The following is a 70,852-nucleotide window of genomic DNA, read 5'->3' as shown; positions in this document are numbered from 1 at the left end:
ACACACGGAGATGTCTGGTATCAGAGAGCACCTGGAACAGCAGCTGGGGCTCTAGTGCCAGGGCAGGAGCAACTCCTCATCCACCCTCCACGGAGTCCACCTGCCTGCATTTTGGTCCTTTTCCCTCCAAAAAAGATTTTTCCCTTTTTTCACTTTGAAACAGGCAGCAGACAGGTTACCCAGGCAGGGCGAAAAAAATAAAAAGCCTTTTTTTTTTTTTTTTTTTTAAGCCGAAGTGAATGACCATCTTCTGGAAAGTATAGGTTTTGAACCTGAAAACTCTGTCTGTCTGTCTCTTAGTCCACAGAAAGAGCCACTAGCCCAGCCAGATCTCACGCTCAGATGGGGTGTTTTTGCCAGTCAAAGGTCTGCACAGCACACTAGGGATTGGGCGGCAGGAGACCCAAATGTTACATTGTAGATGGACTGTTTGCAGTTCTTGCTCCCCAGGACATTGGACTGTCTCAACTCCCTCCCCTACAGCATGAAAAAAAGACTCTTGACAACCTTGGAGCAAATGGAGTGGGGGTGAGGGGAGCTGATTGCATGTCTGTGCTGCTGATGCCCAGGTGTCTGTGGGGGGCCGTGGCACAGGCTGTAAGGGGGCTAGGGGGCAGAAGGAGACTGTTTGAGAGGCAGGCTACAGGCAGGGGAGCCCGTGAGTGTGTGTAGGGCTGTGTGTGTGGGTGTGGTGGCAGGGGTTAGGGCAGGTCCCCCTCTGGATGGTGAGATGGCAGCTGGGCTGGCCCTGGGCCCTCAGGGCTGAAGGGCAGAAGCAGGGTGGCAGTAAAGTAGCAGAGGGAAGCACACAGTAGATGTTAGTTGGGGAGCTGGGGGACAGAGGGCAAGGGGAAAGGGGGCATCCTTGAGGAGGGGTCTGGACTAGAGAGTGGGGGGAGCTGGAGGCATGGAAGGTCCCAGGAATCAGGGACTGACAGGAACAGATTCCTGCACCCACCCACTGGATAGAAGCTGCAGCAGCCAGAGCAGCAGCCCTGGCTTGCCTAGGCCAAGGGCCCTGATTGAGTCCCTCTGAGGATGAGGAAGAAGAGGAGGAGGTGGAGGAGGAGGAGGAGGAGGAGGAGGAGGAGGAGGAAGAAGAGGAGGAGGAAGAAGAGGAGGAGGAGGAGGAGGAGGGGCAGGAGGGCAGCTGTCAGTAGGCAACGGGATTAATAGAGGCCTCCATTACGGAGGCATGTGTCCAGGCAGGCACCCACCAACCCTCAGGGGCAGCTCAGTGCACCCAGGGACCTGGTGTGGGTATCTCTGGGGCGGGAACTGTCAGTCAGTCAGCAAGACTGTGTGTCAGTGCACATGGTGGGACAGGGGCCTGGCGGACCTTGGTCCCCAGCCCTGGGCTGTCAGATGCCAGCCCCATGCCCAGACACACACCAATCTGCCCATAGCCCCTTGGCCCGGCCGACCAGCACCTGCTTTGCCCTGGGGCTCTGGCTCTGGTGGCTGGCCACCACCCCTCAGGTCAAGTTCAGCGTGGGGGTCATGGCTGCTGGTCAACTGGATGGGCAGGGTCCCCGTAGCCTAGCAACCACAGGAGCCCTCTGTGATGTCCTAGCCCCTGGCAATCTGTGCTGGCCACACTGGCACTGGGTAGCCCAACTGCCCTGCCACTAGGTCAGGCAACAGCGCCCAGACGCCTGGGCCCTGGCACAGAGGGACGGAAGGATGGGAAGACAGTGCTGACCGAAGAGGGACCTCAGGGCTGGCAGCCAAGAGAAGACAGGTGGAGGTGTGCCCGGGATCCAGGGAGCCCAGGCCAGAGCTGCCTGCATGCCTGCCTGCCTTCCTGGATGTCTGTATGCTGCCTTTGTCTAGGTAGGTTTCTCAGGTCCCCTCCAATCCTGTCCTCTCCTGTCCTCTCCTGTCCTCACCATCCTCTCCCCTCTCCTCTCCTCTGCACTTTGCTTCTCTCCTTTGTCTGTCCTCTCTTCCAGGTGCCCTGCTCACCAGCTCCAGCACTTGTGATGGTTCTCCAGTGACAGCTGTTTGCATCCCCTTCCACCCCCTGCCTGCCCCTAATGTGACCCAGCTCACAGGGTCTCCGGCTCACTCCACCCAAACCCACACGCCCCAACACATCCCCTGGTTCAGCCTCTCTGCCCTATTCAGCCAAACTGGCCCCTTTGCAACCTACCTGTGCATCGTGGATTCTCTTCACCATTCAAGGAGAGATCTCCTTTTGTACTTAGCTTGGTTGACTGCTGGATGGATGGATGGATGGATGGATGGATGGGTGGATGGATGGATGGACAGGTCAATGGATCGGTTTTGTAGAGGGAGAGTACCATCTAGGGGTACTGGAGACCCCTGGTGTCAGATCCTTAGTCAATGTCAAATGTAAAACATTAATTCATCAATAACAAAAATGAGTAAGCACCTAAATAAATAAATAAATAAATATAAAATCTGTGTTAAAAAATACATGGTGTCTTTGCCTTTCTGCATATGGAATGCTGTGAGGATCTTAAGAAGGAAAGCGTTTTCCTGAGTAGCCCTATTGAAGTCGTGGAATATTTTCTTTTCCTTTTTCTTTTTTTACTTTCTATTTTCTTGATTATTCACTGGAATAAATAGACAGGAATTGAGAGGGAAGGGAGGGAGAGAGAGTTTGAGACACAGAGAGAAACACCTGCAGCACTTCTGCACCACTTGTAAAGATTTCCCCTGGCAGGTGGGGACCAGGGTGTTGAAGCCCAGTCCTCCTGCATTGTAACATGAGTGCTTAACTGGGTGTGGCACCACCTGGTACCCTTGATGGGGCACTTTTTTTTAGCAATGAAAAGAAATTCTCGTGGCAAGGTAATAAATAAATGAAGAAGTAATTAAAAGTGCATTTACATTAACTCAGTGGAAACACACAGGGACATATACGTCTCTGTTACCTGTATTACTTCTTCATTTATGGATTGATTGCCTCAAGGGGTTATTGCCACAGCTGAGTGCCTGCGCCACGAATAATCCACAGCTCCTGCACTCCATTTGTTCCCCTTTCGCTGCCCTTCTTGCTTGGTCACTGTGGTGGTTATTGTTGTTGTTGTTGTTGTTGTTGTTGTTACTGACCTTGCATCTGACAGACACAAAAGGAGAGAGCAGAGGAAATACAGGGTGGGAGAGAAAGATAGAACTCCTAAAGACCTGCTTCACCCCCTGTAAAGCGACTCCCCGGCAGGTGGCGGTCTGGGGGCCAGACCCCAGATCCTTCCACCTGTCCCCTTTTCGTGAGCGCCACAAGCCCTTAACCCTCTGACATACCGCCAAACCTCCCTGGATTTACTTTTGAAGGCAATATGACCTGCCTCGTTTTGAATCCTCATTATCCTGAGGGTCAGTCCTGGAGACAGTGTCATGACACGACACACGGAGATGTCTGGTATCAGAGAGCACCTGGAACAGCAGCTGGGGCTCTAGTGCCAGGGCAGGAGCAACTCCTCATCCACCCTCCACGGAGTCCACCTGCCTGCATTTTGGTCCTTTTCCCTCCAAAAAAGATTTTTCCCTTTTTTCACTTTGAAACAGGCAGCAGACAGGTTACCCAGGCAGGGCGAAAAAAATAAAAAGCCTTTTTTTTTTTTTTTTTTTTTTTTAAGCCGAAGTGAATGACCATCTTCTGGAAAGTATAGGTTTTGAACCTGAAAACTCTGTCTGTCTGTCTCTTAGTCCACAGAAAGAGCCACTAGCCCAGCCAGATCTCACGCTCAGATGGGGTGTTTTTGCCAGTCAAAGGTCTGCACAGCACACTAGGGATTGGGCGGCAGGAGACCCAAATGTTACATTGTAGATGGACTGTTTGCAGTTCTTGCTCCCCAGGACATTGGACTGTCTCAACTCCCTCCCCTACAGCATGAAAAAAAGACTCTTGACAACCTTGGAGCAAATGGAGTGGGGGTGAGGGGAGCTGATTGCATGTCTGTGCTGCTGATGCCCAGGTGTCTGTGGGGGGCCGTGGCACAGGCTGTAAGGGGGCTAGGGGGCAGAAGGAGACTGTTTGAGAGGCAGGCTACAGGCAGGGGAGCCCGTGAGTGTGTGTAGGGCTGTGTGTGTGGGTGTGGTGGCAGGGGTTAGGGCAGGTCCCCCTCTGGATGGTGAGATGGCAGCTGGGCTGGCCCTGGGCCCTCAGGGCTGAAGGGCAGAAGCAGGGTGGCAGTAAAGTAGCAGAGGGAAGCACACAGTAGATGTTAGTTGGGGAGCTGGGGGACAGAGGGCAAGGGGAAAGGGGGCATCCTTGAGGAGGGGTCTGGACTAGAGAGTGGGGGGAGCTGGAGGCATGGAAGGTCCCAGGAATCAGGGACTGACAGGAACAGATTCCTGCACCCACCCACTGGATAGAAGCTGCAGCAGCCAGAGCAGCAGCCCTGGCTTGCCTAGGCCAAGGGCCCTGATTGAGTCCCTCTGAGGATGAGGAAGAAGAGGAGGAGGTGGAGGAGGAGGAGGAGGAGGAGGAGGAGGAGGAAGAAGAGGAGGAGGAAGAAGAGGAGGAGGAGGAGGAGGAGGGGCAGGAGGGCAGCTGTCAGTAGGCAACGGGATTAATAGAGGCCTCCATTACGGAGGCATGTGTCCAGGCAGGCACCCACCAACCCTCAGGGGCAGCTCAGTGCACCCAGGGACCTGGTGTGGGTATCTCTGGGGCGGGAACTGTCAGTCAGTCAGCAAGACTGTGTGTCAGTGCACATGGTGGGACAGGGGCCTGGCGGACCTTGGTCCCCAGCCCTGGGCTGTCAGATGCCAGCCCCATGCCCAGACACACACCAATCTGCCCATAGCCCCTTGGCCCGGCCGACCAGCACCTGCTTTGCCCTGGGGCTCTGGCTCTGGTGGCTGGCCACCACCCCTCAGGTCAAGTTCAGCGTGGGGGTCATGGCTGCTGGTCAACTGGATGGGCAGGGTCCCCGTAGCCTAGCAACCACAGGAGCCCTCTGTGATGTCCTAGCCCCTGGCAATCTGTGCTGGCCACACTGGCACTGGGTAGCCCAACTGCCCTGCCACTAGGTCAGGCAACAGCGCCCAGACGCCTGGGCCCTGGCACAGAGGGACGGAAGGATGGGAAGACAGTGCTGACCGAAGAGGGACCTCAGGGCTGGCAGCCAAGAGAAGACAGGTGGAGGTGTGCCCGGGATCCAGGGAGCCCAGGCCAGAGCTGCCTGCATGCCTGCCTGCCTTCCTGGATGTCTGTATGCTGCCTTTGTCTAGGTAGGTTTCTCAGGTCCCCTCCACTCCTGTCCTCTCCTGTCCTCTCCTGTCCTCACCATCCTCTCCCCTCTCCTCTCCTCTGCACTTTGCTTCTCTCCTTTGTCTGTCCTCTCTTCCAGGTGCCCTGCTCACCAGCTCCAGCACTTGTGATGGTTCTCCAGTGACAGCTGTTTGCATCCCCTTCCACCCCCTGCCTGCCCCTAATGTGACCCAGCTCACAGGGTCTCCGGCTCACTCCACCCAAACCCACACGCCCCAACACATCCCCTGGTTCAGCCTCTCTGCCCTATTCAGCCAAACTGGCCCCTTTGCAACCTACCTGTGCATCGTGGATTCTCTTCACCATTCAAGGAGAGATCTCCTTTTGTACTTAGCTTGGTTGACTGCTGGATGGATGGATGGATGGATGGATGGGTGGATGGATGGATGGACAGGTCAATGGATCGGTTTTGTAGAGGGAGAGTACCATCTAGGGGTACTGGAGACCCCTGGTGTCAGATCCTTAGTCAATGTCAAATGTAAAACATTAATTCATCAATAACAAAAATGAGTAAGCACCTAAATAAATAAATAAATAAATATAAAATCTGTGTTAAAAAATACATGGTGTCTTTGCCTTTCTGCATATGGAATGCTGTGAGGATCTTAAGAAGGAAAGCGTTTTCCTGAGTAGCCCTATTGAAGTCGTGGAATATTTTCTTTTCCTTTTTCTTTTTTTACTTTCTATTTTCTTGATTATTCACTGGAATAAATAGACAGGAATTGAGAGGGAAGGGAGGGAGAGAGAGTTTGAGACACAGAGAGAAACACCTGCAGCACTTCTGCACCACTTGTAAAGATTTCCCCTGGCAGGTGGGGACCAGGGTGTTGAAGCCCAGTCCTCCTGCATTGTAACATGAGTGCTTAACTGGGTGTGGCACCACCTGGTACCCTTGATGGGGCACTTTTTTTTAGCAATGAAAAGAAATTCTCGTGGCAAGGTAATAAATAAATGAAGAAGTAATTAAAAGTGCATTTACATTAACTCAGTGGAAACACACAGGGACATATACTTCTCTGTTACCTGTATTACTTCTTCATTTATGGATTGATTGCCTCAAGGGGTTATTGCCACAGCTGAGTGCCTGCGCCACGAATAATCCACAGCTCCTGCACTCCATTTGTTCCCCTTTCGCTGCCCTTCTTGCTTGGTCACTGTGGTGGTTATTGTTGTTGTTGTTGTTGTTGTTGTTGTTACTGACCTTGCATCTGACAGACACAAAAGGAGAGAGCAGAGGAAATACAGGGTGGGAGAGAAAGATAGAACTCCTAAAGACCTGCTTCACCCCCTGTAAAGCGACTCCCCGGCAGGTGGCGGTCTGGGGGCCAGACCCCAGATCCTTCCACCTGTCCCCTTTTCGTGAGCGCCACAAGCCCTTAACCCTCTGACATACCGCCAAACCTCCCTGGATTTACTTTTGAAGGCAATATGACCTGCCTCGTTTTGAATCCTCATTATCCTGAGGGTCAGTCCTGGAGACAGTGTCATGACACGACACACGGAGATGTCTGGTATCAGAGAGCACCTGGAACAGCAGCTGGGGCTCTAGTGCCAGGGCAGGAGCAACTCCTCATCCACCCTCCACGGAGTCCACCTGCCTGCATTTTGGTCCTTTTCCCTCCAAAAAAGATTTTTCCCTTTTTTCACTTTGAAACAGGCAGCAGACAGGTTACCCAGGCAGGGCGAAAAAAATAAAAAGCCTTTTTTTTTTTTTTTTTTTTTAAGCCGAAGTGAATGACCATCTTCTGGAAAGTATAGGTTTTGAACCTGAAAACTCTGTCTGTCTGTCTCTTAGTCCACAGAAAGAGCCACTAGCCCAGCCAGATCTCACGCTCAGATGGGGTGTTTTTGCCAGTCAAAGGTCTGCACAGCACACTAGGGATTGGGCGGCAGGAGACCCAAATGTTACATTGTAGATGGACTGTTTGCAGTTCTTGCTCCCCAGGACATTGGACTGTCTCAACTCCCTCCCCTACAGCATGAAAAAAAGACTCTTGACAACCTTGGAGCAAATGGAGTGGGGGTGAGGGGAGCTGATTGCATGTCTGTGCTGCTGATGCCCAGGTGTCTGTGGGGGGCCGTGGCACAGGCTGTAAGGGGGCTAGGGGGCAGAAGGAGACTGTTTGAGAGGCAGGCTACAGGCAGGGGAGCCCGTGAGTGTGTGTAGGGCTGTGTGTGTGGGTGTGGTGGCAGGGGTTAGGGCAGGTCCCCCTCTGGATGGTGAGATGGCAGCTGGGCTGGCCCTGGGCCCTCAGGGCTGAAGGGCAGAAGCAGGGTGGCAGTAAAGTAGCAGAGGGAAGCACACAGTAGATGTTAGTTGGGGAGCTGGGGGACAGAGGGCAAGGGGAAAGGGGGCATCCTTGAGGAGGGGTCTGGACTAGAGAGTGGGGGGAGCTGGAGGCATGGAAGGTCCCAGGAATCAGGGACTGACAGGAACAGATTCCTGCACCCACCCACTGGATAGAAGCTGCAGCAGCCAGAGCAGCAGCCCTGGCTTGCCTAGGCCAAGGGCCCTGATTGAGTCCCTCTGAGGATGAGGAAGAAGAGGAGGAGGTGGAGGAGGAGGAGGAGGAGGAGGAGGAGGAGGAGGAAGAAGAGGAGGAGGAAGAAGAGGAGGAGGAGGAGGAGGAGGGGCAGGAGGGCAGCTGTCAGTAGGCAACGGGATTAATAGAGGCCTCCATTACGGAGGCATGTGTCCAGGCAGGCACCCACCAACCCTCAGGGGCAGCTCAGTGCACCCAGGGACCTGGTGTGGGTATCTCTGGGGCGGGAACTGTCAGTCAGTCAGCAAGACTGTGTGTCAGTGCACATGGTGGGACAGGGGCCTGGCGGACCTTGGTCCCCAGCCCTGGGCTGTCAGATGCCAGCCCCATGCCCAGACACACACCAATCTGCCCATAGCCCCTTGGCCCGGCCGACCAGCACCTGCTTTGCCCTGGGGCTCTGGCTCTGGTGGCTGGCCACCACCCCTCAGGTCAAGTTCAGCGTGGGGGTCATGGCTGCTGGTCAACTGGATGGGCAGGGTCCCCGTAGCCTAGCAACCACAGGAGCCCTCTGTGATGTCCTAGCCCCTGGCAATCTGTGCTGGCCACACTGGCACTGGGTAGCCCAACTGCCCTGCCACTAGGTCAGGCAACAGCGCCCAGACGCCTGGGCCCTGGCACAGAGGGACGGAAGGATGGGAAGACAGTGCTGACCGAAGAGGGACCTCAGGGCTGGCAGCCAAGAGAAGACAGGTGGAGGTGTGCCCGGGATCCAGGGAGCCCAGGCCAGAGCTGCCTGCATGCCTGCCTGCCTTCCTGGATGTCTGTATGCTGCCTTTGTCTAGGTAGGTTTCTCAGGTCCCCTCCACTCCTGTCCTCTCCTGTCCTCTCCTGTCCTCACCATCCTCTCCCCTCTCCTCTCCTCTGCACTTTGCTTCTCTCCTTTGTCTGTCCTCTCTTCCAGGTGCCCTGCTCACCAGCTCCAGCACTTGTGATGGTTCTCCAGTGACAGCTGTTTGCATCCCCTTCCACCCCCTGCCTGCCCCTAATGTGACCCAGCTCACAGGGTCTCCGGCTCACTCCACCCAAACCCACACGCCCCAACACATCCCCTGGTTCAGCCTCTCTGCCCTATTCAGCCAAACTGGCCCCTTTGCAACCTACCTGTGCATCGTGGATTCTCTTCACCATTCAAGGAGAGATCTCCTTTTGTACTTAGCTTGGTTGACTGCTGGATGGATGGATGGATGGATGGATGGATGGGTGGATGGATGGATGGACAGGTCAATGGATCGGTTTTGTAGAGGGAGAGTACCATCTAGGGGTACTGGAGACCCCTGGTGTCAGATCCTTAGTCAATGTCAAATGTAAAACATTAATTCATCAATAACAAAAATGAGTAAGCACCTAAATAAATAAATAAATAAATATAAAATCTGTGTTAAAAAATACATGGTGTCTTTGCCTTTCTGCATATGGAATGCTGTGAGGATCTTAAGAAGGAAAGCGTTTTCCTGAGTAGCCCTATTGAAGTCGTGGAATATTTTCTTTTCCTTTTTCTTTTTTTACTTTCTATTTTCTTGATTATTCACTGGAATAAATAGACAGGAATTGAGAGGGAAGGGAGGGAGAGAGAGTTTGAGACACAGAGAGAAACACCTGCAGCACTTCTGCACCACTTGTAAAGATTTCCCCTGGCAGGTGGGGACCAGGGTGTTGAAGCCCAGTCCTCCTGCATTGTAACATGAGTGCTTAACTGGGTGTGGCACCACCTGGTACCCTTGATGGGGCACTTTTTTTTAGCAATGAAAAGAAATTCTCGTGGCAAGGTAATAAATAAATGAAGAAGTAATTAAAAGTGCATTTACATTAACTCAGTGGAAACACACAGGGACATATACTTCTCTGTTACCTGTATTACTTCTTCATTTATGGATTGATTGCCTCAAGGGGTTATTGCCACAGCTGAGTGCCTGCGCCACGAATAATCCACAGCTCCTGCACTCCATTTGTTCCCCTTTCGCTGCCCTTCTTGCTTGGTCACTGTGGTGGTTATTGTTGTTGTTGTTGTTGTTGTTGTTGTTACTGACCTTGCATCTGACAGACACAAAAGGAGAGAGCAGAGGAAATACAGGGTGGGAGAGAAAGATAGAACTCCTAAAGACCTGCTTCACCCCCTGTAAAGCGACTCCCCGGCAGGTGGCGGTCTGGGGGCCAGACCCCAGATCCTTCCACCTGTCCCCTTTTCGTGAGCGCCACAAGCCCTTAACCCTCTGACATACCGCCAAACCTCCCTGGATTTACTTTTGAAGGCAATATGACCTGCCTCGTTTTGAATCCTCATTATCCTGAGGGTCAGTCCTGGAGACAGTGTCATGACACGACACACGGAGATGTCTGGTATCAGAGAGCACCTGGAACAGCAGCTGGGGCTCTAGTGCCAGGGCAGGAGCAACTCCTCATCCACCCTCCACGGAGTCCACCTGCCTGCATTTTGGTCCTTTTCCCTCCAAAAAAGATTTTTCCCTTTTTTCACTTTGAAACAGGCAGCAGACAGGTTACCCAGGCAGGGCGAAAAAAATAAAAAGCCTTTTTTTTTTTTTTTTTTTTTAAGCCGAAGTGAATGACCATCTTCTGGAAAGTATAGGTTTTGAACCTGAAAACTCTGTCTGTCTGTCTCTTAGTCCACAGAAAGAGCCACTAGCCCAGCCAGATCTCACGCTCAGATGGGGTGTTTTTGCCAGTCAAAGGTCTGCACAGCACACTAGGGATTGGGCGGCAGGAGACCCAAATGTTACATTGTAGATGGACTGTTTGCAGTTCTTGCTCCCCAGGACATTGGACTGTCTCAACTCCCTCCCCTACAGCATGAAAAAAAGACTCTTGACAACCTTGGAGCAAATGGAGTGGGGGTGAGGGGAGCTGATTGCATGTCTGTGCTGCTGATGCCCAGGTGTCTGTGGGGGGCCGTGGCACAGGCTGTAAGGGGGCTAGGGGGCAGAAGGAGACTGTTTGAGAGGCAGGCTACAGGCAGGGGAGCCCGTGAGTGTGTGTAGGGCTGTGTGTGTGGGTGTGGTGGCAGGGGTTAGGGCAGGTCCCCCTCTGGATGGTGAGATGGCAGCTGGGCTGGCCCTGGGCCCTCAGGGCTGAAGGGCAGAAGCAGGGTGGCAGTAAAGTAGCAGAGGGAAGCACACAGTAGATGTTAGTTGGGGAGCTGGGGGACAGAGGGCAAGGGGAAAGGGGGCATCCTTGAGGAGGGGTCTGGACTAGAGAGTGGGGGGAGCTGGAGGCATGGAAGGTCCCAGGAATCAGGGACTGACAGGAACAGATTCCTGCACCCACCCACTGGATAGAAGCTGCAGCAGCCAGAGCAGCAGCCCTGGCTTGCCTAGGCCAAGGGCCCTGATTGAGTCCCTCTGAGGATGAGGAAGAAGAGGAGGAGGTGGAGGAGGAGGAGGAGGAGGAGGAGGAGGAGGAGGAAGAAGAGGAGGAGGAAGAAGAGGAGGAGGAGGAGGAGGGGCAGGAGGGCAGCTGTCAGTAGGCAACGGGATTAATAGAGGCCTCCATTACGGAGGCATGTGTCCAGGCAGGCACCCACCAACCCTCAGGGGCAGCTCAGGGCACCCAGGGACCTGGTGTGGGTATCTCTGGGGCGGGAACTGTCAGTCAGTCAGCAAGACTGTGTGTCAGTGCACATGGTGGGACAGGGGCCTGGCGGACCTTGGTCCCCAGCCCTGGGCTGTCAGATGCCAGCCCCATGCCCAGACACACACCAATCTGCCCATAGCCCCTTGGCCCGGCCGACCAGCACCTGCTTTGCCCTGGGGCTCTGGCTCTGGTGGCTGGCCACCACCCCTCAGGTCAAGTTCAGCGTGGGGGTCATGGCTGCTGGTCAACTGGATGGGCAGGGTCCCCGTAGCCTAGCAACCACAGGAGCCCTCTGTGATGTCCTAGCCCCTGGCAATCTGTGCTGGCCACACTGGCACTGGGTAGCCCAACTGCCCTGCCACTAGGTCAGGCAACAGCGCCCAGACGCCTGGGCCCTGGCACAGAGGGACGGAAGGATGGGAAGACAGTGCTGACCGAAGAGGGACCTCAGGGCTGGCAGCCAAGAGAAGACAGGTGGAGGTGTGCCCGGGATCCAGGGAGCCCAGGCCAGAGCTGCCTGCATGCCTGCCTGCCTTCCTGGATGTCTGTATGCTGCCTTTGTCTAGGTAGGTTTCTCAGGTCCCCTCCACTCCTGTCCTCTCCTGTCCTCTCCTGTCCTCACCATCCTCTCCCCTCTCCTCTCCTCTGCACTTTGCTTCTCTCCTTTGTCTGTCCTCTCTTCCAGGTGCCCTGCTCACCAGCTCCAGCACTTGTGATGGTTCTCCAGTGACAGCTGTTTGCATCCCCTTCCACCCCCTGCCTGCCCCTAATGTGACCCAGCTCACAGGGTCTCCGGCTCACTCCACCCAAACCCACACGCCCCAACACATCCCCTGGTTCAGCCTCTCTGCCCTATTCAGCCAAACTGGCCCCTTTGCAACCTACCTGTGCATCGTGGATTCTCTTCACCATTCAAGGAGAGATCTCCTTTTGTACTTAGCTTGGTTGACTGCTGGATGGATGGATGGATGGATGGATGGATGGGTGGATGGATGGATGGACAGGTCAATGGATCGGTTTTGTAGAGGGAGAGTACCATCTAGGGGTACTGGAGACCCCTGGTGTCAGATCCTTAGTCAATGTCAAATGTAAAACATTAATTCATCAATAACAAAAATGAGTAAGCACCTAAATAAATAAATAAATAAATATAAAATCTGTGTTAAAAAATACATGGTGTCTTTGCCTTTCTGCATATGGAATGCTGTGAGGATCTTAAGAAGGAAAGCGTTTTCCTGAGTAGCCCTATTGAAGTCGTGGAATATTTTCTTTTCCTTTTTCTTTTTTTACTTTCTATTTTCTTGATTATTCACTGGAATAAATAGACAGGAATTGAGAGGGAAGGGAGGGAGAGAGAGTTTGAGACACAGAGAGAAACACCTGCAGCACTTCTGCACCACTTGTAAAGATTTCCCCTGGCAGGTGGGGACCAGGGTGTTGAAGCCCAGTCCTCCTGCATTGTAACATGAGTGCTTAACTGGGTGTGGCACCACCTGGTACCCTTGATGGGGCACTTTTTTTTAGCAATGAAAAGAAATTCTCGTGGCAAGGTAATAAATAAATGAAGAAGTAATTAAAAGTGCATTTACATTAACTCAGTGGAAACACACAGGGACATATACGTCTCTGTTACCTGTATTACTTCTTCATTTATGGATTGATTGCCTCAAGGGGTTATTGCCACAGCTGAGTGCCTGCGCCACGAATAATCCACAGCTCCTGCACTCCATTTGTTCCCCTTTCGCTGCCCTTGTTGCTTGGTCACTGTGGTGGTTATTGTTGTTGTTGTTGTTGTTGTTGTTGTTGTTACTGACCTTGCATCTGACAGACACAAAAGGAGAGAGCAGAGGAAATACAGGGTGGGAGAGAAAGATAGAACTCCTAAAGACCTGCTTCACCCCCTGTAAAGCGACTCCCCGGCAGGTGGCGGTCTGGGGGCCAGACCCCAGATCCTTCCACCTGTCCCCTTTTCGTGAGCGCCACAAGCCCTTAACCCTCTGACATACCGCCAAACCTCCCTGGATTTACTTTTGAAGGCAATATGACCTGCCTCGTTTTGAATCCTCATTATCCTGAGGGTCAGTCCTGGAGACAGTGTCATGACACGACACACGGAGATGTCTGGTATCAGAGAGCACCTGGAACAGCAGCTGGGGCTCTAGTGCCAGGGCAGGAGCAACTCCTCATCCACCCTCCACGGAGTCCACCTGCCTGCATTTTGGTCCTTTTCCCTCCAAAAAAGATTTTTCCCTTTTTTCACTTTGAAACAGGCAGCAGACAGGTTACCCAGGCAGGGCGAAAAAAATAAAAAGCCTTTTTTTTTTTTTTTTTTAAAGCCGAAGTGAATGACCATCTTCTGGAAAGTATAGGTTTTGAACCTGAAAACTCTGTCTGTCTGTCTCTTAGTCCACAGAAAGAGCCACTAGCCCAGCCAGATCTCACGCTCAGATGGGGTGTTTTTGCCAGTCAAAGGTCTGCACAGCACACTAGGGATTGGGCGGCAGGAGACCCAAATGTTACATTGTAGATGGACTGTTTGCAGTTCTTGCTCCCCAGGACATTGGACTGTCTCAACTCCCTCCCCTACAGCATGAAAAAAAGACTCTTGACAACCTTGGAGCAAATGGAGTGGGGGTGAGGGGAGCTGATTGCATGTCTGTGCTGCTGATGCCCAGGTGTCTGTGGGGGGCCGTGGCACAGGCTGTAAGGGGGCTAGGGGGCAGAAGGAGACTGTTTGAGAGGCAGGCTACAGGCAGGGGAGCCCGTGAGTGTGTGTAGGGCTGTGTGTGTGGGTGTGGTGGCAGGGGTTAGGGCAGGTCCCCCTCTGGATGGTGAGATGGCAGCTGGGCTGGCCCTGGGCCCTCAGGGCTGAAGGGCAGAAGCAGGGTGGCAGTAAAGTAGCAGAGGGAAGCACACAGTAGATGTTAGTTGGGGAGCTGGGGGACAGAGGGCAAGGGGAAAGGGGGCATCCTTGAGGAGGGGTCTGGACTAGAGAGTGGGGGGAGCTGGAGGCATGGAAGGTCCCAGGAATCAGGGACTGACAGGAACAGATTCCTGCACCCACCCACTGGATAGAAGCTGCAGCAGCCAGAGCAGCAGCCCTGGCTTGCCTAGGCCAAGGGCCCTGATTGAGTCCCTCTGAGGATGAGGAAGAAGAGGAGGAGGTGGAGGAGGAGGAGGAGGAGGAGGAGGAGGAGGAGGAAGAAGAGGAGGAGGAAGAAGAGGAGGAGGAGGAGGAGGGGCAGGAGGGCAGCTGTCAGTAGGCAACGGGATTAATAGAGGCCTCCATTACGGAGGCATGTGTCCAGGCAGGCACCCACCAACCCTCAGGGGCAGCTCAGGGCACCCAGGGACCTGGTGTGGGTATCTCTGGGGCGGGAACTGTCAGTCAGTCAGCAAGACTGTGTGTCAGTGCACATGGTGGGACAGGGGCCTGGCGGACCTTGGTCCCCAGCCCTGGGCTGTCAGATGCCAGCCCCATGCCCAGACACACACCAATCTGCCCATAGCCCCTTGGCCCGGCCGACCAGCACCTGCTTTGCCCTGGGGCTCTGGCTCTGGTGGCTGGCCACCACCCCTCAGGTCAAGTTCAGCGTGGGGGTCATGGCTGCTGGTCAACTGGATGGGCAGGGTCCCCGTAGCCTAGCAACCACAGGAGCCCTCTGTGATGTCCTAGCCCCTGGCAATCTGTGCTGGCCACACTGGCACTGGGTAGCCCAACTGCCCTGCCACTAGGTCAGGCAACAGCGCCCAGACGCCTGGGCCCTGGCACAGAGGGACGGAAGGATGGGAAGACAGTGCTGACCGAAGAGGGACCTCAGGGCTGGCAGCCAAGAGAAGACAGGTGGAGGTGTGCCCGGGATCCAGGGAGCCCAGGCCAGAGCTGCCTGCATGCCTGCCTGCCTTCCTGGATGTCTGTATGCTGCCTTTGTCTAGGTAGGTTTCTCAGGTCCCCTCCACTCCTGTCCTCTCCTGTCCTCTCCTGTCCTCACCATCCTCTCCCCTCTCCTCTCCTCTGCACTTTGCTTCTCTCCTTTGTCTGTCCTCTCTTCCAGGTGCCCTGCTCACCAGCTCCAGCACTTGTGATGGTTCTCCAGTGACAGCTGTTTGCATCCCCTTCCACCCCCTGCCTGCCCCTAATGTGACCCAGCTCACAGGGTCTCCGGCTCACTCCACCCAAACCCACACGCCCCAACACATCCCCTGGTTCAGCCTCTCTGCCCTATTCAGCCAAACTGGCCCCTTTGCAACCTACCTGTGCATCGTGGATTCTCTTCACCATTCAAGGAGAGATCTCCTTTTGTACTTAGCTTGGTTGACTGCTGGATGGATGGATGGATGGATGGATGGATGGGTGGATGGATGGATGGACAGGTCAATGGATCGGTTTTGTAGAGGGAGAGTACCATCTAGGGGTACTGGAGACCCCTGGTGTCAGATCCTTAGTCAATGTCAAATGTAAAACATTAATTCATCAATAACAAAAATGAGTAAGCACCTAAATAAATAAATAAATAAATATAAAATCTGTGTTAAAAAATACATGGTGTCTTTGCCTTTCTGCATATGGAATGCTGTGAGGATCTTAAGAAGGAAAGCGTTTTCCTGAGTAGCCCTATTGAAGTCGTGGAATATTTTCTTTTCCTTTTTCTTTTTTTACTTTCTATTTTCTTGATTATTCACTGGAATAAATAGACAGGAATTGAGAGGGAAGGGAGGGAGAGAGAGTTTGAGACACAGAGAGAAACACCTGCAGCACTTCTGCACCACTTGTAAAGATTTCCCCTGGCAGGTGGGGACCAGGGTGTTGAAGCCCAGTCCTCCTGCATTGTAACATGAGTGCTTAACTGGGTGTGGCACCACCTGGTACCCTTGATGGGGCACTTTTTTTTAGCAATGAAAAGAAATTCTCGTGGCAAGGTAATAAATAAATGAAGAAGTAATTAAAAGTGCATTTACATTAACTCAGTGGAAACACACAGGGACATATACGTCTCTGTTACCTGTATTACTTCTTCATTTATGGATTGATTGCCTCAAGGGGTTATTGCCACAGCTGAGTGCCTGCGCCACGAATAATCCACAGCTCCTGCACTCCATTTGTTCCCCTTTCGCTGCCCTTGTTGCTTGGTCACTGTGGTGGTTATTGTTGTTGTTGTTGTTGTTGTTGTTGTTGTTACTGACCTTGCATCTGACAGACACAAAAGGAGAGAGCAGAGGAAATACAGGGTGGGAGAGAAAGATAGAACTCCTAAAGACCTGCTTCACCCCCTGTAAAGCGACTCCCCGGCAGGTGGCGGTCTGGGGGCCAGACCCCAGATCCTTCCACCTGTCCCCTTTTCGTGAGCGCCACAAGCCCTTAACCCTCTGACATACCGCCAAACCTCCCTGGATTTACTTTTGAAGGCAATATGACCTGCCTCGTTTTGAATCCTCATTATCCTGAGGGTCAGTCCTGGAGACAGTGTCATGACACGACACACGGAGATGTCTGGTATCAGAGAGCACCTGGAACAGCAGCTGGGGCTCTAGTGCCAGGGCAGGAGCAACTCCTCATCCACCCTCCACGGAGTCCACCTGCCTGCATTTTGGTCCTTTTCCCTCCAAAAAAGATTTTTCCCTTTTTTCACTTTGAAACAGGCAGCAGACAGGTTACCCAGGCAGGGCGAAAAAAATAAAAAGCCTTTTTTTTTTTTTTTTTTAAAGCCGAAGTGAATGACCATCTTCTGGAAAGTATAGGTTTTGAACCTGAAAACTCTGTCTGTCTGTCTCTTAGTCCACAGAAAGAGCCACTAGCCCAGCCAGATCTCACGCTCAGATGGGGTGTTTTTGCCAGTCAAAGGTCTGCACAGCACACTAGGGATTGGGCGGCAGGAGACCCAAATGTTACATTGTAGATGGACTGTTTGCAGTTCTTGCTCCCCAGGACATTGGACTGTCTCAACTCCCTCCCCTACAGCATGAAAAAAAGACTCTTGACAACCTTGGAGCAAATGGAGTGGGGGTGAGGGGAGCTGATTGCATGTCTGTGCTGCTGATGCCCAGGTGTCTGTGGGGGGCCGTGGCACAGGCTGTAAGGGGGCTAGGGGGCAGAAGGAGACTGTTTGAGAGGCAGGCTACAGGCAGGGGAGCCCGTGAGTGTGTGTAGGGCTGTGTGTGTGGGTGTGGTGGCAGGGGTTAGGGCAGGTCCCCCTCTGGATGGTGAGATGGCAGCTGGGCTGGCCCTGGGCCCTCAGGGCTGAAGGGCAGAAGCAGGGTGGCAGTAAAGTAGCAGAGGGAAGCACACAGTAGATGTTAGTTGGGGAGCTGGGGGACAGAGGGCAAGGGGAAAGGGGGCATCCTTGAGGAGGGGTCTGGACTAGAGAGTGGGGGGAGCTGGAGGCATGGAAGGTCCCAGGAATCAGGGACTGACAGGAACAGATTCCTGCACCCACCCACTGGATAGAAGCTGCAGCAGCCAGAGCAGCAGCCCTGGCTTGCCTAGGCCAAGGGCCCTGATTGAGTCCCTCTGAGGATGAGGAAGAAGAGGAGGAGGTGGAGGAGGAGGAGGAGGAGGAGGAGGAGGAGGAGGAAGAAGAGGAGGAGGAAGAAGAGGAGGAGGAGGAGGAGGGGCAGGAGGGCAGCTGTCAGTAGGCAACGGGATTAATAGAGGCCTCCATTACGGAGGCATGTGTCCAGGCAGGCACCCACCAACCCTCAGGGGCAGCTCAGGGCACCCAGGGACCTGGTGTGGGTATCTCTGGGGCGGGAACTGTCAGTCAGTCAGCAAGACTGTGTGTCAGTGCACATGGTGGGACAGGGGCCTGGCGGACCTTGGTCCCCAGCCCTGGGCTGTCAGATGCCAGCCCCATGCCCAGACACACACCAATCTGCCCATAGCCCCTTGGCCCGGCCGACCAGCACCTGCTTTGCCCTGGGGCTCTGGCTCTGGTGGCTGGCCACCACCCCTCAGGTCAAGTTCAGCGTGGGGGTCATGGCTGCTGGTCAACTGGATGGGCAGGGTCCCCGTAGCCTAGCAACCACAGGAGCCCTCTGTGATGTCCTAGCCCCTGGCAATCTGTGCTGGCCACACTGGCACTGGGTAGCCCAACTGCCCTGCCACTAGGTCAGGCAACAGCGCCCAGACGCCTGGGCCCTGGCACAGAGGGACGGAAGGATGGGAAGACAGTGCTGACCGAAGAGGGACCTCAGGGCTGGCAGCCAAGAGAAGACAGGTGGAGGTGTGCCCGGGATCCAGGGAGCCCAGGCCAGAGCTGCCTGCATGCCTCATGCCTGCCTGCCTTCCTGGATGTCTGTATGCTGCCTTTGTCTAGGTAGGTTTCTCAGGTCCCCTCCACTCCTGTCCTCTCCTGTCCTCTCCTGTCCTCACCATCCTCTCCCCTCTCCTCTCCTCTGCACTTTGCTTCTCTCCTTTGTCTGTCCTCTCTTCCAGGTGCCCTGCTCACCAGCTCCAGCACTTGTGATGGTTCTCCAGTGACAGCTGTTTGCATCCCCTTCCACCCCCTGCCTGCCCCTAATGTGACCCAGCTCACAGGGTCTCCGGCTCACTCCACCCAAACCCACACGCCCCAACACATCCCCTGGTTCAGCCTCTCTGCCCTATTCAGCCAAACTGGCCCCTTTGCAACCTACCTGTGCATCGTGGATTCTCTTCACCATTCAAGGAGAGATCTCCTTTTGTACTTAGCTTGGTTGACTGCTGGATGGATGGATGGATGGATGGATGGATGGGTGGATGGATGGATGGACAGGTCAATGGATCGGTTTTGTAGAGGGAGAGTACCATCTAGGGGTACTGGAGACCCCTGGTGTCAGATCCTTAGTCAATGTCAAATGTAAAACATTAATTCATCAATAACAAAAATGAGTAAGCACCTAAATAAATAAATAAATAAATATAAAATCTGTGTTAAAAAATACATGGTGTCTTTGCCTTTCTGCATATGGAATGCTGTGAGGATCTTAAGAAGGAAAGCGTTTTCCTGAGTAGCCCTATTGAAGTCGTGGAATATTTTCTTTTCCTTTTTCTTTTTTTACTTTCTATTTTCTTGATTATTCACTGGAATAAATAGACAGGAATTGAGAGGGAAGGGAGGGAGAGAGAGTTTGAGACACAGAGAGAAACACCTGCAGCACTTCTGCACCACTTGTAAAGATTTCCCCTGGCAGGTGGGGACCAGGGTGTTGAAGCCCAGTCCTCCTGCATTGTAACATGAGTGCTTAACTGGGTGTGGCACCACCTGGTACCCTTGATGGGGCACTTTTTTTTAGCAATGAAAAGAAATTCTCGTGGCAAGGTAATAAATAAATGAAGAAGTAATTAAAAGTGCATTTACATTAACTCAGTGGAAACACACAGGGACATATACGTCTCTGTTACCTGTATTACTTCTTCATTTATGGATTGATTGCCTCAAGGGGTTATTGCCACAGCTGAGTGCCTGCGCCACGAATAATCCACAGCTCCTGCACTCCATTTGTTCCCCTTTCGCTGCCCTTGTTGCTTGGTCACTGTGGTGGTTATTGTTGTTGTTGTTGTTGTTGTTGTTGTTACTGACCTTGCATCTGACAGACACAAAAGGAGAGAGCAGAGGAAATACAGGGTGGGAGAGAAAGATAGAACTCCTAAAGACCTGCTTCACCCCCTGTAAAGCGACTCCCCGGCAGGTGGCGGTCTGGGGGCCAGACCCCAGATCCTTCCACCTGTCCCCTTTTCGTGAGCGCCACAAGCCCTTAACCCTCTGACATACCGCCAAACCTCCCTGGATTTACTTTTGAAGGCAATATGACCTGCCTCGTTTTGAATCCTCATTATCCTGAGGGTCAGTCCTGGAGACAGTGTCATGACACGACACACGGAGATGTCTGGTATCAGAGAGCACCTGGAACAGCAGCTGGGGCTCTAGTGCCAGGGCAGGAGCAACTCCTCATCCACCCTCCACGGAGTCCACCTGCCTGCATTTTGGTCCTTTTCCCTCCAAAAAAGATTTTTCCCTTTTTTCACTTTGAAACAGGCAGCAGACAGGTTACCCAGGCAGGGCGAAAAAAATAAAAAGCCTTTTTTTTTTTTTTTTTTTAAGCCGAAGTGAATGACCATCTTCTGGAAAGTATAGGTTTTGAACCTGAAAACTCTGTCTGTCTGTCTCTTAGTCCACAGAAAGAGCCACTAGCCCAGCCAGATCTCACGCTCAGATGGGGTGTTTTTGCCAGTCAAAGGTCTGCACAGCACACTAGGGATTGGGCGGCAGGAGACCCAAATGTTACATTGTAGATGGACTGTTTGCAGTTCTTGCTCCCCAGGACATTGGACTGTCTCAACTCCCTCCCCTACAGCATGAAAAAAAGACTCTTGACAACCTTGGAGCAAATGGAGTGGGGGTGAGGGGAGCTGATTGCATGTCTGTGCTGCTGATGCCCAGGTGTCTGTGGGGGGCCGTGGCACAGGCTGTAAGGGGGCTAGGGGGCAGAAGGAGACTGTTTGAGAGGCAGGCTACAGGCAGGGGAGCCCGTGAGTGTGTGTAGGGCTGTGTGTGTGGGTGTGGTGGCAGGGGTTAGGGCAGGTCCCCCTCTGGATGGTGAGATGGCAGCTGGGCTGGCCCTGGGCCCTCAGGGCTGAAGGGCAGAAGCAGGGGGGTGGCAGTAAAGTAGCAGAGGGAAGCACACAGTAGATGTTAGTTGGGGAGCTGGGGGACAGAGGGCAAGGGGAAAGGGGGCATCCTTGAGGAGGGGTCTGGACTAGAGAGTGGGGGGAGCTGGAGGCATGGAAGGTCCCAGGAATCAGGGACTGACAGGAACAGATTCCTGCACCCACCCACTGGATAGAAGCTGCAGCAGCCAGAGCAGCAGCCCTGGCTTGCCTAGGCCAAGGGCCCTGATTGAGTCCCTCTGAGGATGAGGAAGAAGAGGAGGAGGTGGAGGAGGAGGAGGAGGAGGAGGAGGAGGAGGAGGAAGAAGAGGAGGAGGAAGAAGAGGAGGAGGAGGAGGAGGAGGGGCAGGAGGGCAGCTGTCAGTAGGCAACGGGATTAATAGAGGCCTCCATTACGGAGGCATGTGTCCAGGCAGGCACCCACCAACCCTCAGGGGCAGCTCAGTGCACCCAGGGACCTGGTGTGGGTATCTCTGGGGCGGGAACTGTCAGTCAGTCAGCAAGACTGTGTGTCAGTGCACATGGTGGGACAGGGGCCTGGCGGACCTTGGTCCCCAGCCCTGGGCTGTCAGATGCCAGCCCCATGCCCAGACACACACCAATCTGCCCATAGCCCCTTGGCCCGGCCGACCAGCACCTGCTTTGCCCTGGGGCTCTGGCTCTGGTGGCTGGCCACCACCCCTCAGGTCAAGTTCAGCGTGGGGGTCATGGCTGCTGGTCAACTGGATGGGCAGGGTCCCCGTAGCCTAGCAACCACAGGAGCCCTCTGTGATGTCCTAGCCCCTGGCAATCTGTGCTGGCCACACTGGCACTGGGTAGCCCAACTGCCCTGCCACTAGGTCAGGCAACAGCGCCCAGACGCCTGGGCCCTGGCACAGAGGGACGGAAGGATGGGAAGACAGTGCTGACCGAAGAGGGACCTCAGGGCTGGCAGCCAAGAGAAGACAGGTGGAGGTGTGCCCGGGATCCAGGGAGCCCAGGCCAGAGCTGCCTGCATGCCTGCCTGCCTTCCTGGATGTCTGTATGCTGCCTTTGTCTAGGTAGGTTTCTCAGGTCCCCTCCACTCCTGTCCTCTCCTGTCCTCTCCTGTCCTCACCATCCTCTCCCCTCTCCTCTCCTCTGCACTTTGCTTCTCTCCTTTGTCTGTCCTCTCTTCCAGGTGCCCTGCTCACCAGCTCCAGCACTTGTGATGGTTCTCCAGTGACAGCTGTTTGCATCCCCTTCCACCCCCTGCCTGCCCCTAATGTGACCCAGCTCACAGGGTCTCCGGCTCACTCCACCCAAACCCACACGCCCCAACACATCCCCTGGTTCAGCCTCTCTGCCCTATTCAGCCAAACTGGCCCCTTTGCAACCTACCTGTGCATCGTGGATTCTCTTCACCATTCAAGGAGAGATCTCCTTTTGTACTTAGCTTGGTTGACTGCTGGATGGATGGATGGATGGATGGATGGATGGGTGGATGGATGGATGGACAGGTCAATGGATCGGTTTTGTAGAGGGAGAGTACCATCTAGGGGTACTGGAGACCCCTGGTGTCAGATCCTTAGTCAATGTCAAATGTAAAACATTAATTCATCAATAACAAAAATGAGTAAGCACCTAAATAAATAAATAAATAAATATAAAATCTGTGTTAAAAAATACATGGTGTCTTTGCCTTTCTGCATATGGAATGCTGTGAGGATCTTAAGAAGGAAAGCGTTTTCCTGAGTAGCCCTATTGAAGTCGTGGAATATTTTCTTTTCCTTTTTCTTTTTTTACTTTCTATTTTCTTGATTATTCACTGGAATAAATAGACAGGAATTGAGAGGGAAGGGAGGGAGAGAGAGTTTGAGACACAGAGAGAAACACCTGCAGCACTTCTGCACCACTTGTAAAGATTTCCCCTGGCAGGTGGGGACCAGGGTGTTGAAGCCCAGTCCTCCTGCATTGTAACATGAGTGCTTAACTGGGTGTGGCACCACCTGGTACCCTTGATGGGGCACTTTTTTTTAGCAATGAAAAGAAATTCTCGTGGCAAGGTAATAAATAAATGAAGAAGTAATTAAAAGTGCATTTACATTAACTCAGTGGAAACACACAGGGACATATACGTCTCTGTTACCTGTATTACTTCTTCATTTATGGATTGATTGCCTCAAGGGGTTATTGCCACAGCTGAGTGCCTGCGCCACGAATAATCCACAGCTCCTGCACTCCATTTGTTCCCCTTTCGCTGCCCTTGTTGCTTGGTCACTGTGGTGGTTATTGTTGTTGTTGTTGTTGTTGTTGTTGTTACTGACCTTGCATCTGACAGACACAAAAGGAGAGAGCAGAGGAAATACAGGGTGGGAGAGAAAGATAGAACTCCTAAAGACCTGCTTCACCCCCTGTAAAGCGACTCCCCGGCAGGTGGCGGTCTGGGGGCCAGACCCCAGATCCTTCCACCTGTCCCCTTTTCGTGAGCGCCACAAGCCCTTAACCCTCTGACATACCGCCAAACCTCCCTGGATTTACTTTTGAAGGCAATATGACCTGCCTCGTTTTGAATCCTCATTATCCTGAGGGTCAGTCCTGGAGACAGTGTCATGACACGACACACGGAGATGTCTGGTATCAGAGAGCACCTGGAACAGCAGCTGGGGCTCTAGTGCCAGGGCAGGAGCAACTCCTCATCCACCCTCCACGGAGTCCACCTGCCTGCATTTTGGTCCTTTTCCCTCCAAAAAAGATTTTTCCCTTTTTTCACTTTGAAACAGGCAGCAGACAGGTTACCCAGGCAGGGCGAAAAAAATAAAAAGCCTTTTTTTTTTTTTTTTTTTTAAGCCGAAGTGAATGACCATCTTCTGGAAAGTATAGGTTTTGAACCTGAAAACTCTGTCTGTCTGTCTCTTAGTCCACAGAAAGAGCCACTAGCCCAGCCAGATCTCACGCTCAGATGGGGTGTTTTTGCCAGTCAAAGGTCTGCACAGCACACTAGGGATTGGGCGACAGGAGACCCAAATGTTACATTGTAGATGGACTGTTTGCAGTTCTTGCTCCCCAGGACATTGGACTGTCTCAACTCCCTCCCCTACAGCATGAAAAAAAGACTCTTGACAACCTTGGAGCAAATGGAGTGGGGGTGAGGGGAGCTGATTGCATGTCTGTGCTGCTGATGCCCAGGTGTCTGTGGGGGGCCGTGGCACAGGCTGTAAGGGGGCTAGGGGGCAGAAGGAGACTGTTTGAGAGGCAGGCTACAGGCAGGGGAGCCCGTGAGTGTGTGTAGGGCTGTGTGTGTGGGTGTGGTGGCAGGGGTTAGGGCAGGTCCCCCTCTGGATGGTGAGATGGCAGCTGGGCTGGCCCTGGGCCCTCAGGGCTGAAGGGCAGAAGCAGGGTGGCAGTAAAGTAGCAGAGGGAAGCACACAGTAGATGTTAGTTGGGGAGCTGGGGGACAGAGGGCAAGGGGAAAGGGGGCATCCTTGAGGAGGGGTCTGGACTAGAGAGTGGGGGGAGCTGGAGGCATGGAAGGTCCCAGGAATCAGGGACTGACAGGAACAGATTCCTGCACCCACCCACTGGATAGAAGCTGCAGCAGCCAGAGCAGCAGCCCTGGCTTGCCTAGGCCAAGGGCCCTGATTGAGTCCCTCTGAGGATGAGGAAGAAGAGGAGGAGGTGGAGGAGGAGGAGGAGGAGGAGGAGGAGGAGGAGGAGGAGGAAGAAGAGGAGGAGGAAGAAGAGGAGGAGGAGGAGGAGGGGCAGGAGGGCAGCTGTCAGTAGGCAACGGGATTAATAGAGGCCTCCATTACGGAGGCATGTGTCCAGGCAGGCACCCACCAACCCTCAGGGGCAGCTCAGGGCACCCAGGGACCTGGTGTGGGTATCTCTGGGGCGGGAACTGTCAGTCAGTCAGCAAGACTGTGTGTCAGTGCACATGGTGGGACAGGGGCCTGGCGGACCTTGGTCCCCAGCCCTGGGCTGTCAGATGCCAGCCCCATGCCCAGACACACACCAATCTGCCCATAGCCCCTTGGCCCGGCCGACCAGCACCTGCTTTGCCCTGGGGCTCTGGCTCTGGTGGCTGGCCACCACCCCTCAGGTCAAGTTCAGCGTGGGGGTCATGGCTGCTGGTCAACTGGATGGGCAGGGTCCCCGTAGCCTAGCAACCACAGGAGCCCTCTGTGATGTCCTAGCCCCTGGCAATCTGTGCTGGCCACACTGGCACTGGGTAGCCCAACTGCCCTGCCACTAGGTCAGGCAACAGCGCCCAGACGCCTGGGCCCTGGCACAGAGGGACGGAAGGATGGGAAGACAGTGCTGACCGAAGAGGGACCTCAGGGCTGGCAGCCAAGAGAAGACAGGTGGAGGTGTGCCCGGGATCCAGGGAGCCCAGGCCAGAGCTGCCTGCATGCCTGCCTGCCTTCCTGGATGTCTGTATGCTGCCTTTGTCTAGGTAGGTTTCTCAGGTCCCCTCCACTCCTGTCCTCTCCTGTCCTCTCCTGTCCTCACCATCCTCTCCCCTCTCCTCTCCTCTGCACTTTGCTTCTCTCCTTTGTCTGTCCTCTCTTCCAGGTGCCCTGCTCACCAGCTCCAGCACTTGTGATGGTTCTCCAGTGACAGCTGTTTGCATCCCCTTCCACCCCCTGCCTGCCCCTAATGTGACCCAGCTCACAGGGTCTCCGGCTCACTCCACCCAAACCCACACGCCCCAACACATCCCCTGGTTCAGCCTCTCTGCCCTATTCAGCCAAACTGGCCCCTTTGCAACCTACCTGTGCATCGTGGATTCTCTTCACCATTCAAGGAGAGATCTCCTTTTGTACTTAGCTTGGTTGACTGCTGGATGGATGGATGGATGGATGGATGGATGGGTGGATGGATGGATGGACAGGTCAATGGATCGGTTTTGTAGAGGGAGAGTACCATCTAGGGATACTGGAGACCCCTGGTGTCAGATCCTTAGTCAATGTCAAATGTAAAACATTAATTCATCAATAACAAAAATGAGTAAGCACCTAAATAAATAAATAAATAAATATAAAATCTGTGTTAAAAAATACATGGTGTCTTTGCCTTTCTGCATATGGAATGCTGTGAGGATCTTAAGAAGGAAAGCGTTTTCCTGAGTAGCCCTATTGAAGTCGTGGAATATTTTCTTTTCCTTTTTCTTTTTTTACTTTCTATTTTCTTGATTATTCACTGGAATAAATAGACAGGAATTGAGAGGGAAGGGAGGGAGAGAGAGTTTGAGACACAGAGAGAAACACCTGCAGCACTTCTGCACCACTTGTAAAGATTTCCCCTGGCAGGTGGGGACCAGGGTGTTGAAGCCCAGTCCTCCTGCATTGTAACATGAGTGCTTAACTGGGTGTGGCACCACCTGGTACCCTTGATGGGGCACTTTTTTTTAGCAATGAAAAGAAATTCTCGTGGCAAGGTAATAAATAAATGAAGAAGTAATTAAAAGTGCATTTACATTAACTCAGTGGAAACACACAGGGACATATACGTCTCTGTTACCTGTATTACTTCTTCATTTATGGATTGATTGCCTCAAGGGGTTATTGCCACAGCTGAGTGCCTGCGCCACGAATAATCCACAGCTCCTGCACTCCATTTGTTCCCCTTTCGCTGCCCTTGTTGCTTGGTCACTGTGGTGGTTATTGTTGTTGTTGTTGTTGTTGTTGTTGTTACTGACCTTGCATCTGACAGACACAAAAGGAGAGAGCAGAGGAAATACAGGGTGGGAGAGAAAGATAGAACTCCTAAAGACCTGCTTCACCCCCTGTAAAGCGACTCCCCGGCAGGTGGCGGTCTGGGGGCCAGACCCCAGATCCTTCCACCTGTCCCCTTTTCGTGAGCGCCACAAGCCCTTAACCCTCTGACATACCGCCAAACCTCCCTGGATTTACTTTTGAAGGCAATATGACCTGCCTCGTTTTGAATCCTCATTATCCTGAGGGTCAGTCCTGGAGACAGTGTCATGACACGACACACGGAGATGTCTGGTATCAGAGAGCACCTGGAACAGCAGCTGGGGCTCTAGTGCCAGGGCAGGAGCAACTCCTCATCCACCCTCCACGGAGTCCACCTGCCTGCATTTTGGTCCTTTTCCCTCCAAAAAAGATTTTTCCCTTTTTTCACTTTGAAACAGGCAGCAGACAGGTTACCCAGGCAGGGCGAAAAAAATGAAAAGCCTTTTTTTTTTTTTTTTTTAAGCCGAAGTGAATGACCATCTTCTGGAAAGTATAGGTTTTGAACCTGAAAACTCTGTCTGTCTGTCTCTTAGTCCACAGAAAGAGCCACTAGCCCAGCCAGATCTCACGCTCAGATGGGGTGTTTTTGCCAGTCAAAGGTCTGCACAGCACACTAGGGATTGGGCGGCAGGAGACCCAAATGTTACATTGTAGATGGACTGTTTGCAGTTCTTGCTCCCCAGGACATTGGACTGTCTCAACTCCCTCCCCTACAGCATGAAAAAAAGACTCTTGACAACCTTGGAGCAAATGGAGTGGGGGTGAGGGGAGCTGATTGCATGTCTGTGCTGCTGATGCCCAGGTGTCTGTGGGGGGCCGTGGCACAGGCTGTAAGGGGGCTAGGGGGCAGAAGGAGACTGTTTGAGAGGCAGGCTACAGGCAGGGGAGCCCGTGAGTGTGTGTAGGGCTGTGTGTGTGGGTGTGGTGGCAGGGGTTAGGGCAGGTCCCCCTCTGGATGGTGAGATGGCAGCTGGGCTGGCCCTGGGCCCTCAGGGCTGAAGGGCAGAAGCAGGGTGGCAGTAAAGTAGCAGAGGGAAGCACACAGTAGATGTTAGTTGGGGAGCTGGGGGACAGAGGGCAAGGGGAAAGGGGGCATCCTTGAGGAGGGGTCTGGACTAGAGAGTGGGGGGAGCTGGAGGCATGGAAGGTCCCAGGAATCAGGGACTGACAGGAACAGATTCCTGCACCCACCCACTGGATAGAAGCTGCAGCAGCCAGAGCAGCAGCCCTGGCTTGCCTAGGCCAAGGGCCCTGATTGAGTCCCTCTGAGGATGAGGAAGAAGAGGAGGAGGTGGAGGAGGAGGAGGAGGAGGAGGAGGAGGAGGAGGAGGAGGAAGAAGAGGAGGAGGAAGAAGAGGAGGAGGAGGAGGAGGGGCAGGAGGGCAGCTGTCAGTAGGCAACGGGATTAATAGAGGCCTCCATTACGGAGGCATGTGTCCAGGCAGGCACCCACCAACCCTCAGGGGCAGCTCAGGGCACCCAGGGACCTGGTGTGGGTATCTCTGGGGCGGGAACTGTCAGTCAGTCAGCAAGACTGTGTGTCAGTGCACATGGTGGGACAGGGGCCTGGCGGACCTTGGTCCCCAGCCCTGGGCTGTCAGATGCCAGCCCCATGCCCAGACACACACCAATCTGCCCATAGCCCCTTGGCCCGGCCGACCAGCACCTGCTTTGCCCTGGGGCTCTGGCTCTGGTGGCTGGCCACCACCCCTCAGGTCAAGTTCAGCGTGGGGGTCATGGCTGCTGGTCAACTGGATGGGCAGGGTCCCCGTAGCCTAGCAACCACAGGAGCCCTCTGTGATGTCCTAGCCCCTGGCAATCTGTGCTGGCCACACTGGCACTGGGTAGCCCAACTGCCCTGCCACTAGGTCAGGCAACAGCGCCCAGACGCCTGGGCCCTGGCACAGAGGGACGGAAGGATGGGAAGACAGTGCTGACCGAAGAGGGACCTCAGGGCTGGCAGCCAAGAGAAGACAGGTGGAGGTGTGCCCGGGATCCAGGGAGCCCAGGCCAGAGCTGCCTGCATGCCTGCCTGCCTTCCTGGATGTCTGTATGCTGCCTTTGTCTAGGTAGGTTTCTCAGGTCCCCTCCACTCCTGTCCTCTCCTGTCCTCTCCTGTCCTCACCATCCTCTCCCCTCTCCTCTCCTCTGCACTTTGCTTCTCTCCTTTGTCTGTCCTCTCTTCCAGGTGCCCTGCTCACCAGCTCCAGCACTTGTGATGGTTCTCCAGTGACAGCTGTTTGCATCCCCTTCCACCCCCTGCCTGCCCCTAATGTGACCCAGCTCACAGGGTTTCCGGCTCACTCCACCCAAACCCACACGCCCCAACACATCCCCTGGTTCAGCCTCTCTGCCCTATTCAGCCAAACTGGCCCCTTTGCAACCTACCTGTGCATCGTGGATTCTCTTCACCATTCAAGGAGAGATCTCCTTTTGTACTTAGCTTGGTTGACTGCTGGATGGATGGATGGATGGATGGATGGATGGGTGGATGGATGGATGGACAGGTCAATGGATCGGTTTTGTAGAGGGAGAGTACCATCTAGGGGTACTGGAGACCCCTGGTGTCAGATCCTTAGTCAATGTCAAATGTAAAACATTAATTCATCAATAACAAAAATGAGTAAGCACCTAAATAAATAAATAAATAAATATAAAATCTGTGTTAAAAAATACATGGTGTCTTTGCCTTTCTGCATATGGAATGCTGTGAGGATCTTAAGAAGGAAAGCGTTTTCCTGAGTAGCCCTATTGAAGTCGTGGAATATTTTCTTTTCCTTTTTCTTTTTTTACTTTCTATTTTCTTGATTATTCACTGGAATAAATAGACAGGAATTGAGAGGGAAGGGAGGGAGAGAGAGTTTGAGACACAGAGAGAAACACCTGCAGCACTTCTGCACCACTTGTAAAGATTTCCCCTGGCAGGTGGGGACCAGGGTGTTGAAGCCCAGTCCTCCTGCATTGTAACATGAGTGCTTAACTGGGTGTGGCACCACCTGGTACCCTTGATGGGGCACTTTTTTTTAGCAATGAAAAGAAATTCTCGTGGCAAGGTAATAAATAAATGAAGAAGTAATTAAAAGTGCATTTACATTAACTCAGTGGAAACACACAGGGACATATACGTCTCTGTTACCTGTATTACTTCTTCATTTATGGATTGATTGCCTCAAGGGGTTATTGCCACAGCTGAGTGCCTGCGCCACGAATAATCCACAGCTCCTGCACTCCATTTGTTCCCCTTTCGCTGCCCTTGTTGCTTGGTCACTGTGGTGGTTATTGTTGTTGTTGTTGTTGTTGTTGTTACTGACCTTGCATCTGACAGACACAAAAGGAGAGAGCAGAGGAAATACAGGGTGGGAGAGAAAGATAGAACTCCTAAAGACCTGCTTCACCCCCTGTAAAGCGACTCCCCGGCAGGTGGCGGTCTGGGGGCCAGACCCCAGATCCTTCCACCTGTCCCCTTTTCGTGAGCGCCACAAGCCCTTAACCCTCTGACATACCGCCAAACCTCCCTGGATTTACTTTTGAAGGCAATATGACCTGCCTCGTTTTGAATCCTCATTATCCTGAGGGTCAGTCCTGGAGACAGTGTCATGACACGACACACGGAGATGTCTGGTATCAGAGAGCACCTGGAACAGCAGCTGGGGCTCTAGTGCCAGGGCAGGAGCAACTCCTCATCCACCCTCCACGGAGTCCACCTGCCTGCATTTTGGTCCTTTTCCCTCCAAAAAAGATTTTTCCCTTTTTTCACTTTGAAACAGGCAGCAGACAGGTTACCCAGGCAGGGCGAAAAAAATAAAAAGCCTTTTTTTTTTTTTTTTTTTTTTTTTAAGCCGAAGTGAATGACCATCTTCTGGAAAGTATAGGTTTTGAACCTGAAAACTCTGTCTGTCTGTCTCTTACTCCACAGAAAGAGCCACTAGCCCAGCCAGATCTCACGCTCAGATGGGGTGTTTTTGCCAGTCAAAGGTCTGCACAGCACACTAGGGATTGGGCGGCAGGAGACCCAAATGTTACATTGTAGATGGACTGTTTGCAGTTCTTGCTCCCCAGGACATTGGACTGTCTCAACTCCCTCCCCTACAGCATGAAAAAAAGACTCTTGACAACCTTGGAGCAAATGGAGTGGGGGTGAGGGGAGCTGATTGCATGTCTGTGCTGCTGATGCCCAGGTGTCTGTGGGGGGCCGTGGCACAGGCTGTAAGGGGGCTAGGGGGCAGAAGGAGACTGTTTGAGAGGCAGGCTACAGGCAGGGGAGCCCGTGAGTGTGTGTAGGGCTGTGTGTGTGGGTGTGGTGGCAGGGGTTAGGGCAGGTCCCCCTCTGGATGGTGAGATGGCAGCTGGGCTGGCCCTGGGCCCTCAGGGCTGAAGGGCAGAAGCAGGGTGGCAGTAAAGTAGCAGAGGGAAGCACACAGTAGATGTTAGTTGGGGAGCTGGGGGACAGAGGGCAAGGGGAAAGGGGGCATCCTTGAGGAGGGGTCTGGACTAGAGAGTGGGGGGAGCTGGAGGCATGGAAGGTCCCAGGAATCAGGGACTGACAGGAACAGATTCCTGCACCCACCCACTGGATAGAAGCTGCAGCAGCCAGAGCAGCAGCCCTGGCTTGCCTAGGCCAAGGGCCCTGATTGAGTCCCTCTGAGGATGAGGAAGAAGAGGAGGAGGTGGAGGAGGAGGAGGAGGAGGAGGAGGAGGAGGAGGAAGAAGAGGAGGAGGAAGAAGAGGAGGAGGAGGAGGAGGGGCAGGAGGGCAGCTGTCAGTAGGCAACGGGATTAATAGAGGCCTCCATTACGGAGGCATGTGTCCAGGCAGGCACCCACCAACCCTCAGGGGCAGCTCAGGGCACCCAGGGACCTGGTGTGGGTATCTCTGGGGCGGGAACTGTCAGTCAGTCAGCAAGACTGTGTGTCAGTGCACATGGTGGGACAGGGGCCTGGCGGACCTTGGTCCCCAGCCCTGGGCTGTCAGATGCCAGCCCCATGCCCAGACACACACCAATCTGCCCATAGCCCCTTGGCCCGGCCGACCAGCACCTGCTTTGCCCTGGGGCTCTGGCTCTGGTGGCTGGCCACCACCCCTCAGGTCAAGTTCAGCGTGGGGGTCATGGCTGCTGGTCAACTGGATGGGCAGGGTCCCCGTAGCCTAGCAACCACAGGAGCCCTCTGTGATGTCCTAGCCCCTGGCAATCTGTGCTGGCCACACTGGCACTGGGTAGCCCAACTGCCCTGCCACTAGGTCAGGCAACAGCGCCCAGACGCCTGGGCCCTGGCACAGAGGGACGGAAGGATGGGAAGACAGTGCTGACCGAAGAGGGACCTCAGGGCTGGCAGCCAAGAGAAGACAGGTGGAGGTGTGCCCGGGATCCAGGGAGCCCAGGCCAGAGCTGCCTGCATGCCTGCCTGCCTTCCTGGATGTCTGTATGCTGCCTTTGTCTAGGTAGGTTTCTCAGGTCCCCTCCACTCCTGTCCTCTCCTGTCCTCTCCTGTCCTCACCATCCTCTCCCCTCTCCTCTCCTCTGCACTTTGCTTCTCTCCTTTGTCTGTCCTCTCTTCCAGGTGCCCTGCTCACCAGCTCCAGCACTTGTGATGGTTCTCCAGTGACAGCTGTTTGCATCCCCTTCCACCCCCTGCCTGCCCCTAATGTGACCCAGCTCACAGGGTCTCCGGCTCACTCCACCCAAACCCACACGCCCCAACACATCCCCTGGTTCAGCCTCTCTGCCCTATTCAGCCAAACTGGCCCCTTTGCAACCTACCTGTGCATCGTGGATTCTCTTCACCATTCAAGGAGAGATCTCCTTTTGTACTTAGCTTGGTTGACTCCTGGATGGATGGATGGATGGATGGATGGATGGATGGATGGGTGGATGGATGGATGGACAGGTCAATGGATCGGTTTTGTAGAGGGAGAGTACCATCTAGGGGTACTGGAGACCCCTGGTGTCAGATCCTTAGTCAATGTCAAATGTAAAACATTAATTCATCAATAACAAAAATGAGTAAGCACCTAAATAAATAAATAAATAAATAAATATAAAATCTGTGTTAAAAAATACATGGTGTCTTTGCCTTTCTGCATATGGAATGCTGTGAGGATCTTAAGAAGGAAAGCGTTTTCCTGAGTAGCCCTATTGAAGTCGTGGAATATTTTCTTTTCCTTTTTCTTTTTTTACTTTCTATTTTCTTGATTATTCACTGGAATAAATAGACAGGAATTGAGAGGGAAGGGAGGGAGAGAGAGTTTGAGACACAGAGAGAAACACCTGCAGCACTTCTGCACCACTTGTAAAGATTTCCCCTGGCAGGTGGGGACCAGGGTGTTGAAGCCCAGTCCTCCTGCATTGTAACATGAGTGCTTAAATGGGTGTGGCACCACCTGGTACCCTTGATGGGGCACTTTTTTTTAGCAATGAAAAGAAATTCTCGTGGCAAGGTAATAAATAAATGAAGAAGTAATTAAAAGTGCATTTACATTAACTCAGTGGAAACACACAGGGACATATACGTCTCTGTTACCTGTATTACTTCTTCATTTATGGATTGATTGCCTCAAGGGGTTATTGCCACAGCTGAGTGCCTGCGCCACGAATAATCCACAGCTCCTGCACTCCATTTGTTCCCCTTTCGCTGCCCTTCTTGCTTGGTCACTGTGGTGGTTATTGTTGTTGTTGTTGTTGTTGTTGTTGTTACTGACCTTGCATCTGACAGACACAAAAGGAGAGAGCAGAGGAAATACAGGGTGGGAGAGAAAGATAGAACTCCTAAAGACCTGCTTCACCCCCTGTAAAGCGACTCCCCGGCAGGTGGCGGTCTGGGGGCCAGACCCCAGATCCTTCCACCTGTCCCCTTTTCGTGAGCGCCACAAGCCCTTAACCCTCTGACATACCGCCAAACCTCCCTGGATTTACTTTTGAAGGCAATATGACCTGCCTCGTTTTGAATCCTCATTATCCTGAGGGTCAGTCCTGGAGACAGTGTCATGACACGACACACGGAGATGTCTGGTATCAGAGAGCACCTGGAACAGCAGCTGGGGCTCTAGTGCCAGGGCAGGAGCAACTCCTCATCCACCCTCCACGGAGTCCACCTGCCTGCATTTTGGTCCTTTTCCCTCCAAAAAAGATTTTTCCCTTTTTTCACTTTGAAACAGGCAGCAGACAGGTTACCCAGGCAGGGCGAAAAAAATAAAAAGCCTTTTTTTTTTTTTTTTTTTTTTTAAGCCGAAGTGAATGACCATCTTCTGGAAAGTATAGGTTTTGAACCTGAAAACTCTGTCTGTCTGTCTCTTAGTCCACAGAAAGAGCCACTAGCCCAGCCAGATCTCACGCTCAGATGGGGTGTTTTTGCCAGTCAAAGGTCTGCACAGCACACTAGGGATTGGGCGGCAGGAGACCCAAATGTTACATTGTAGATGGACTGTTTGCAGTTCTTGCTCCCCAGGACATTGGACTGTCTCAACTCCCTCCCCTACAGCATGAAAAAAAGACTCTTGACAACCTTGGAGCAAATGGAGTGGGGGTGAGGGGAGCTGATTGCATGTCTGTGCTGCTGATGCCCAGGTGTCTGTGGGGGGCCGTGGCACAGGCTGTAAGGGGGCTAGGGGGCAGAAGGAGACTGTTTGAGAGGCAGGCTACAGGCAGGGGAGCCCGTGAGTGTGTGTAGGGCTGTGTGTGTGGGTGTGGTGGCAGGGGTTAGGGCAGGTCCCCCTCTGGATGGTGAGATGGCAGCTGGGCTGGCCCTGGGCCCTCAGGGCTGAAGGGCAGAAGCAGGGTGGCAGTAAAGTAGCAGAGGGAAGCACACAGTAGATGTTAGTTGGGGAGCTGGGGGACAGAGGGCAAGGGGAAAGGGGGCATCCTTGAGGAGGGGTCTGGACTAGAGAGTGGGGGGAGCTGGAGGCATGGAAGGTCCCAGGAATCAGGGACTGACAGGAACAGATTCCTGCACCCACCCACTGGATAGAAGCTGCAGCAGCCAGAGCAGCAGCCCTGGCTTGCCTAGGCCAAGGGCCCTGATTGAGTCCCTCTGAGGATGAGGAAGAAGAGGAGGAGGTGGAGGAGGAGGAGGAGGAGGAGGAGGAGGAGGAGGAAGAAGAGGAGGAGGAAGAAGAGGAGGAGGAGGAGGAGGAGGGGCAGGAGGGCAGCTGTCAGTAGGCAACGGGATTAATAGAGGCCTCCATTACGGAGGCATGTGTCCAGGCAGGCACCCACCAACCCTCAGGGGCAGCTCAGGGCACCCAGGGACCTGGTGTGGGTATCTCTGGGGCGGGAACTGTCAGTCAGTCAGCAAGACTGTGTGTCAGTGCACATGGTGGGACAGGGGCCTGGCGGACCTTGGTCCCCAGCCCTGGGCTGTCAGATGCCAGCCCCATGCCCAGACACACACCAATCTGCCCATAGCCCCTTGGCCCGGCCGACCAGCACCTGCTTTGCCCTGGGGCTCTGGCTCTGGTGGCTGGCCACCACCCCTCAGGTCAAGTTCAGCGTGGGGGTCATGGCTGCTGGTCAACTGGATGGGCAGGGTCCCCGTAGCCTAGCAACCACAGGAGCCCTCTGTGATGTCCTAGCCCCTGGCAATCTGTGCTGGCCACACTGGCACTGGGTAGCCCAACTGCCCTGCCACTAGGTCAGGCAACAGCGCCCAGACGCCTGGGCCCTGGCACAGAGGGACGGAAGGATGGGAAGACAGTGCTGACCGAAGAGGGACCTCAGGGCTGGCAGCCAAGAGAAGACAGGTGGAGGTGTGCCCGGGATCCAGGGAGCCCAGGCCAGAGCTGCCTGCATGCCTGCCTGCCTTCCTGGATGTCTGTATGCTGCCTTTGTCTAGGTAGGTTTCTCAGGTCCCCTCCACTCCTGTCCTCTCCTGTCCTCTCCTGTCCTCACCATCCTCTCCCCTCTCCTCTCCTCTGCACTTTGCTTCTCTCCTTTGTCTGTCCTCTCTTCCAGGTGCCCTGCTCACCAGCTCCAGCACTTGTGATGGTTCTCCAGTGACAGCTGTTTGCATCCCCTTCCACCCCCTGCCTGCCCCTAATGTGACCCAGCTCACAGGGTTTCCGGCTCACTCCACCCAAACCCACACGCCCCAACACATCCCCTGGTTCAGCCTCTCTGCCCTATTCAGCCAAACTGGCCCCTTTGCAACCTACCTGTGCATCGTGGATTCTCTTCACCATTCAAGGAGAGATCTCCTTTTGTACTTAGCTTGGTTGACTGCTGGATGGATGGATGGATGGATGGATGGATGGATGGGTGGATGGATGGATGGACAGGTCAATGGATCGGTTTTGTAGAGGGAGAGTACCATCTAGGGGTACTGGAGACCCCTGGTGTCAGATCCTTAGTCAATGTCAAATGTAAAACATTAATTCATCAATAACAAAAATGAGTAAGCACCTAAATAAATAAATAAATAAATATAAAATCTGTGTTAAAAAATACATGGTGTCTTTGCCTTTCTGCATATGGAATGCTGTGAGGATCTTAAGAAGGAAAGCGTTTTCCTGAGTAGCCCTATTGAAGTCGTGGAATATTTTCTTTTCCTTTTTCTTTTTTTACTTTCTATTTTCTTGATTATTCACTGGAATAAATAGACAGGAATTGAGAGGGAAGGGAGGGAGAGAGAGTTTGAGACACAGAGAGAAACACCTGCAGCACTTCTGCACCACTTGTAAAGATTTCCCCTGGCAGGTGGGGACCAGGGTGTTGAAGCCCAGTCCTCCTGCATTGTAACATGAGTGCTTAACTGGGTGTGGCACCACCTGGTACCCTTGATGGGGCACTTTTTTTTAGCAATGAAAAGAAATTCTCGTGGCAAGGTAATAAATAAATGAAGAAGTAATTAAAAGTGCATTTACATTAACTCAGTGGAAACACACAGGGACATATACGTCTCTGTTACCTGTATTACTTCTTCATTTATGGATTGATTGCCTCAAGGGGTTATTGCCACAGCTGAGTGCCTGCGCCACGAATAATCCACAGCTCCTGCACTCCATTTGTTCCCCTTTCGCTGCCCTTGTTGCTTGGTCACTGTGGTGGTTATTGTTGTTGTTGTTGTTGTTGTTGTTGTTACTGACCTTGCATCTGACAGACACAAAAGGAGAGAGCAGAGGAAATACAGGGTGGGAGAGAAAGATAGAACTCCTAAAGACCTGCTTCACCCCCTGTAAAGCGACTCCCCGGCAGGTGGCGGTCTGGGGGCCAGACCCCAGATCCTTCCACCTGTCCCCTTTTCGTGAGCGCCACAAGCCCTTAACCCTCTGACATACCGCCAAACCTCCCTGGATTTACTTTTGAAGGCAATATGACCTGCCTCGTTTTGAATCCTCATTATCCTGAGGGTCAGTCCTGGAGACAGTGTCATGACACGACACACGGAGATGTCTGGTATCAGAGAGCACCTGGAACAGCAGCTGGGGCTCTAGTGCCAGGGCAGGAGCAACTCCTCATCCACCCTCCACGGAGTCCACCTGCCTGCATTTTGGTCCTTTTCCCTCCAAAAAAGATTTTTCCCTTTTTTCACTTTGAAACAGGCAGCAGACAGGTTACCCAGGCAGGGCGAAAAAAATAAAAAGCCTTTTTTTTTTTTTTTTTTAAGCCGAAGTGAATGACCATCTTCTGGAAAGTATAGGTTTTGAACCTGAAAACTCTGTCTGTCTGTCTCTTAGTCCACAGAAAGAGCCACTAGCCCAGCCAGATCTCACGCTCAGATGGGGTGTTTTTGCCAGTCAAAGGTCTGCACAGCACACTAGGGATTGGGCGGCAGGAGACCCAAATGTTACATTGTAGATGGACTGTTTGCAGTTCTTGCTCCCCAGGACATTGGACTGTCTCAACTCCCTCCCCTACAGCATGAAAAAAAGACTCTTGACAACCTTGGAGCAAATGGAGTGGGGGTGAGGGGAGCTGATTGCATGTCTGTGCTGCTGATGCCCAGGTGTCTGTGGGGGGCCGTGGCACAGGCTGTAAGGGGGCTAGGGGGCAGAAGGAGACTGTTTGAGAGGCAGGCTACAGGCAGGGGAGCCCGTGAGTGTGTGTAGGGCTGTGTGTGTGGGTGTGGTGGCAGGGGTTAGGGCAGGTCCCCCTCTGGATGGTGAGATGGCAGCTGGGCAGGCCCTGGGCCCTCAGGGCTGAAGGGCAGAAGCAGGGTGGCAGTAAAGTAGCAGAGGGAAGCACACAGTAGATGTTAGTTGGGGAGCTGGGGGACAGAGGGCAAGGGGAAAGGGGGCATCCTTGAGGAGGGGTCTGGACTAGAGAGTGGGGGGAGCTGGAGGCATGGAAGGTCCCAGGAATCAGGGACTGACAGGAACAGATTCCTGCACCCACCCACTGGATAGAAGCTGCAGCAGCCAGAGCAGCAGCCCTGGCTTGCCTAGGCCAAGGGCCCTGATTGAGTCCCTCTGAGGATGAGGAAGAAGAGGAGGAGGTGGAGGAGGAGGAGGAGGAGGAGGAGGAGGAAGAAGAGGAGGAGGAAGAAGAGGAGGAGGAGGAGGAGGAGGGGCAGGAGGGCAGCTGTCAGTAGGCAACGGGATTAATAGAGGCCTCCATTACGGAGGCATGTGTCCAGGCAGGCACCCACCAACCCTCAGGGGCAGCTCAGGGCACCCAGGGACCTGGTGTGGGTATCTCTGGGGCGGGAACTGTCAGTCAGTCAGCAAGACTGTGTGTCAGTGCACATGGTGGGACAGGGGCCTGGCGGACCTTGGTCCCCAGCCCTGGGCTGTCAGATGCCAGCCCCATGCCCAGACACACACCAATCTGCCCATAGCCCCTTGGCCCGGCCGACCAGCACCTGCTTTGCCCTGGGGCTCTGGCTCTGGTGGCTGGCCACCACCCCTCAGGTCAAGTTCAGCGTGGGGGTCATGGCTGCTGGTCAACTGGATGGGCAGGGTCCCCGTAGCCTAGCAACCACAGGAGCCCTCTGTGATGTCCTAGCCCCTGGCAATCTGTGCTGGCCACACTGGCACTGGGTAGCCCAACTGCCCTGCCACTAGGTCAGGCAACAGCGCCCAGACGCCTGGGCCCTGGCACAGAGGGACGGAAGGATGGGAAGACAGTGCTGACCGAAGAGGGACCTCAGGGCTGGCAGCCAAGAGAAGACAGGTGGAGGTGTGCCCGGGATCCAGGGAGCCCAGGCCAGAGCTGCCTGCATGCCTGCCTGCCTTCCTGGATGTCTGTATGCTGCCTTTGTCTAGGTAGGTTTCTCAGGTCCCCTCCACTCCTGTCCTCTCCTGTCCTCTCCTGTCCTCACCATCCTCTCCCCTCTCCTCTCCTCTGCACTTTGCTTCTCTCCTTTGTCTGTCCTCTCTTCCAGGTGCCCTGCTCACCAGCTCCAGCACTTGTGATGGTTCTCCAGTGACAGCTGTTTGCATCCCCTTCCACCCCCTGCCTGCCCCTAATGTGACCCAGCTCACAGGGTTTCCGGCTCACTCCACCCAAACCCACACGCCCCAACACATCCCCTGGTTCAGCCTCTCTGCCCTATTCAGCCAAACTGGCCCCTTTGCAACCTACCTGTGCATCGTGGATTCTCTTCACCATTCAAGGAGAGATCTCCTTTTGTACTTAGCTTGGTTGACTGCTGGATGGATGGATGGATGGATGGATGGATGGATGGGTGGATGGATGGATGGACAGGTCAATGGATCGGTTTTGTAGAGGGAGAGTACCATCTAGGGGTACTGGAGACCCCTGGTGTCAGATCCTTAGTCAATGTCAAATGTAAAACATTAATTCATCAATAACAAAAATGAGTAAGCACCTAAATAAATAAATAAATAAATATAAAATCTGTGTTAAAAAATACATGGTGTCTTTGCCTTTCTGCATATGGAATGCTGTGAGGATCTTAAGAAGGAAAGCGTTTTCCTGAGTAGCCCTATTGAAGTCGTGGAATATTTTCTTTTCCTTTTTCTTTTTTTACTTTCTATTTTCTTGATTATTCACTGGAATAAATAGACAGGAATTGAGAGGGAAGGGAGGGAGAGAGAGTTTGAGACACAGAGAGAAACACCTGCAGCACTTCTGCACCACTTGTAAAGATTTCCCCTGGCAGGTGGGGACCAGGGTGTTGAAGCCCAGTCCTCCTGCATTGTAACATGAGTGCTTAACTGGGTGTGGCACCACCTGGTACCCTTGATGGGGCACTTTTTTTTAGCAATGAAAAGAAATTCTCGTGGCAAGGTAATAAATAAATGAAGAAGTAATTAAAAGTGCATTTACATTAACTCAGTGGAAACACACAGGGACATATACGTCTCTGTTACCTGTATTACTTCTTCATTTATGGATTGATTGCCTCAAGGGGTTATTGCCACAGCTGAGTGCCTGCGCCACGAATAATCCACAGCTCCTGCACTCCATTTGTTCCCCTTTCGCTGCCCTTGTTGCTTGGTCACTGTGGTGGTTATTGTTGTTGTTGTTGTTGTTGTTGTTGTTACTGACCTTGCATCTGACAGACACAAAAGGAGAGAGCAGAGGAAATACAGGGTGGGAGAGAAAGATAGAACTCCTAAAGACCTGCTTCACCCCCTGTAAAGCGACTCCCCGGCAGGTGGCGGTCTGGGGGCCAGACCCCAGATCCTTCCACCTGTCCCCTTTTCGTGAGCGCCACAAGCCCTTAACCCTCTGACATACCGCCAAACCTCCCTGGATTTACTTTTGAAGGCAATATGACCTGCCTCGTTTTGAATCCTCATTATCCTGAGGGTCAGTCCTGGAGACAGTGTCATGACACGACACACGGAGATGTCTGGTATCAGAGAGCACCTGGAACAGCAGCTGGGGCTCTAGTGCCAGGGCAGGAGCAACTCCTCATCCACCCTCCACGGAGTCCACCTGCCTGCATTTTGGTCCTTTTCCCTCCAAAAAAGATTTTTCCCTTTTTTCACTTTGAAACAGGCAGCAGACAGGTTACCCAGGCAGGGCGAAAAAAATAAAAAGCCTTTTTTTTTTTTTTTTTTAAGCCGAAGTGAATGACCATCTTCTGGAAAGTATAGGTTTTGAACCTGAAAACTCTGTCTGTCTGTCTCTTAGTCCACAGAAAGAGCCACTAGCCCAGCCAGATCTCACGCTCAGATGGGGTGTTTTTGCCAGTCAAAGGTCTGCACAGCACACTAGGGATTGGGCGGCAGGAGACCCAAATGTTACATTGTAGATGGACTGTTTGCAGTTCTTGCTCCCCAGGACATTGGACTGTCTCAACTCCCTCCCCTACAGCATGAAAAAAAGACTCTTGACAACCTTGGAGCAAATGGAGTGGGGGTGAGGGGAGCTGATTGCATGTCTGTGCTGCTGATGCCCAGGTGTCTGTGGGGGGCCGTGGCACAGGCTGTAAGGGGGCTAGGGGGCAGAAGGAGACTGTTTGAGAGGCAGGCTACAGGCAGGGGAGCCCGTGAGTGTGTGTAGGGCTGTGTGTGTGGGTGTGGTGGCAGGGGTTAGGGCAGGTCCCCCTCTGGATGGTGAGATGGCAGCTGGGCTGGCCCTGGGCCCTCAGGGCTGAAGGGCAGAAGCAGGGTGGCAGTAAAGTAGCAGAGGGAAGCACACAGTAGATGTTAGTTGGGGAGCTGGGGGACAGAGGGCAAGGGGAAAGGGGGCATCCTTGAGGAGGGGTCTGGACTAGAGAGTGGGGGGAGCTGGAGGCATGGAAGGTCCCAGGAATCAGGGACTGACAGGAACAGATTCCTGCACCCACCCACTGGATAGAAGCTGCAGCAGCCAGAGCAGCAGCCCTGGCTTGCCTAGGCCAAGGGCCCTGATTGAGTCCCTCTGAGGATGAGGAAGAAGAGGAGGAGGTGGAGGAGGAGGAGGAGGAGGAGGAGGAAGAAGAGGAGGAGGAAGAAGAGGAGGAGGAGGAGGAGGGGCAGGAGGGCAGCTGTCAGTAGGCAACGGGATTAATAGAGGCCTCCATTACGGAGGCATGTGTCCAGGCAGGCACCCACCAACCCTCAGGGGCAGCTCAGGGCACCCAGGGACCTGGTGTGGGTATCTCTGGGGCGGGAACTGTCAGTCAGTCAGCAAGACTGTGTGTCAGTGCACATGGTGGGACAGGGGCCTGGCGGACCTTGGTCCCCAGCCCTGGGCTGTCAGATGCCAGCCCCATGCCCAGACACACACCAATCTGCCCATAGCCCCTTGGCCCGGCCGACCAGCACCTGCTTTGCCCTGGGGCTCTGGCTCTGGTGGCTGGCCACCACCCCTCAGGTCAAGTTCAGCGTGGGGGTCATGGCTGCTGGTCAACTGGATGGGCAGGGTCCCCGTAGCCTAGCAACCACAGGAGCCCTCTGTGATGTCCTAGCCCCTGGCAATCTGTGCTGGCCACACTGGCACTGGGTAGCCCAACTGCCCTGCCACTAGGTCAGGCAACAGCGCCCAGACGCCTGGGCCCTGGCACAGAGGGACGGAAGGATGGGAAGACAGTGCTGACCGAAGAGGGACCTCAGGGCTGGCAGCCAAGAGAAGACAGGTGGAGGTGTGCCCGGGATCCAGGGAGCCCAGGCCAGAGGTGCCTGCATGCCTGCCTGCCTTCCTGGATGTCTGTATGCTGCCTTTGTCTAGGTAGGTTTCTCAGGTCCCCTCCACTCCTGTCCTCTCCTGTCCTCTCCTGTCCTCACCATCCTCTCCCCTCTCCTCTCCTCTGCACTTTGCTTCTCTCCTTTGTCTGTCCTCTCTTCCAGGTGCCCTGCTCACCAGCTCCAGCACTTGTGATGGTTCTCCAGTGACAGCTGTTTGCATCCCCTTCCACCCCCTGCCTGCCCCTAATGTGACCCAGCTCACAGGGTTTCCGGCTCACTCCACCCAAACCCACACGCCCCAACACATCCCCTGGTTCAGCCTCTCTGCCCTATTCAGCCAAACTGGCCCCTTTGCAACCTACCTGTGCATCGTGGATTCTCTTCACCATTCAAGGAGAGATCTCCTTTTGTACTTAGCTTGGTTGACTGCTGGATGGATGGATGGATGGATGGATGGATGGATGGGTGGATGGATGGATGGACAGGTCAATGGATCGGTTTTGTAGAGGGAGAGTACCATCTAGGGGTACTGGAGACCCCTGGTGTCAGATCCTTAGTCAATGTCAAATGTAAAACATTAATTCATCAATAACAAAAATGAGTAAGCACCTAAATAAATAAATAAATAAATATAAAATCTGTGTTAAAAAATACATGGTGTCTTTGCCTTTCTGCATATGGAATGCTGTGAGGATCTTAAGAAGGAAAGCGTTTTCCTGAGTAGCCCTATTGAAGTCGTGGAATATTTTCTTTTCCTTTTTCTTTTTTTACTTTCTATTTTCTTGATTATTCACTGGAATAAATAGACAGGAATTGAGAGGGAAGGGAGGGAGAGAGAGTTTGAGACACAGAGAGAAACACCTGCAGCACTTCTGCACCACTTGTAAAGATTTCCCCTGGCAGGTGGGGACCAGGGTGTTGAAGCCCAGTCCTCCTGCATTGTAACATGAGTGCTTAACTGGGTGTGGCACCACCTGGTACCCTTGATGGGGCACTTTTTTTTAGCAATGAAAAGAAATTCTCGTGGCAAGGTAATAAATAAATGAAGAAGTAATTAAAAGTGCATTTACATTAACTCAGTGGAAACACACAGGGACATATACGTCTCTGTTACCTGTATTACTTCTTCATTTATGGATTGATTGCCTCAAGGGGTTATTGCCACAGCTGAGTGCCTGCGCCACGAATAATCCACAGCTCCTGCACTCCATTTGTTCCCCTTTCGCTGCCCTTCTTGCTTGGTCACTGTGGTGGTTATTGTTGTTGTTGTTGTTGTTGTTGTTACTGACCTTGCATCTGACAGACACAAAAGGAGAGAGCAGAGGAAATACAGGGTGGGAGAGAAAGATAGAACTCCTAAAGACCTGCTTCACCCCCTGTAAAGCGACTCCCCGGCAGGTGGCGGTCTGGGGGCCAGACCCCAGATCCTTCCACCTGTCCCCTTTTCGTGAGCGCCACAAGCCCTTAACCCTCTGACATACCGCCAAACCTCCCTGGATTTACTTTTGAAGGCAATATGACCTGCCTCGTTTTGAATCCTCATTATCCTGAGGGTCAGTCCTGGAGACAGTGTCATGACACGACACACGGAGATGTCTGGTATCAGAGAGCACCTGGAACAGCAGCTGGGGCTCTAGTGCCAGGGCAGGAGCAACTCCTCATCCACCCTCCACGGAGTCCACCTGCCTGCATTTTGGTCCTTTTCCCTCCAAAAAAGATTTTTCCCTTTTTTCACTTTGAAACAGGCAGCAGACAGGTTACCCAGGCAGGGCGAAAAAAATAAAAAGCCTTTTTTTTTTTTTTTTTTTTTTTTAAGCCGAAGTGAATGACCATCTTCTGGAAAGTATAGGTTTTGAACCTGAAAACTCTGTCTGTCTGTCTCTTAGTCCACAGAAAGAGCCACTAGCCCAGCCAGATCTCACGCTCAGATGGGGTGTTTTTGCCAGTCAAAGGTCTGCACAGCACACTAGGGATTGGGCGGCAGGAGACCCAAATGTTACATTGTAGATGGACTGTTTGCAGTTCTTGCTCCCCAGGACATTGGACTGTCTCAACTCCCTCCCCTACAGCATGAAAAAAAGACTCTTGACAACCTTGGAGCAAATGGAGTGGGGGTGAGGGGAGCTGATTGCATGTCTGTGCTGCTGATGCCCAGGTGTCTGTGGGGGGCCGTGGCACAGGCTGTAAGGGGGCTAGGGGGCAGAAGGAGACTGTTTGAGAGGCAGGCTACAGGCAGGGGAGCCCGTGAGTGTGTGTAGGGCTGTGTGTGTGGGTGTGGTGGCAGGGGTTAGGGCAGGTCCCCCTCTGGATGGTGAGATGGCAGCTGGGCTGGCCCTGGGCCCTCAGGGCTGAAGGGCAGAAGCAGGGTGGCAGTAAAGTAGCAGAGGGAAGCACACAGTAGATGTTAGTTGGGGAGCTGGGGGACAGAGGGCAAGGGGAAAGGGGGCATCCTTGAGGAGGGGTCTGGACTAGAGAGTGGGGGGAGCTGGAGGCATGGAAGGTCCCAGGAATCAGGGACTGACAGGAACAGATTCCTGCACCCACCCACTGGATAGAAGCTGCAGCAGCCAGAGCAGCAGCCCTGGCTTGCCTAGGCCAAGGGCCCTGATTGAGTCCCTCTGAGGATGAGGAAGAAGAGGAGGAGGTGGAGGAGGAGGAGGAGGAGGAGGAGGAAGAAGAGGAGGAGGAAGAAGAGGAGGAGGAGGAGGAGGGGCAGGAGGGCAGCTGTCAGTAGGCAACGGGATTAATAGAGGCCTCCATTACGGAGGCATGTGTCCAGGCAGGCACCCACCAACCCTCAGGGGCAGCTCAGGGCACCCAGGGACCTGGTGTGGGTATCTCTGGGGCGGGAACTGTCAGTCAGTCAGCAAGACTGTGTGTCAGTGCACATGGTGGGACAGGGGCCTGGCGGACCTTGGTCCCCAGCCCTGGGCTGTCAGATGCCAGCCCCATGCCCAGACACACACCAATCTGCCCATAGCCCCTTGGCCCGGCCGACCAGCACCTGCTTTGCCCTGGGGCTCTGGCTCTGGTGGCTGGCCACCACCCCTCAGGTCAAGTTCAGCGTGGGGGTCATGGCTGCTGGTCAACTGGATGGGCAGGGTCCCCGTAGCCTAGCAACCACAGGAGCCCTCTGTGATGTCCTAGCCCCTGGCAATCTGTGCTGGCCACACTGGCACTGGGTAGCCCAACTGCCCTGCCACTAGGTCAGGCAACAGCGCCCAGACGCCTGGGCCCTGGCACAGAGGGACGGAAGGATGGGAAGACAGTGCTGACCGAAGAGGGACCTCAGGGCTGGCAGCCAAGAGAAGACAGGTGGAGGTGTGCCCGGGATCCAGGGAGCCCAGGCCAGAGCTGCCTGCATGCCTGCCTGCCTTCCTGGATGTCTGTATGCTGCCTTTGTCTAGGTAGGTTTCTCAGGTCCCCTCCACTCCTGTCCTCTCCTGTCCTCTCCTGTCCTCACCATCCTCTCCCCTCTCCTCTCCTCTGCACTTTGCTTCTCTCCTTTGTCTGTCCTCTCTTCCAGGTGCCCTGCTCACCAGCTCCAGCACTTGTGATGGTTCTCCAGTGACAGCTGTTTGCATCCCCTTCCACCCCCTGCCTGCCCCTAATGTGACCCAGCTCACAGGGTTTCCGGCTCACTCCACCCAAACCCACACGCCCCAACACATCCCCTGGTTCAGCCTCTCTGCCCTATTCAGCCAAACTGGCCCCTTTGCAACCTACCTGTGCATCGTGGATTCTCTTCACCATTCAAGGAGAGATCTCCTTTTGTACTTAGCTTGGTTGACTGCTGGATGGATGGATGGATGGATGGATGGATGGATGGGTGGATGGATGGATGGACAGGTCAATGGATCGGTTTTGTAGAGGGAGAGTACCATCTAGGGGTACTGGAGACCCCTGGTGTCAGATCCTTAGTCAATGTCAAATGTAAAACATTAATTCATCAATAACAAAAATGAGTAAGCACCTAAATAAATAAATAAATAAATATAAAATCTGTGTTAAAAAATACATGGTGTCTTTGCCTTTCTGCATATGGAATGCTGTGAGGATCTTAAGAAGGAAAGCGTTTTCCTGAGTAGCCCTATTGAAGTCGTGGAATATTTTCTTTTCCTTTTTCTTTTTTTACTTTCTATTTTCTTGATTATTCACTGGAATAAATAGACAGGAATTGAGAGGGAAGGGAGGGAGAGAGAGTTTGAGACACAGAGAGAAACACCTGCAGCACTTCTGCACCACTTGTAAAGATTTCCCCTGGCAGGTGGGGACCAGGGTGTTGAAGCCCAGTCCTCCTGCATTGTAACATGAGTGCTTAACTGGGTGTGGCACCACCTGGTACCCTTGATGGGGCACTTTTTTTTAGCAATGAAAAGAAATTCTCGTGGCAAGGTAATAAATAAATGAAGAAGTAATTAAAAGTGCATTTACATTAACTCAGTGGAAACACACAGGGACATATACGTCTCTGTTACCTGTATTACTTCTTCATTTATGGATTGATTGCCTCAAGGGGTTATTGCCACAGCTGAGTGCCTGCGCCACGAATAATCCACAGCTCCTGCACTCCATTTGTTCCCCTTTCGCTGCCCTTGTTGCTTGGTCACTGTGGTGGTTATTGTTGTTGTTGTTGTTGTTGTTGTTGTTACTGACCTTGCATCTGACAGACACAAAAGGAGAGAGCAGAGGAAATACAGGGTGGGAGAGAAAGATAGAACTCCTAAAGACCTGCTTCACCCCCTGTAAAGCGACTCCCCGGCAGGTGGCGGTCTGGGGGCCAGACCCCAGATCCTTCCACCTGTCCCCTTTTCGTGAGCGCCACAAGCCCTTAACCCTCTGACATACCGCCAAACCTCCCTGGATTTACTTTTGAAGGCAATATGACCTGCCTCGTTTTGAATCCTCATTATCCTGAGGGTCAGTCCTGGAGACAGTGTCATGACACGACACACGGAGATGTCTGGTATCAGAGAGCACCTGGAACAGCAGCTGGGGCTCTAGTGCCAGGGCAGGAGCAACTCCTCATCCACCCTCCACGGAGTCCACCTGCCTGCATTTTGGTCCTTTTCCCTCCAAAAAAGATTTTTCCCTTTTTTCACTTTGAAACAGGCAGCAGACAGGTTACCCAGGCAGGGCGAAAAAAATAAAAAGCCTTTTTTTTTTTTTTTTTTAAGCCGAAGTGAATGACCATCTTCTGGAAAGTATAGGTTTTGAACCTGAAAACTCTGTCTGTCTGTCTCTTAGTCCACAGAAAGAGCCACTAGCCCAGCCAGATCTCACGCTCAGATGGGGTGTTTTTGCCAGTCAAAGGTCTGCACAGCACACTAGGGATTGGGCGGCAGGAGACCCAAATGTTACATTGTAGATGGACTGTTTGCAGTTCTTGCTCCCCAGGACATTGGACTGTCTCAACTCCCTCCCCTACAGCATGAAAAAAAGACTCTTGACAACCTTGGAGCAAATGGAGTGGGGGTGAGGGGAGCTGATTGCATGTCTGTGCTGCTGATGCCCAGGTGTCTGTGGGGGGCCGTGGCACAGGCTGTAAGGGGGCTAGGGGGCAGAAGGAGACTGTTTGAGAGGCAGGCTACAGGCAGGGGAGCCCGTGAGTGTGTGTAGGGCTGTGTGTGTGGGTGTGGTGGCAGGGGTTAGGGCAGGTCCCCCTCTGGATGGTGAGATGGCAGCTGGGCAGGCCCTGGGCCCTCAGGGCTGAAGGGCAGAAGCAGGGTGGCAGTAAAGTAGCAGAGGGAAGCACACAGTAGATGTTAGTTGGGGAGCTGGGGGACAGAGGGCAAGGGGAAAGGGGGCATCCTTGAGGAGGGGTCTGGACTAGAGAGTGGGGGGAGCTGGAGGCATGGAAGGTCCCAGGAATCAGGGACTGACAGGAACAGATTCCTGCACCCACCCACTGGATAGAAGCTGCAGCAGCCAGAGCAGCAGCCCTGGCTTGCCTAGGCCAAGGGCCCTGATTGAGTCCCTCTGAGGATGAGGAAGAAGAGGAGGAGGTGGAGGAGGAGGAGGAGGAGGAGGAGGAGGAAGAAGAGGAGGAGGAAGAAGAGGAGGAGGAGGAGGAGGAGGGGCAGGAGGGCAGCTGTCAGTAGGCAACGGGATTAATAGAGGCCTCCATTACGGAGGCATGTGTCCAGGCAGGCACCCACCAACCCTCAGGGGCAGCTCAGGGCACCCAGGGACCTGGTGTGGGTATCTCTGGGGCGGGAACTGTCAGTCAGTCAGCAAGACTGTGTGTCAGTGCACATGGTGGGACAGGGGCCTGGCGGACCTTGGTCCCCAGCCCTGGGCTGTCAGATGCCAGCCCCATGCCCAGACACACACCAATCTGCCCATAGCCCCTTGGCCCGGCCGACCAGCACCTGCTTTGCCCTGGGGCTCTGGCTCTGGTGGCTGGCCACCACCCCTCAGGTCAAGTTCAGCGTGGGGGTCATGGCTGCTGGTCAACTGGATGGGCAGGGTCCCCGTAGCCTAGCAACCACAGGAGCCCTCTGTGATGTCCTAGCCCCTGGCAATCTGTGCTGGCCACACTGGCACTGGGTAGCCCAACTGCCCTGCCACTAGGTCAGGCAACAGCGCCCAGACGCCTGGGCCCTGGCACAGAGGGACGGAAGGATGGGAAGACAGTGCTGACCGAAGAGGGACCTCAGGGCTGGCAGCCAAGAGAAGACAGGTGGAGGTGTGCCCGGGATCCAGGGAGCCCAGGCCAGAGCTGCCTGCATGCCTGCCTGCCTTCCTGGATGTCTGTATGCTGCCTTTGTCTAGGTAGGTTTCTCAGGTCCCCTCCACTCCTGTCCTCTCCTGTCCTCTCCTGTCCTCACCATCCTCTCCCCTCTCCTCTCCTCTGCACTTTGCTTCTCTCCTTTGTCTGTCCTCTCTTCCAGGTGCCCTGCTCACCAGCTCCAGCACTTGTGATGGTTCTCCAGTGACAGCTGTTTGCATCCCCTTCCACCCCCTGCCTGCCCCTAATGTGACCCAGCTCACAGGGTTTCCGGCTCACTCCACCCAAACCCACACGCCCCAACACATCCCCTGGTTCAGCCTCTCTGCCCTATTCAGCCAAACTGGCCCCTTTGCAACCTACCTGTGCATCGTGGATTCTCTTCACCATTCAAGGAGAGATCTCCTTTTGTACTTAGCTTGGTTGACTGCTGGATGGATGGATGGATGGATGGATGGATGGATGGGTGGATGGATGGATGGACAGGTCAATGGATCGGTTTTGTAGAGGGAGAGTACCATCTAGGGGTACTGGAGACCCCTGGTGTCAGATCCTTAGTCAATGTCAAATGTAAAACATTAATTCATCAATAACAAAAATGAGTAAGCACCTAAATAAATAAATAAATAAATATAAAATCTGTGTTAAAAAATACATGGTGTCTTTGCCTTTCTGCATATGGAATGCTGTGAGGATCTTAAGAAGGAAAGCGTTTTCCTGAGTAGCCCTATTGAAGTCGTGGAATATTTTCTTTTCCTTTTTCTTTTTTTACTTTCTATTTTCTTGATTATTCACTGGAATAAATAGACAGGAATTGAGAGGGAAGGGAGGGAGAGAGAGTTTGAGACACAGAGAGAAACACCTGCAGCACTTCTGCACCACTTGTAAAGATTTCCCCTGGCAGGTGGGGACCAGGGTGTTGAAGCCCAGTCCTCCTGCATTGTAACATGAGTGCTTAACTGGGTGTGGCACCACCTGGTACCCTTGATGGGGCACTTTTTTTTAGCAATGAAAAGAAATTCTCGTGGCAAGGTAATAAATAAATGAAGAAGTAATTAAAAGTGCATTTACATTAACTCAGTGGAAACACACAGGGACATATACGTCTCTGTTACCTGTATTACTTCTTCATTTATGGATTGATTGCCTCAAGGGGTTATTGCCACAGCTGAGTGCCTGCGCCACGAATAATCCACAGCTCCTGCACTCCATTTGTTCCCCTTTCGCTGCCCTTGTTGCTTGGTCACTGTGGTGGTTATTGTTGTTGTTGTTGTTGTTGTTGTTGTTACTGACCTTGCATCTGACAGACACAAAAGGAGAGAGCAGAGGAAATACAGGGTGGGAGAGAAAGATAGAACTCCTAAAGACCTGCTTCACCCCCTGTAAAGCGACTCCCCGGCAGGTGGCGGTCTGGGGGCCAGACCCCAGATCCTTCCACCTGTCTCCTTTTCGTGAGCGCCACAAGCCCTTAACCCTCTGACATACCGCCAAACCTCCCTGGATTTACTTTTGAAGGCAATATGACCTGCCTCGTTTTGAATCCTCATTATCCTGAGGGTCAGTCCTGGAGACAGTGTCATGACACGACACACGGAGATGTCTGGTATCAGAGAGCACCTGGAACAGCAGCTGGGGCTCTAGTGCCAGGGCAGGAGCAACTCCTCATCCACCCTCCACGGAGTCCACCTGCCTGCATTTTGGTCCTTTTCCCTCCAAAAAAGATTTTTCCCTTTTTTCACTTTGAAACAGGCAGCAGACAGGTTACCCAGGCAGGGCGAAAAAAATAAAAAGCCTTTTTTTTTTTTTTTTTTAAGCCGAAGTGAATGACCATCTTCTGGAAAGTATAGGTTTTGAACCTGAAAACTCTGTCTGTCTGTCTCTTAGTCCACAGAAAGAGCCACTAGCCCAGCCAGATCTCACGCTCAGATGGGGTGTTTTTGCCAGTCAAAGGTCTGCACAGCACACTAGGGATTGGGCGGCAGGAGACCCAAATGTTACATTGTAGATGGACTGTTTGCAGTTCTTGCTCCCCAGGACATTGGACTGTCTCAACTCCCTCCCCTACAGCATGAAAAAAAGACTCTTGACAACCTTGGAGCAAATGGAGTGGGGGTGAGGGGAGCTGATTGCATGTCTGTGCTGCTGATGCCCAGGTGTCTGTGGGGGGCCGTGGCACAGGCTGTAAGGGGGCTAGGGGGCAGAAGGAGACTGTTTGAGAGGCAGGCTACAGGCAGGGGAGCCCGTGAGTGTGTGTAGGGCTGTGTGTGTGGGTGTGGTGGCAGGGGTTAGGGCAGGTCCCCCTCTGGATGGTGAGATGGCAGCTGGGCTGGCCCTGGGCCCTCAGGGCTGAAGGGCAGAAGCAGGGTGGCAGTAAAGTAGCAGAGGGAAGCACACAGTAGATGTTAGTTGGGGAGCTGGGGGACAGAGGGCAAGGGGAAAGGGGGCATCCTTGAGGAGGGGTCTGGACTAGAGAGTGGGGGGAGCTGGAGGCATGGAAGGTCCCAGGAATCAGGGACTGACAGGAACAGATTCCTGCACCCACCCACTGGATAGAAGCTGCAGCAGCCAGAGCAGCAGCCCTGGCTTGCCTAGGCCAAGGGCCCTGATTGAGTCCCTCTGAGGATGAGGAAGAAGAGGAGGAGGTGGAGGAGGAGGAGGAGGAGGAGGAGGAAGAAGAGGAGGAGGAAGAAGAGGAGGAGGAGGAGGAGGGGCAGGAGGGCAGCTGTCAGTAGGCAACGGGATTAATAGAGGCCTCCATTACGGAGGCATGTGTCCAGGCAGGCACCCACCAACCCTCAGGGGCAGCTCAGGGCACCCAGGGACCTGGTGTGGGTATCTCTGGGGCGGGAACTGTCAGTCAGTCAGCAAGACTGTGTGTCAGTGCACATGGTGGGACAGGGGCCTGGCGGACCTTGGTCCCCAGCCCTGGGCTGTCAGATGCCAGCCCCATGCCCAGACACACACCAATCTGCCCATAGCCCCTTGGCCCGGCCGACCAGCACCTGCTTTGCCCTGGGGCTCTGGCTCTGGTGGCTGGCCACCACCCCTCAGGTCAAGTTCAGCGTGGGGGTCATGGCTGCTGGTCAACTGGATGGGCAGGGTCCCCGTAGCCTAGCAACCACAGGAGCCCTCTGTGATGTCCTAGCCCCTGGCAATCTGTGCTGGCCACACTGGCACTGGGTAGCCCAACTGCCCTGCCACTAGGTCAGGCAACAGCGCCCAGACGCCTGGGCCCTGGCACAGAGGGACGGAAGGATGGGAAGACAGTGCTGACCGAAGAGGGACCTCAGGGCTGGCAGCCAAGAGAAGACAGGTGGAGGTGTGCCCGGGATCCAGGGAGCCCAGGCCAGAGCTGCCTGCATGCCTGCCTGCCTTCCTGGATGTCTGTATGCTGCCTTTGTCTAGGTAGGTTTCTCAGGTCCCCTCCACTCCTGTCCTCTCCTGTCCTCTCCTGTCCTCACCATCCTCTCCCCTCTCCTCTCCTCTGCACTTTGCTTCTCTCCTTTGTCTGTCCTCTCTTCCAGGTGCCCTGCTCACCAGCTCCAGCACTTGTGATGGTTCTCCAGTGACAGCTGTTTGCATCCCCTTCCACCCCCTGCCTGCCCCTAATGTGACCCAGCTCACAGGGTTTCCGGCTCACTCCACCCAAACCCACACGCCCCAACACATCCCCTGGTTCAGCCTCTCTGCCCTATTCAGCCAAACTGGCCCCTTTGCAACCTACCTGTGCATCGTGGATTCTCTTCACCATTCAAGGAGAGATCTCCTTTTGTACTTAGCTTGGTTGACTGCTGGATGGATGGATGGATGGATGGATGGATGGATGGGTGGATGGATGGATGGACAGGTCAATGGATCGGTTTTGTAGAGGGAGAGTACCATCTAGGGGTACTGGAGACCCCTGGTGTCAGATCCTTAGTCAATGTCAAATGTAAAACATTAATTCATCAATAACAAAAATGAGTAAGCACCTAAATAAATAAATAAATAAATATAAAATCTGTGTTAAAAAATACATGGTGTCTTTGCCTTTCTGCATATGGAATGCTGTGAGGATCTTAAGAAGGAAAGCGTTTTCCTGAGTAGCCCTATTGAAGTCGTGGAATATTTTCTTTTCCTTTTTCTTTTTTTACTTTCTATTTTCTTGATTATTCACTGGAATAAATAGACAGGAATTGAGAGGGAAGGGAGGGAGAGAGAGTTTGAGACACAGAGAGAAACACCTGCAGCACTTCTGCACCACTTGTAAAGATTTCCCCTGGCAGGTGGGGACCAGGGTGTTGAAGCCCAGTCCTCCTGCATTGTAACATGAGTGCTTAACTGGGTGTGGCACCACCTGGTACCCTTGATGGGGCACTTTTTTTTAGCAATGAAAAGAAATTCTCGTGGCAAGGTAATAAATAAATGAAGAAGTAATTAAAAGTGCATTTACATTAACTCAGTGGAAACACACAGGGACATATACGTCTCTGTTACCTGTATTACTTCTTCATTTATGGATTGATTGCCTCAAGGGGTTATTGCCACAGCTGAGTGCCTGCGCCACGAATAATCCACAGCTCCTGCACTCCATTTGTTCCCCTTTCGCTGCCCTTGTTGCTTGGTCACTGTGGTGGTTATTGTTGTTGTTGTTGTTGTTGTTGTTACTGACCTTGCATCTGACAGACACAAAAGGAGAGAGCAGAGGAAATACAGGGTGGGAGAGAAAGATAGAACTCCTAAAGACCTGCTTCACCCCCTGTAAAGCGACTCCCCGGCAGGTGGCGGTCTGGGGGCCAGACCCCAGATCCTTCCACCTGTCCCCTTTTCGTGAGCGCCACAAGCCCTTAACCCTCTGACATACCGCCAAACCTCCCTGGATTTACTTTTGAAGGCAATATGACCTGCCTCGTTTTGAATCCTCATTATCCTGAGGGTCAGTCCTGGAGACAGTGTCATGACACGACACACGGAGATGTCTGGTATCAGAGAGCACCTGGAACAGCAGCTGGGGCTCTAGTGCCAGGGCAGGAGCAACTCCTCATCCACCCTCCACGGAGTCCACCTGCCTGCATTTTGGTCCTTTTCCCTCCAAAAAAGATTTTTCCCTTTTTTCACTTTGAAACAGGCAGCAGACAGGTTACCCAGGCAGGGCGAAAAAAATAAAAAGCCTTTTTTTTTTTTTTTTTTTTTTTTAAGCCGAAGTGAATGACCATCTTCTGGAAAGTATAGGTTTTGAACCTGAAAACTCTGTCTGTCTGTCTCTTACTCCACAGAAAGAGCCACTAGCCCAGCCAGATCTCACGCTCAGATGGGGTGTTTTTGCCAGTCAAAGGTCTGCACAGCACACTAGGGATTGGGCGGCAGGAGACCCAAATGTTACATTGTAGATGGACTGTTTGCAGTTCTTGCTCCCCAGGACATTGGACTGTCTCAACTCCCTCCCCTACAGCATGAAAAAAAGACTCTTGACAACCTTGGAGCAAATGGAGTGGGGGTGAGGGGAGCTGATTGCATGTCTGTGCTGCTGATGCCCAGGTGTCTGTGGGGGGCCGTGGCACAGGCTGTAAGGGGGCTAGGGGGCAGAAGGAGACTGTTTGAGAGGCAGGCTACAGGCAGGGGAGCCCGTGAGTGTGTGTAGGGCTGTGTGTGTGGGTGTGGTGGCAGGGGTTAGGGCAGGTCCCCCTCTGGATGGTGAGATGGCAGCTGGGCTGGCCCTGGGCCCTCAGGGCTGAAGGGCAGAAGCAGGGTGGCAGTAAAGTAGCAGAGGGAAGCACACAGTAGATGTTAGTTGGGGAGCTGGGGGACAGAGGGCAAGGGGAAAGGGGGCATCCTTGAGGAGGGGTCTGGACTAGAGAGTGGGGGGAGCTGGAGGCATGGAAGGTCCCAGGAATCAGGGACTGACAGGAACAGATTCCTGCACCCACCCACTGGATAGAAGCTGCAGCAGCCAGAGCAGCAGCCCTGGCTTGCCTAGGCCAAGGGCCCTGATTGAGTCCCTCTGAGGATGAGGAAGAAGAGGAGGAGGTGGAGGAGGAGGAGGAGGAGGAGGAGGAGGAGGAGGAAGAAGAGGAGGAGGAAGAAGAGGAGGAGGAGGAGGAGGGGCAGGAGGGCAGCTGTCAGTAGGCAACGGGATTAATAGAGGCCTCCATTACGGAGGCATGTGTCCAGGCAGGCACCCACCAACCCTCAGGGGCAGCTCAGGGCACCCAGGGACCTGGTGTGGGTATCTCTGGGGCGGGAACTGTCAGTCAGTCAGCAAGACTGTGTGTCAGTGCACATGGTGGGACAGGGGCCTGGCGGACCTTGGTCCCCAGCCCTGGGCTGTCAGATGCCAGCCCCATGCCCAGACACACACCAATCTGCCCATAGCCCCTTGGCCCGGCCGACCAGCACCTGCTTTGCCCTGGGGCTCTGGCTCTGGTGGCTGGCCACCACCCCTCAGGTCAAGTTCAGCGTGGGGGTCATGGCTGCTGGTCAACTGGATGGGCAGGGTCCCCGTAGCCTAGCAACCACAGGAGCCCTCTGTGATGTCCTAGCCCCTGGCAATCTGTGCTGGCCACACTGGCACTGGGTAGCCCAACTGCCCTGCCACTAGGTCAGGCAACAGCGCCCAGACGCCTGGGCCCTGGCACAGAGGGACGGAAGGATGGGAAGACAGTGCTGACCGAAGAGGGACCTCAGGGCTGGCAGCCAAGAGAAGACAGGTGGAGGTGTGCCCGGGATCCAGGGAGCCCAGGCCAGAGCTGCCTGCATGCCTGCCTGCCTTCCTGGATGTCTGTATGCTGCCTTTGTCTAGGTAGGTTTCTCAGGTCCCCTCCACTCCTGTCCTCTCCTGTCCTCTCCTGTCCTCACCATCCTCTCCCCTCTCCTCTCCTCTGCACTTTGCTTCTCTCCTTTGTCTGTCCTCTCTTCCAGGTGCCCTGCTCACCAGCTCCAGCACTTGTGATGGTTCTCCAGTGACAGCTGTTTGCATCCCCTTCCACCCCCTGCCTGCCCCTAATGTGACCCAGCTCACAGGGTCTCCGGCTCACTCCACCCAAACCCACACGCCCCAACACATCCCCTGGTTCAGCCTCTCTGCCCTATTCAGCCAAACTGGCCCCTTTGCAACCTACCTGTGCATCGTGGATTCTCTTCACCATTCAAGGAGAGATCTCCTTTTGTACTTAGCTTGGTTGACTCCTGGATGGATGGATGGATGGATGGATGGATGGATGGATGGGTGGATGGATGGATGGACAGGTCAATGGATCGGTTTTGTAGAGGGAGAGTACCATCTAGGGGTACTGGAGACCCCTGGTGTCAGATCCTTAGTCAATGTCAAATGTAAAACATTAATTCATCAATAACAAAAATGAGTAAGCACCTAAATAAATAAATAAATAAATAAATATAAAATCTGTGTTAAAAAATACATGGTGTCTTTGCCTTTCTGCATATGGAATGCTGTGAGGATCTTAAGAAGGAAAGCGTTTTCCTGAGTAGCCCTATTGAAGTCGTGGAATATTTTCTTTTCCTTTTTCTTTTTTTACTTTCTATTTTCTTGATTATTCACTGGAATAAATAGACAGGAATTGAGAGGGAAGGGAGGGAGAGAGAGTTTGAGACACAGAGAGAAACACCTGCAGCACTTCTGCACCACTTGTAAAGATTTCCCCTGGCAGGTGGGGACCAGGGTGTTGAAGCCCAGTCCTCCTGCATTGTAACATGAGTGCTTAAATGGGTGTGGCACCACCTGGTACCCTTGATGGGGCACTTTTTTTTAGCAATGAAAAGAAATTCTCGTGGCAAGGTAATAAATAAATGAAGAAGTAATTAAAAGTGCATTTACATTAACTCAGTGGAAACACACAGGGACATATACGTCTCTGTTACCTGTATTACTTCTTCATTTATGGATTGATTGCCTCAAGGGGTTATTGCCACAGCTGAGTGCCTGCGCCACGAATAATCCACAGCTCCTGCACTCCATTTGTTCCCCTTTCGCTGCCCTTGTTGCTTGGTCACTGTGGTGGTTATTGTTGTTGTTGTTGTTGTTGTTGTTACTGACCTTGCATCTGACAGACACAAAAGGAGAGAGCAGAGGAAATACAGGGTGGGAGAGAAAGATAGAACTCCTAAAGACCTGCTTCACCCCCTGTAAAGCGACTCCCCGGCAGGTGGCGGTCTGGGGGCCAGACCCCAGATCCTTCCACCTGTCCCCTTTTCGTGAGCGCCACAAGCCCTTAACCCTCTGACATACCGCCAAACCTCCCTGGATTTACTTTTGAAGGCAATATGACCTGCCTCGTTTTGAATCCTCATTATCCTGAGGGTCAGTCCTGGAGACAGTGTCATGACACGACACACGGAGATGTCTGGTATCAGAGAGCACCTGGAACAGCAGCTGGGGCTCTAGTGCCAGGGCAGGAGCAACTCCTCATCCACCCTCCACGGAGTCCACCTGCCTGCATTTTGGTCCTTTTCCCTCCAAAAAAGATTTTTCCCTTTTTTCACTTTGAAACAGGCAGCAGACAGGTTACCCAGGCAGGGCGAAAAAAATAAAAAGCCTTTTTTTTTTTTTTTTTTTTTTTTTAAGCCGAAGTGAATGACCATCTTCTGGAAAGTATAGGTTTTGAACCTGAAAACTCTGTCTGTCTGTCTCTTACTCCACAGAAAGAGCCACTAGCCCAGCCAGATCTCACGCTCAGATGGGGTGTTTTTGCCAGTCAAAGGTCTGCACAGCACACTAGGGATTGGGCGGCAGGAGACCCAAATGTTACATTGTAGATGGACTGTTTGCAGTTCTTGCTCCCCAGGACATTGGACTGTCTCAACTCCCTCCCCTACAGCATGAAAAAAAGACTCTTGACAACCTTGGAGCAAATGGAGTGGGGGTGAGGGGAGCTGATTGCATGTCTGTGCTGCTGATGCCCAGGTGTCTGTGGGGGGCCGTGGCACAGGCTGTAAGGGGGCTAGGGGGCAGAAGGAGACTGTTTGAGAGGCAGGCTACAGGCAGGGGAGCCCGTGAGTGTGTGTAGGGCTGTGTGTGTGGGTGTGGTGGCAGGGGTTAGGGCAGGTCCCCCTCTGGATGGTGAGATGGCAGCTGGGCTGGCCCTGGGCCCTCAGGGCTGAAGGGCAGAAGCAGGGTGGCAGTAAAGTAGCAGAGGGAAGCACACAGTAGATGTTAGTTGGGGAGCTGGGGGACAGAGGGCAAGGGGAAAGGGGGCATCCTTGAGGAGGGGTCTGGACTAGAGAGTGGGGGGAGCTGGAGGCATGGAAGGTCCCAGGAATCAGGGACTGACAGGAACAGATTCCTGCACCCACCCACTGGATAGAAGCTGCAGCAGCCAGAGCAGCAGCCCTGGCTTGCCTAGGCCAAGGGCCCTGATTGAGTCCCTCTGAGGATGAGGAAGAAGAGGAGGAGGTGGAGGAGGAGGAGGAGGAGGAGGAGGAGGAGGAGGAAGAAGAGGAGGAGGAAGAAGAGGAGGAGGAGGAGGAGGGGCAGGAGGGCAGCTGTCAGTAGGCAACGGGATTAATAGAGGCCTCCATTACGGAGGCATGTGTCCAGGCAGGCACCCACCAACCCTCAGGGGCAGCTCAGGGCACCCAGGGACCTGGTGTGGGTATCTCTGGGGCGGGAACTGTCAGTCAGTCAGCAAGACTGTGTGTCAGTGCACATGGTGGGACAGGGGCCTGGCGGACCTTGGTCCCCAGCCCTGGGCTGTCAGATGCCAGCCCCATGCCCAGACACACACCAATCTGCCCATAGCCCCTTGGCCCGGCCGACCAGCACCTGCTTTGCCCTGGGGCTCTGGCTCTGGTGGCTGGCCACCACCCCTCAGGTCAAGTTCAGCGTGGGGGTCATGGCTGCTGGTCAACTGGATGGGCAGGGTCCCCGTAGCCTAGCAACCACAGGAGCCCTCTGTGATGTCCTAGCCCCTGGCAATCTGTGCTGGCCACACTGGCACTGGGTAGCCCAACTGCCCTGCCACTAGGTCAGGCAACAGCGCCCAGACGCCTGGGCCCTGGCACAGAGGGACGGAAGGATGGGAAGACAGTGCTGACCGAAGAGGGACCTCAGGGCTGGCAGCCAAGAGAAGACAGGTGGAGGTGTGCCCGGGATCCAGGGAGCCCAGGCCAGAGCTGCCTGCATGCCTGCCTGCCTTCCTGGATGTCTGTATGCTGCCTTTGTCTAGGTAGGTTTCTCAGGTCCCCTCCACTCCTGTCCTCTCCTGTCCTCTCCTGTCCTCACCATCCTCTCCCCTCTCCTCTCCTCTGCACTTTGCTTCTCTCCTTTGTCTGTCCTCTCTTCCAGGTGCCCTGCTCACCAGCTCCAGCACTTGTGATGGTTCTCCAGTGACAGCTGTTTGCATCCCCTTCCACCCCCTGCCTGCCCCTAATGTGACCCAGCTCACAGGGTCTCCGGCTCACTCCACCCAAACCCACACGCCCCAACACATCCCCTGGTTCAGCCTCTCTGCCCTATTCAGCCAAACTGGCCCCTTTGCAACCTACCTGTGCATCGTGGATTCTCTTCACCATTCAAGGAGAGATCTCCTTTTGTACTTAGCTTGGTTGACTCCTGGATGGATGGATGGATGGATGGATGGATGGATGGATGGGTGGATGGATGGATGGACAGGTCAATGGATCGGTTTTGTAGAGGGAGAGTACCATCTAGGGGTACTGGAGACCCCTGGTGTCAGATCCTTAGTCAATGTCAAATGTAAAACATTAATTCATCAATAACAAAAATGAGTAAGCACCTAAATAAATAAATAAATAAATAAATATAAAATCTGTGTTAAAAAATACATGGTGTCTTTGCCTTTCTGCATATGGAATGCTGTGAGGATCTTAAGAAGGAAAGCGTTTTCCTGAGTAGCCCTATTGAAGTCGTGGAATATTTTCTTTTCCTTTTTCTTTTTTTACTTTCTATTTTCTTGATTATTCACTGGAATAAATAGACAGGAATTGAGAGGGAAGGGAGGGAGAGAGAGTTTGAGACACAGAGAGAAACACCTGCAGCACTTCTGCACCACTTGTAAAGATTTCCCCTGGCAGGTGGGGACCAGGGTGTTGAAGCCCAGTCCTCCTGCATTGTAACATGAGTGCTTAAATGGGTGTGGCACCACCTGGTACCCTTGATGGGGCACTTTTTTTTAGCAATGAAAAGAAATTCTCGTGGCAAGGTAATAAATAAATGAAGAAGTAATTAAAAGTGCATTTACATTAACTCAGTGGAAACACACAGGGACATATACGTCTCTGTTACCTGTATTACTTCTTCATTTATGGATTGATTGCCTCAAGGGGTTATTGCCACAGCTGAGTGCCTGCGCCACGAATAATCCACAGCTCCTGCACTCCATTTGTTCCCCTTTCGCTGCCCTTCTTGCTTGGTCACTGTGGTGGTTATTGTTGTTGTTGTTGTTGTTGTTGTTGTTACTGACCTTGCATCTGACAGACACAAAAGGAGAGAGCAGAGGAAATACAGGGTGGGAGAGAAAGATAGAACTCCTAAAGACCTGCTTCACCCCCTGTAAAGCGACTCCCCGGCAGGTGGCGGTCTGGGGGCCAGACCCCAGATCCTTCCACCTGTCCCCTTTTCGTGAGCGCCACAAGCCCTTAACCCTCTGACATACCGCCAAACCTCCCTGGATTTACTTTTGAAGGCAATATGACCTGCCTCGTTTTGAATCCTCATTATCCTGAGGGTCAGTCCTGGAGACAGTGTCATGACACGACACACGGAGATGTCTGGTATCAGAGAGCACCTGGAACAGCAGCTGGGGCTCTAGTGCCAGGGCAGGAGCAACTCCTCATCCACCCTCCACGGAGTCCACCTGCCTGCATTTTGGTCCTTTTCCCTCCAAAAAAGATTTTTCCCTTTTTTCACTTTGAAACAGGCAGCAGACAGGTTACCCAGGCAGGGCGAAAAAAATAAAAAGCCTTTTTTTTTTTTTTTTTTTTTTTTAAGCCGAAGTGAATGACCATCTTCTGGAAAGTATAGGTTTTGAACCTGAAAACTCTGTCTGTCTGTCTCTTAGTCCACAGAAAGAGCCACTAGCCCAGCCAGATCTCACGCTCAGATGGGGTGTTTTTGCCAGTCAAAGGTCTGCACAGCACACTAGGGATTGGGCGGCAGGAGACCCAAATGTTACATTGTAGATGGACTGTTTGCAGTTCTTGCTCCCCAGGACATTGGACTGTCTCAACTCCCTCCCCTACAGCATGAAAAAAAGACTCTTGACAACCTTGGAGCAAATGGAGTGGGGGTGAGGGGAGCTGATTGCATGTCTGTGCTGCTGATGCCCAGGTGTCTGTGGGGGGCCGTGGCACAGGCTGTAAGGGGGCTAGGGGGCAGAAGGAGACTGTTTGAGAGGCAGGCTACAGGCAGGGGAGCCCGTGAGTGTGTGTAGGGCTGTGTGTGTGGGTGTGGTGGCAGGGGTTAGGGCAGGTCCCCCTCTGGATGGTGAGATGGCAGCTGGGCTGGCCCTGGGCCCTCAGGGCTGAAGGGCAGAAGCAGGGTGGCAGTAAAGTAGCAGAGGGAAGCACACAGTAGATGTTAGTTGGGGAGCTGGGGGACAGAGGGCAAGGGGAAAGGGGGCATCCTTGAGGAGGGGTCTGGACTAGAGAGTGGGGGGAGCTGGAGGCATGGAAGGTCCCAGGAATCAGGGACTGACAGGAACAGATTCCTGCACCCACCCACTGGATAGAAGCTGCAGCAGCCAGAGCAGCAGCCCTGGCTTGCCTAGGCCAAGGGCCCTGATTGAGTCCCTCTGAGGATGAGGAAGAAGAGGAGGAGGTGGAGGAGGAGGAGGAGGAGGAGGAGGAAGAAGAGGAGGAGGAAGAAGAGGAGGAGGAGGAGGAGGGGCAGGAGGGCAGCTGTCAGTAGGCAACGGGATTAATAGAGGCCTCCATTACGGAGGCATGTGTCCAGGCAGGCACCCACCAACCCTCAGGGGCAGCTCAGGGCACCCAGGGACCTGGTGTGGGTATCTCTGGGGCGGGAACTGTCAGTCAGTCAGCAAGACTGTGTGTCAGTGCACATGGTGGGACAGGGGCCTGGCGGACCTTGGTCCCCAGCCCTGGGCTGTCAGATGCCAGCCCCATGCCCAGACACACACCAATCTGCCCATAGCCCCTTGGCCCGGCCGACCAGCACCTGCTTTGCCCTGGGGCTCTGGCTCTGGTGGCTGGCCACCACCCCTCAGGTCAAGTTCAGCGTGGGGGTCATGGCTGCTGGTCAACTGGATGGGCAGGGTCCCCGTAGCCTAGCAACCACAGGAGCCCTCTGTGATGTCCTAGCCCCTGGCAATCTGTGCTGGCCACACTGGCACTGGGTAGCCCAACTGCCCTGCCACTAGGTCAGGCAACAGCGCCCAGACGCCTGGGCCCTGGCACAGAGGGACGGAAGGATGGGAAGACAGTGCTGACCGAAGAGGGACCTCAGGGCTGGCAGCCAAGAGAAGACAGGTGGAGGTGTGCCCGGGATCCAGGGAGCCCAGGCCAGAGCTGCCTGCATGCCTGCCTGCCTTCCTGGATGTCTGTATGCTGCCTTTGTCTAGGTAGGTTTCTCAGGTCCCCTCCACTCCTGTCCTCTCCTGTCCTCTCCTGTCCTCACCATCCTCTCCCCTCTCCTCTCCTCTGCACTTTGCTTCTCTCCTTTGTCTGTCCTCTCTTCCAGGTGCCCTGCTCACCAGCTCCAGCACTTGTGATGGTTCTCCAGTGACAGCTGTTTGCATCCCCTTCCACCCCCTGCCTGCCCCTAATGTGACCCAGCTCACAGGGTTTCCGGCTCACTCCACCCAAACCCACACGCCCCAACACATCCCCTGGTTCAGCCTCTCTGCCCTATTCAGCCAAACTGGCCCCTTTGCAACCTACCTGTGCATCGTGGATTCTCTTCACCATTCAAGGAGAGATCTCCTTTTGTACTTAGCTTGGTTGACTGCTGGATGGATGGATGGATGGATGGATGGATGGATGGGTGGATGGATGGATGGACAGGTCAATGGATCGGTTTTGTAGAGGGAGAGTACCATCTAGGGGTACTGGAGACCCCTGGTGTCAGATCCTTAGTCAATGTCAAATGTAAAACATTAATTCATCAATAACAAAAATGAGTAAGCACCTAAATAAATAAATAAATAAATATAAAATCTGTGTTAAAAAATACATGGTGTCTTTGCCTTTCTGCATATGGAATGCTGTGAGGATCTTAAGAAGGAAAGCGTTTTCCTGAGTAGCCCTATTGAAGTCGTGGAATATTTTCTTTTCCTTTTTCTTTTTTTACTTTCTATTTTCTTGATTATTCACTGGAATAAATAGACAGGAATTGAGAGGGAAGGGAGGGAGAGAGAGTTTGAGACACAGAGAGAAACACCTGCAGCACTTCTGCACCACTTGTAAAGATTTCCCCTGGCAGGTGGGGACCAGGGTGTTGAAGCCCAGTCCTCCTGCATTGTAACATGAGTGCTTAACTGGGTGTGGCACCACCTGGTACCCTTGATGGGGCACTTTTTTTTAGCAATGAAAAGAAATTCTCGTGGCAAGGTAATAAATAAATGAAGAAGTAATTAAAAGTGCATTTACATTAACTCAGTGGAAACACACAGGGACATATACGTCTCTGTTACCTGTATTACTTCTTCATTTATGGATTGATTGCCTCAAGGGGTTATTGCCACAGCTGAGTGCCTGCGCCACGAATAATCCACAGCTCCTGCACTCCATTTGTTCCCCTTTCGCTGCCCTTGTTGCTTGGTCACTGTGGTGGTTATTGTTGTTGTTGTTGTTGTTGTTGTTGTTACTGACCTTGCATCTGACAGACACAAAAGGAGAGAGCAGAGGAAATACAGGGTGGGAGAGAAAGATAGAACTCCTAAAGACCTGCTTCACCCCCTGTAAAGCGACTCCCCGGCAGGTGGCGGTCTGGGGGCCAGACCCCAGATCCTTCCACCTGTCCCCTTTTCGTGAGCGCCACAAGCCCTTAACCCTCTGACATACCGCCAAACCTCCCTGGATTTACTTTTGAAGGCAATATGACCTGCCTCGTTTTGAATCCTCATTATCCTGAGGGTCAGTCCTGGAGACAGTGTCATGACACGACACACGGAGATGTCTGGTATCAGAGAGCACCTGGAACAGCAGCTGGGGCTCTAGTGCCAGGGCAGGAGCAACTCCTCATCCACCCTCCACGGAGTCCACCTGCCTGCATTTTGGTCCTTTTCCCTCCAAAAAAGATTTTTCCCTTTTTTCACTTTGAAACAGGCAGCAGACAGGTTACCCAGGCAGGGCGAAAAAAATAAAAAGCCTTTTTTTTTTTTTTTTTTAAGCCGAAGTGAATGACCATCTTCTGGAAAGTATAGGTTTTGAACCTGAAAACTCTGTCTGTCTGTCTCTTAGTCCACAGAAAGAGCCACTAGCCCAGCCAGATCTCACGCTCAGATGGGGTGTTTTTGCCAGTCAAAGGTCTGCACAGCACACTAGGGATTGGGCGGCAGGAGACCCAAATGTTACATTGTAGATGGACTGTTTGCAGTTCTTGCTCCCCAGGACATTGGACTGTCTCAACTCCCTCCCCTACAGCATGAAAAAAAGACTCTTGACAACCTTGGAGCAAATGGAGTGGGGGTGAGGGGAGCTGATTGCATGTCTGTGCTGCTGATGCCCAGGTGTCTGTGGGGGGCCGTGGCACAGGCTGTAAGGGGGCTAGGGGGCAGAAGGAGACTGTTTGAGAGGCAGGCTACAGGCAGGGGAGCCCGTGAGTGTGTGTAGGGCTGTGTGTGTGGGTGTGGTGGCAGGGGTTAGGGCAGGTCCCCCTCTGGATGGTGAGATGGCAGCTGGGCTGGCCCTGGGCCCTCAGGGCTGAAGGGCAGAAGCAGGGTGGCAGTAAAGTAGCAGAGGGAAGCACACAGTAGATGTTAGTTGGGGAGCTGGGGGACAGAGGGCAAGGGGAAAGGGGGCATCCTTGAGGAGGGGTCTGGACTAGAGAGTGGGGGGAGCTGGAGGCATGGAAGGTCCCAGGAATCAGGGACTGACAGGAACAGATTCCTGCACCCACCCACTGGATAGAAGCTGCAGCAGCCAGAGCAGCAGCCCTGGCTTGCCTAGGCCAAGGGCCCTGATTGAGTCCCTCTGAGGATGAGGAAGAAGAGGAGGAGGTGGAGGAGGAGGAGGAGGAGGAGGAGGAGGAGGAGGAAGAAGAGGAGGAGGAAGAAGAGGAGGAGGAGGAGGAGGGGCAGGAGGGCAGCTGTCAGTAGGCAACGGGATTAATAGAGGCCTCCATTACGGAGGCATGTGTCCAGGCAGGCACCCACCAACCCTCAGGGGCAGCTCAGGGCACCCAGGGACCTGGTGTGGGTATCTCTGGGGCGGGAACTGTCAGTCAGTCAGCAAGACTGTGTGTCAGTGCACATGGTGGGACAGGGGCCTGGCGGACCTTGGTCCCCAGCCCTGGGCTGTCAGATGCCAGCCCCATGCCCAGACACACACCAATCTGCCCATAGCCCCTTGGCCCGGCCGACCAGCACCTGCTTTGCCCTGGGGCTCTGGCTCTGGTGGCTGGCCACCACCCCTCAGGTCAAGTTCAGCGTGGGGGTCATGGCTGCTGGTCAACTGGATGGGCAGGGTCCCCGTAGCCTAGCAACCACAGGAGCCCTCTGTGATGTCCTAGCCCCTGGCAATCTGTGCTGGCCACACTGGCACTGGGTAGCCCAACTGCCCTGCCACTAGGTCAGGCAACAGCGCCCAGACGCCTGGGCCCTGGCACAGAGGGACGGAAGGATGGGAAGACAGTGCTGACCGAAGAGGGACCTCAGGGCTGGCAGCCAAGAGAAGACAGGTGGAGGTGTGCCCGGGATCCAGGGAGCCCAGGCCAGAGCTGCCTGCATGCCTGCCTGCCTTCCTGGATGTCTGTATGCTGCCTTTGTCTAGGTAGGTTTCTCAGGTCCCCTCCACTCCTGTCCTCTCCTGTCCTCTCCTGTCCTCACCATCCTCTCCCCTCTCCTCTCCTCTGCACTTTGCTTCTCTCCTTTGTCTGTCCTCTCTTCCAGGTGCCCTGCTCACCAGCTCCAGCACTTGTGATGGTTCTCCAGTGACAGCTGTTTGCATCCCCTTCCACCTCCTGCCTGCCCCTAATGTGACCCAGCTCACAGGGTTTCCGGCTCACTCCACCCAAACCCACACGCCCCAACACATCCCCTGGTTCAGCCTCTCTGCCCTATTCAGCCAAACTGGCCCCTTTGCAACCTACCTGTGCATCGTGGATTCTCTTCACCATTCAAGGAGAGATCTCCTTTTGTACTTAGCTTGGTTGACTGCTGGATGGATGGATGGATGGATGGATGGATGGATGGGTGGATGGATGGATGGACAGGTCAATGGATCGGTTTTGTAGAGGGAGAGTACCATCTAGGGGTACTGGAGACCCCTGGTGTCAGATCCTTAGTCAATGTCAAATGTAAAACATTAATTCATCAATAACAAAAATGAGTAAGCACCTAAATAAATAAATAAATAAATATAAAATCTGTGTTAAAAAATACATGGTGTCTTTGCCTTTCTGCATATGGAATGCTGTGAGGATCTTAAGAAGGAAAGCGTTTTCCTGAGTAGCCCTATTGAAGTCGTGGAATATTTTCTTTTCCTTTTTCTTTTTTTACTTTCTATTTTCTTGATTATTCACTGGAATAAATAGACAGGAATTGAGAGGGAAGGGAGGGAGAGAGAGTTTGAGACACAGAGAGAAACACCTGCAGCACTTCTGCACCACTTGTAAAGATTTCCCCTGGCAGGTGGGGACCAGGGTGTTGAAGCCCAGTCCTCCTGCATTGTAACATGAGTGCTTAACTGGGTGTGGCACCACCTGGTACCCTTGATGGGGCACTTTTTTTTAGCAATGAAAAGAAATTCTCGTGGCAAGGTAATAAATAAATGAAGAAGTAATTAAAAGTGCATTTACATTAACTCAGTGGAAACACACAGGGACATATACGTCTCTGTTACCTGTATTACTTCTTCATTTATGGATTGATTGCCTCAAGGGGTTATTGCCACAGCTGAGTGCCTGCGCCACGAATAATCCACAGCTCCTGCACTCCATTTGTTCCCCTTTCGCTGCCCTTGTTGCTTGGTCACTGTGGTGGTTATTGTTGTTGTTGTTGTTGTTGTTGTTGTTACTGACCTTGCATCTGACAGACACAAAAGGAGAGAGCAGAGGAAATACAGGGTGGGAGAGAAAGATAGAACTCCTAAAGACCTGCTTCACCCCCTGTAAAGCGACTCCCCGGCAGGTGGCGGTCTGGGGGCCAGACCCCAGATCCTTCCACCTGTCCCCTTTTCGTGAGCGCCACAAGCCCTTAACCCTCTGACATACCGCCAAACCTCCCTGGATTTACTTTTGAAGGCAATATGACCTGCCTCGTTTTGAATCCTCATTATCCTGAGGGTCAGTCCTGGAGACAGTGTCATGACACGACACACGGAGATGTCTGGTATCAGAGAGCACCTGGAACAGCAGCTGGGGCTCTAGTGCCAGGGCAGGAGCAACTCCTCATCCACCCTCCACGGAGTCCACCTGCCTGCATTTTGGTCCTTTTCCCTCCAAAAAAGATTTTTCCCTTTTTTCACTTTGAAACAGGCAGCAGACAGGTTACCCAGGCAGGGCGAAAAAAATAAAAAGCCTTTTTTTTTTTTTTTTTTAAGCCGAAGTGAATGACCATCTTCTGGAAAGTATAGGTTTTGAACCTGAAAACTCTGTCTGTCTGTCTCTTAGTCCACAGAAAGAGCCACTAGCCCAGCCAGATCTCACGCTCAGATGGGGTGTTTTTGCCAGTCAAAGGTCTGCACAGCACACTAGGGATTGGGCGGCAGGAGACCCAAATGTTACATTGTAGATGGACTGTTTGCAGTTCTTGCTCCCCAGGACATTGGACTGTCTCAACTCCCTCCCCTACAGCATGAAAAAAAGACTCTTGACAACCTTGGAGCAAATGGAGTGGGGGTGAGGGGAGCTGATTGCATGTCTGTGCTGCTGATGCCCAGGTGTCTGTGGGGGGCCGTGGCACAGGCTGTAAGGGGGCTAGGGGGCAGAAGGAGACTGTTTGAGAGGCAGGCTACAGGCAGGGGAGCCCGTGAGTGTGTGTAGGGCTGTGTGTGTGGGTGTGGTGGCAGGGGTTAGGGCAGGTCCCCCTCTGGATGGTGAGATGGCAGCTGGGCTGGCCCTGGGCCCTCAGGGCTGAAGGGCAGAAGCAGGGTGGCAGTAAAGTAGCAGAGGGAAGCACACAGTAGATGTTAGTTGGGGAGCTGGGGGACAGAGGGCAAGGGGAAAGGGGGCATCCTTGAGGAGGGGTCTGGACTAGAGAGTGGGGGGAGCTGGAGGCATGGAAGGTCCCAGGAATCAGGGACTGACAGGAACAGATTCCTGCACCCACCCACTGGATAGAAGCTGCAGCAGCCAGAGCAGCAGCCCTGGCTTGCCTAGGCCAAGGGCCCTGATTGAGTCCCTCTGAGGATGAGGAAGAAGAGGAGGAGGTGGAGGAGGAGGAGGAGGAGGAGGAGGAGGAGGAAGAAGAGGAGGAGGAAGAAGAGGAGGAGGAGGAGGAGGAGGGGCAGGAGGGCAGCTGTCAGTAGGCAACGGGATTAATAGAGGCCTCCATTACGGAGGCATGTGTCCAGGCAGGCACCCACCAACCCTCAGGGGCAGCTCAGGGCACCCAGGGACCTGGTGTGGGTATCTCTGGGGCGGGAACTGTCAGTCAGTCAGCAAGACTGTGTGTCAGTGCACATGGTGGGACAGGGGCCTGGCGGACCTTGGTCCCCAGCCCTGGGCTGTCAGATGCCAGCCCCATGCCCAGACACACACCAATCTGCCCATAGCCCCTTGGCCCGGCCGACCAGCACCTGCTTTGCCCTGGGGCTCTGGCTCTGGTGGCTGGCCACCACCCCTCAGGTCAAGTTCAGCGTGGGGGTCATGGCTGCTGGTCAACTGGATGGGCAGGGTCCCCGTAGCCTAGCAACCACAGGAGCCCTCTGTGATGTCCTAGCCCCTGGCAATCTGTGCTGGCCACACTGGCACTGGGTAGCCCAACTGCCCTGCCACTAGGTCAGGCAACAGCGCCCAGACGCCTGGGCCCTGGCACAGAGGGACGGAAGGATGGGAAGACAGTGCTGACCGAAGAGGGACCTCAGGGCTGGCAGCCAAGAGAAGACAGGTGGAGGTGTGCCCGGGATCCAGGGAGCCCAGGCCAGAGCTGCCTGCATGCCTGCCTGCCTTCCTGGATGTCTGTATGCTGCCTTTGTCTAGGTAGGTTTCTCAGGTCCCCTCCACTCCTGTCCTCTCCTGTCCTCTCCTGTCCTCACCATCCTCTCCCCTCTCCTCTCCTCTGCACTTTGCTTCTCTCCTTTGTCTGTCCTCTCTTCCAGGTGCCCTGCTCACCAGCTCCAGCACTTGTGATGGTTCTCCAGTGACAGCTGTTTGCATCCCCTTCCACCCCCTGCCTGCCCCTAATGTGACCCAGCTCACAGGGTCTCCGGCTCACTCCACCCAAACCCACACGCCCCAACACATCCCCTGGTTCAGCCTCTCTGCCCTATTCAGCCAAACTGGCCCCTTTGCAACCTACCTGTGCATCGTGGATTCTCTTCACCATTCAAGGAGAGATCTCCTTTTGTACTTAGCTTGGTTGACTGCTGGATGGATGGATGGATGGATGGATGGATGGATGGATGGGTGGATGGATGGATGGACAGGTCAATGGATCGGTTTTGTAGAGGGAGAGTACCATCTAGGGGTACTGGAGACCCCTGGTGTCAGATCCTTAGTCAATGTCAAATGTAAAACATTAATTCATCAATAACAAAAATGAGTAAGCACCTAAATAAATAAATAAATAAATATAAAATCTGTGTTAAAAAATACATGGTGTCTTTGCCTTTCTGCATATGGAATGCTGTGAGGATCTTAAGAAGGAAAGCGTTTTCCTGAGTAGCCCTATTGAAGTCGTGGAATATTTTCTTTTCCTTTTTCTTTTTTTACTTTCTATTTTCTTGATTATTCACTGGAATAAATAGACAGGAATTGAGAGGGAAGGGAGGGAGAGAGAGTTTGAGACACAGAGAGAAACACCTGCAGCACTTCTGCACCACTTGTAAAGATTTCCCCTGGCAGGTGGGGACCAGGGTGTTGAAGCCCAGTCCTCCTGCATTGTAACATGAGTGCTTAACTGGGTGTGGCACCACCTGGTACCCTTGATGGGGCACTTTTTTTTAGCAATGAAAAGAAATTCTCGTGGCAAGGTAATAAATAAATGAAGAAGTAATTAAAAGTGCATTTACATTAACTCAGTGGAAACACACAGGGACATATACGTCTCTGTTACCTGTATTACTTCTTCATTTATGGATTGATTGCCTCAAGGGGTTATTGCCACAGCTGAGTGCCTGCGCCACGAATAATCCACAGCTCCTGCACTCCATTTGTTCCCCTTTCGCTGCCCTTCTTGCTTGGTCACTGTGGTGGTTATTGTTGTTGTTGTTGTTGTTGTTGTTGTTACTGACCTTGCATCTGACAGACACAAAAGGAGAGAGCAGAGGAAATACAGGGTGGGAGAGAAAGATAGAACTCCTAAAGACCTGCTTCACCCCCTGTAAAGCGACTCCCCGGCAGGTGGCGGTCTGGGGGCCAGACCCCAGATCCTTCCACCTGTCCCCTTTTCGTGAGCGCCACAAGCCCTTAACCCTCTGACATACCGCCAAACCTCCCTGGATTTACTTTTGAAGGCAATATGACCTGCCTCGTTTTGAATCCTCATTATCCTGAGGGTCAGTCCTGGAGACAGTGTCATGACACGACACACGGAGATGTCTGGTATCAGAGAGCACCTGGAACAGCAGCTGGGGCTC

The sequence above is a fragment of the Erinaceus europaeus genome (assembly GCF_950295315.1).
Source record: "Erinaceus europaeus chromosome 6 unlocalized genomic scaffold, mEriEur2.1 SUPER_6_unloc_5, whole genome shotgun sequence".
Lineage (NCBI taxonomy): Eukaryota > Metazoa > Chordata > Mammalia > Eulipotyphla > Erinaceidae > Erinaceus > Erinaceus europaeus.
The sequence above is the reverse complement of the archived record's forward strand: the minus strand, read 5'-3'. Positions refer to the sequence as shown.